At 37.7% G+C, this 61,852-nt stretch overlaps 7 protein-coding genes and 2 long non-coding RNA genes across 11 annotated transcripts; 5 read left to right on the forward strand and 4 right to left on the reverse strand.

Moving 5' to 3' along the window:
* The first annotated feature begins 2,074 nt into the window (after positions 1-2,074).
* Positions 2,075-4,886, forward strand: LOC108252686 (colorectal mutant cancer protein-like). The gene is made up of 6 exons (XM_017445071.1): positions 2,075-2,134; positions 2,515-2,796; positions 3,151-3,283; positions 3,556-3,656; positions 4,366-4,544; positions 4,754-4,886. Exons 1-6 carry the CDS (start codon positions 2,075-2,077, stop codon positions 4,884-4,886), a joined length of 888 nt encoding a protein of 295 aa, XP_017300560.1.
* A 2,032-nt stretch (positions 4,887-6,918) lies between these two features.
* Positions 6,919-18,493, forward strand: LOC113468445. The gene is made up of 7 exons (XM_026825368.1): positions 6,919-7,121; positions 13,852-14,037; positions 14,806-15,038; positions 15,257-15,471; positions 16,357-16,568; positions 17,665-17,883; positions 18,489-18,493. The coding sequence occupies exons 2-7, from the start codon at positions 13,893-13,895 to the stop codon at positions 18,491-18,493; spliced, it is 1,029 nt and encodes a 342-aa protein (XP_026681169.1). The 5' UTR covers positions 6,919-7,121; positions 13,852-13,892.
* A 2,983-nt stretch (positions 18,494-21,476) lies between these two features.
* On the reverse strand, positions 21,477-24,933 carry LOC103511658. 2 transcript variants are annotated; one of them, XM_026825362.1, is made up of 5 exons: positions 24,777-24,933; positions 23,434-23,640; positions 23,021-23,128; positions 22,475-22,584; positions 21,477-22,283 (listed from the first exon to the last, which is right to left on the reverse strand). In XM_026825362.1, the coding sequence occupies exons 1-5, from the start codon at positions 24,894-24,896 to the stop codon at positions 22,040-22,042; spliced, it is 789 nt and encodes a 262-aa protein (XP_026681163.1). In that variant the 5' UTR covers positions 24,897-24,933; the 3' UTR covers positions 21,477-22,039. The 2 variants fall into 2 exon arrangements, with proteins under 2 accessions (XP_026681163.1, XP_026681162.1); XM_026825361.1 differs by lacking the exon at positions 24,777-24,933 and adding an exon at positions 23,957-24,113.
* Positions 24,934-25,162: 229 nt separating this feature from the next.
* LOC103511667 (stAR-related lipid transfer protein 7, mitochondrial) lies at positions 25,163-26,028 on the forward strand. Its single transcript, XM_017445072.1, has 2 exons — positions 25,163-25,312; positions 25,756-26,028. The coding sequence occupies exons 1-2, from the start codon at positions 25,163-25,165 to the stop codon at positions 26,026-26,028; spliced, it is 423 nt and encodes a 140-aa protein (XP_017300561.1).
* An 858-nt stretch (positions 26,029-26,886) lies between these two features.
* On the reverse strand, positions 26,887-27,939 carry LOC103511668. Its single transcript, XM_017445073.2, has 4 exons — positions 27,804-27,939; positions 27,414-27,552; positions 27,132-27,145; positions 26,887-26,961 (listed from the first exon to the last, which is right to left on the reverse strand). Exons 1-4 carry the CDS (start codon positions 27,924-27,926, stop codon positions 26,887-26,889), a joined length of 351 nt encoding a protein of 116 aa, XP_017300562.1. The 5' UTR covers positions 27,927-27,939.
* Positions 27,940-34,805: 6,866 nt separating this feature from the next.
* Positions 34,806-35,524, forward strand: LOC113468444. The gene is made up of 2 exons (XR_003392195.1): positions 34,806-35,029; positions 35,476-35,524. It is a non-coding gene; the product is annotated as an uncharacterized LOC113468444 (long non-coding RNA).
* A 6,825-nt stretch (positions 35,525-42,349) lies between these two features.
* On the reverse strand, positions 42,350-44,418 carry LOC103511669. 2 transcript variants are annotated; one of them, XM_017445074.2, is made up of 4 exons: positions 43,989-44,418; positions 43,578-43,691; positions 43,141-43,354; positions 42,350-42,638 (listed from the first exon to the last, which is right to left on the reverse strand). In XM_017445074.2, the coding sequence occupies exons 1-4, from the start codon at positions 44,164-44,166 to the stop codon at positions 42,383-42,385; spliced, it is 762 nt and encodes a 253-aa protein (XP_017300563.1). In that variant the 5' UTR covers positions 44,167-44,418; the 3' UTR covers positions 42,350-42,382. The 2 variants fall into 2 exon arrangements, with proteins under 2 accessions (XP_017300563.1, XP_026681164.1); XM_026825363.1 differs by lacking the exon at positions 43,578-43,691 and having other exon boundaries at positions 43,141-43,468.
* A 151-nt stretch (positions 44,419-44,569) lies between these two features.
* Positions 44,570-46,007, forward strand: LOC103511659. The gene is made up of 3 exons (XR_541482.3): positions 44,570-44,668; positions 44,864-44,958; positions 45,969-46,007. It is a non-coding gene; the product is annotated as an uncharacterized LOC103511659 (long non-coding RNA).
* Positions 46,008-46,054: 47 nt separating this feature from the next.
* LOC103511670 (beclin-1-like protein) lies at positions 46,055-59,630 on the reverse strand. Its single transcript, XM_026825370.1, has 11 exons — positions 59,616-59,630; positions 58,954-59,077; positions 58,321-58,474; positions 52,821-53,010; positions 52,411-52,562; positions 52,176-52,236; positions 51,926-52,059; positions 48,429-48,482; positions 47,458-47,731; positions 46,940-47,157; positions 46,055-46,703 (listed from the first exon to the last, which is right to left on the reverse strand). The coding sequence occupies exons 1-11, from the start codon at positions 59,628-59,630 to the stop codon at positions 46,586-46,588; spliced, it is 1,494 nt and encodes a 497-aa protein (XP_026681171.1). The 3' UTR covers positions 46,055-46,585.
* Between the last annotated feature and the right edge of the window lie 2,222 nt (positions 59,631-61,852).

Here is a 61,852-nt window from a genome sequence, read left to right on the forward strand (position 1 = left end):
CGATTGTTAGCGTCTTTTAGCCGCAACAATGAACAACTTAACTGAACAAGTGTAACCCCGATGACAGTGATTAATGAGTTATGCACTGTGAGTACATTAAAATAAAAATTTTAAAGGGACAATTAATAAAAATTTACCATACAAAAAAAAAATCTAGTTAAATTGGGGATGATTGAAAAAAAAAACATGAACCAATGTCGCTCAATTTACACTTTATCTTCCCCATATATGAACCTTAGGAAGGGTTGATTTCAGTGGTGAAAAAGGGGTGGTCATTGCCAATGGAAGGGGGCGGGTGTACCCAATTAGCGCAAAAAATATTAAAGGTGGATAATAAAAAAATGAGAAAATCAAAATTTTAAAACTCCTTAAATAAACATAACAACAGGCCAAAAACCCCAAAAAAATTTAGGGTTACATATTACACCCAATTCTAAGTTCATTAATTACTTGGCTTGATGCACTATTTGTGTCCAGAGGGATACCGGATAAGACCCCGGTGGACTTTTACACTTTCTGATGTTTCTAGGTCCCAGAGTGAAGGTAATTTTCAAGTTAAAATTTAGGGAAGAGTTTTTTATGATTTAAAACGGTTAAAGGGGTAATGCCCCCTTTTTTACAAAAAAGAACAAAAGGTTTAGTGTTTAACTAAACTTAAGGTTGGGTGGTAAAGGAATTAACAACTTTAAATGATTTATTTAAATTTCTTTTTATCGTTTGTTTGTTTATCTAATAGAAATTCCCTTTTAAAGGTCATTGGTTATGGGAACCGGGGGGTCTAATACCCTGAAGGATTTAAACAGGGGGGGGAAAAAAAATATAATTTTTAAAATAAAAACTTTAATGAGCTTTGATAAGTAAATAAAAGTTAAAAAAACTTTTATTTAAATATAAAAAATAAACAAAATGTTTTTTAGAACCAATTTTTTGACAGAATGAAAAAAGGTTTAGATGACAAGAGTTATTTAATTTTTTTTATCAATAGGTTGCTGGATTGCCTTTAATGAAAGACCCTTTTTAAGGGATGCTTCCTTTAGGGGTAATTCTTCGGTTGACAAATTAATATAGTATCAGAATCAAAATTAATTATACTCTTTTATAAGGGTAGTTCAGTTTTTGGGGGATATTCATTTATGCAAAAGCGTTACAATTAAATCTTGCATTTAGCTTTGTACAAAATTTGTTTACTTTTGACAATTGGGATGTGTATTGTGTTCGGTGTCGGTATATTTAAAAACCGGTTCGGGGATTTATAAAAGGGTTTCTAGGACCAATTTCAGGCTGTCCTTTTGGGCTCTATACGTTGTCTTAGCCAAATTTGGATCTAAGGCAGAGTGTCTGTTTGTCAGAGAGTATTTTATTTATTTATTATACAACAGAAAAGAGTAGGAGAGGAAAACTACTAATTTCGTAAAAATCGGAATAACAGACTATTCAGATGGTGGAAAAAATAGACTAACTACAACTACTTTTAATACAACTAAAGGTCGATCTTACCACTTCTTTCCACTGAGAGATAAAACAGTGTCAAGGGTTAAGTCATCCATTCGACTTAATAGAAGCCAGTATTTCTTAAACCTTAGGATTAACTGAAAGCTATCTGTGGTAAGATCGGGCATAAATAGACCATTGTCAGGTTAAAACGTGGAACTTCTTCAAATATGTCATTATGTCTTACCTCAAAGTCAGGCACTCTATACAACACCACCTTCCTGTGAGCATCTGACGCCACCAGGTATTCATTGCTAGGCGAGAAGCTACAATCTGTCACGGGGCCCAAATGATCCAGCTCCGCTTTAGGCGAGAGGGACTTGTTGTTGAGCTCATAGATGTGAACCTTGCTATCTGCCCCTCCTACAGCGACTAGCCCGTGCTCGTGATCTAGTGAAATAGAGGAGGGCTCGTAGTCGATGGGCAGGGAAGAGACTTTGGCTCCGTTCTCAACGATGCTGATCTGAAAAAGGGAAAGGTCTCTTGTTAGTCGAATTTTGTAGAGTTTGTATAAATAGTATTAAATAGCTCGTACAGAAATCAATGTTCATATTTTCAGTTCTGATGTCTCTATGTAATGGAAATGGCAGAACATGCAGGATCGAATAGTTCAATCGAGTATCAACCAGTGGCGGCATTACCAGTGTAAAAAGATTTTTGAAATATGGAAATTGATAAGATTGCAAAGGAGGCACTTAGTAATGGTGTGATATCCACAAAAGTTGTGAAAAAGCTTTACTACAAAGAATTTGAGATCCCCTCATCCCTTTCTTTGATTTTGTCATTATGTTCTGTCTTATTGAACAATAAAGAATAACTATTGTTTTTGAAAAAAAAAAGAATAAAAAAAAGAAGAAAAGAAGAACGAAAAAAAAAAATGATCTATTCCTTTTGACCATTTTCCAGAGCACGTCAGACAACCCACTGGTTCAACAGTATGAGGAGCAGCTCACAGGAATAAAAAAAAGAAGAAAAGAAGAACGAAAAAAAAAAAATGATCTATTCCTTTTGACCATTTTCCAGAGCACGTCAGACAACCCACTGGTTCAACAGTATGAGGAGCAGCTCACAGAACTTCACTCGGTCATTGCAGAGCTGTCTCGGAAACTGGAACAGCAGCGTAACCTAGTCATCACTGAGGAAGATGAATTCACGGATACTCAGTCCATGATATCTCACACGGTGGAGGATGATGGAGACACAGTGAATGAGGATAACGACGAGGAGAGTCCAACAGAAGAAGGAGAGAGGAAGAAGAACGTGAGGAATGATCTCAAACCAGAGTTAACACCTAATGCTGGCATTGTGAGTTTATTTAAAATATGATTATTGATTAATATGCATATACTTTTAGCTTAATTTCCCCAGCTTAATCTGGCAGGGGGACTTGAAACAGGGAGTATACCAGCCTGAATTTCCCTTGCTAAAGAAACAGCAAAGGTTGAGTGAGAAGGGCATCCACTTGTAAAATTTGTAGCCAAAACCAAATGTCAGCCCAAAGCAATCACCCTAGTTAGGGCTGATTGAAAGGCTGGCGACAGACGCCGACCCCGCCTGTACAAGTGTACACGGGAAAAGGCGTAGAAAAAGAAGAAGAACTGTTAGTATTCTTAAATTCCTAATTTTTTTCTATACTCACATATTCTGTCCGATTTTCAGAGTCAAGAACCAGCAGCACTTGTGCAAATTAGCAATTGTTCAAATTGCCAGCAGTTACTAAAAGAAAACGAGCTGCTGAAAAATGCCCTCGAAAGATCTCATCAAAAAATCCAACACATAGAACAGTCCAATGGTGAGTTATTTGAGGAAAAGTTACTGTTTTACGGTCGTTTTGTAAACCAAGTTAGATCAAGGCTGTGTTATGAGGTTGTTTGTTCTACATATTGTGGTGGGAAAATGACCTAATGATGGTTACAAAATTCCGACATTTGTAACCACCACATACTCGTAATATCTTAAGTTCACCTCATTTATAACAAAGTAAAAACCTATCTTTTCAGTATGCCTTCTGCGTCCTCTGTTCTACGCTTTGCATTTATCTTGTTTTTTTTTTTTTTTTTTCAGATGAACCCATCATGAAGATCGCTGAGAAAGTTCAGCTGAAGAAGTTAGGAAGTCACGTGACCGGGTCTGATTTCTTATACTCTGGCGTCTCTAATACTCAGGTAATTATCTTTCATTTAAGTTAGGGACTTGTACAAAATGTGTAGCCCCCGTTAGTTTAAATAAATATTAAATAATCAACTAACTATAATAGAAAATACCTTGTTTATCGTGCTCGTATAGGACTAAAAAGTCCCTTTACCCGAGCAACTAGTAGTTGAGTGAACTGATACACACCCAAGAGGGCCCTGGAAGACCGGGACACGAAATAGCAAATTTCCTTTTGCCCCAAAAACTATGAGCCACTTTTCTGTGTTGAAATTCGAACATTTGAATTTCACGTCATGGTTGGGATTGAACCTGCATCCTTTTAACTGCACCTTTTCCCAATCTTATTTGGGGTCCGCGTTAGCATCCTTTATCCTACCCCTCTATACCCTCCTGTCTAATGCCTCCTTCCTTCTTTATCCCTTTGCTCTCTTGTCTTCCTCAACCTTATCTCTTTCCCTCAGTTTTGGTCTCCTTCTCTTTCTCTTCAAATTACATGAAATTTTATTGATCCCAAAAGGGCAAGTGTGCCTGAAGGCTTCTGATGTGTTCCAATCCACTCGACCCCTACTTTTATTACCTATGTAATGCTCGTATCTTCTCTCTACATGTCCATTTTCTCTATTTCCAGGTCGCTGAACACTTGGTATCCAATGTGCGAGATCAGTGTACGATACAAATTCTCGTATCTTCTCTCTACATGTCCATTTTCTCTATTTCCAGGTCGCTGAACACTTGGTATCCAATGTGCGAGATCAGTGTACGATACAAGAGTTACCTCATGCCGATCGGAAGCAAATGGAAATCGAAACCGAGAAACTGAATGCTAAACTAGAGCATGTGAAAATTCAGAACTCTCTGCTGGAAATGAATGCCAATGAAATGAAAACTCATTGTGAGAGGTAAGTTTAAAAAATCACCCATACCACCTAACCCTTAGAGCTCCATTATTATGTGGTCAAATAAATGAGAATGAAATTCCATGCCTCGGCTGGGATCGAACCCGCACCCTCCTGTTTACCAGGCGAGCGTCTTGACCACTACGCCACGGAGGTAGATATACAGTTAACTCATTTGTATAATATGTACCTTTTTTTTTATTTGTCATCAGGTTAACTGTTCTGCTAGGCAAGTACGAATCCAACGCCATCGCTCTAGAGCTCCAGCTCCGCTTTAGGCGAGAGGGACTTGTTGTTGAGCTCATAGATGTGAACCTTGCTATCTGCCCCTCCTACAGCGACTAGCCCGTGCTCGTGATCTAGTGAAATAGAGGAGGGCTCGTAGTCGATGGGCAGGGAAGAGACTTTGGCTCCGTTCTCAACGATGCTGATCTGAAAAAGGGAAAGGTCTCTTGGCCTACAGCGACTAGCCCGTGCTCGTGATCTAGTGAGATAGAGGAGGGCTCGTAGTCGATGGGCAGGGAAGAGACTTTGGCTCCGTTCTCAACGATGCTGATCTGCAAATATGAAAGGGAGAAATTTTTAATTGGGCTAAGCATACTTAAATGCTAGTCACAAATATCGTTCCCCAGCTATTACACCTAGATAAATTTTATGACTTGTCAGGGACTCGAACCACCCAAGTCCAACGCGTTAACAACTGCACCACTGAGGTTGGTCTAAAATGTGAAAGGTCTCATATTGGTCGAATTTCGTAGTATTCGGCCTTACTTGATTCCGTAGGATTTTGGATCAAGCAAAGTTGACACCTCCCTTGGATAAAAATAATGCACCTTGTACTGTCAGCATAGTACTAAAAGTCCCTTTAGCGCGTCTACACACGGATCTACTGAAAAGAAATTTAAGCAGTTAATTCAAAAGACTAATCACTTCCTTTTCAGTAGCTCCGTGTGTAGACGGGCTTACTCGTGGTCTAAAGTTCATATTTTCAGTTAAATTTTTTTACCCTAGGGGTAACTCAATCATTATATTATGATTATCTTGAGGAAATTGCATAGAAGTAAAATCCCCTTGATTTAGGTAGAATTCTAACAAACCTTTCTCTTCCTTCACCAACAACTACCATGCGTTGATTATCGGGTGACCAGGCGATGTCTTTGATGGGTCCTCCAATAGGATGGAATTCATTCTTCAAAATATGCTCCTTGTTGACTGTGTCCCAAATTCTAACTTTCCCTGAAATGTCCCCAGAGGCAATGTAAAAGCCACTGGGAGAATACTTGGCAACATTGACAGCACAAGAATGTTCCGTGTAGATGTCAGAGATAGCAGGGTTCTGTGAATTTTAAAACAAATTTCAGAAATCAGTTGGGAAGAGGAGAGTTGAGATTTTGATTATTTTTTTATTTTATTATTATTATTTTTTTTTTTAATAGTGTGAAAAGGTAAATGGAAGAGGGTAGTACTACTTTGGTGGCAAAGTGGTCAAGGGCAGAGCTAGAGCATGGAATTTTGTCCTTCATTAAAAATTTGAACACAATGGAGCTCTGTAGTTTAGGTGGTAAAAAATGCCTTTGGTACTCTTTGCTTGCTTTGAGACCTACACGTTAAGCTAAATCCTTCCAACTTCTACCAACTTACATATACCTAAGTAAGTTCTTTTAAATTATTATTTTTAGGAAATAGAAAATTACCTACTAAGCAGTTTCCTCACCTCTATATTTCTAATAATCACACTGTTTCCATTTGTGTAAAGAAAGTTCTTTCCTTTAGGATCTCCTCCAAGGACTATTGGTTGTCCTCTTTGGGTTCTTGGCAAGGTGGCAAAAATGTACTCTGAAAGAAAATTAATATCAGTAATTAATAGAGGGCTACTGGCTATATAGAAATCAAGCACATTGAATGACTCATTAATGAGATAATGAGCATTATTAAAAATGATGGCTTACACAAAAATAAGTACATGATCTAATCATTAGATTTTAATGTCTTGTGTATTATCTGATCAAGCAATTATTCACCAACATGATGTAAGAAAGATGCTTCATTTGGCCAAATCAAATGTTGCCTATTATATTTTTCTGTGAGGATTTGAATCTCAGTCGACGATGTTACAAATCCAATTTGTTGACAAACTGTTTTATGGGGGACTGAAAAATTTGTCCATAATGATCTACAATAGTATAAGTAGGTAAATGTTTTTCTAAAGATGTGTTTAGAAAGTGTACAAGTTCAGTGAAGTATGACTAATCCTATTGATACATATTTTTCCTCTCTCGCAAGTATTATCAAAGTTCACTGTTTGAAAGCTGCAATATGCTAAAAAATTGAACTTTATTATAGAAGGACATTGTAAAACTTACTGTTTGAATATGACATTTTATTTGAAGAATATTACACGCCGGTAGGTTTTTCCCTGAAGACTGGATCAATTTTCAAACTCAAGTTGGGTACAGAAAACACTTGAGATAACTATTGTTTACAGTTGATTTATTTGAGTACTAAAATCTGTTATCTTATTTTATACAGATATAAAATTGCACATAATGGAAGAAAACGCAAGATTCATGCCCAAATAAGGTAATGTAGGTATTAAATTTCCTATTTATTTAAATGAGAAAGTTGCAAAATAAAATTTGTCACTCGAAGTCGAAAATCGAAATCAAAACACTGGAATCATGACAGTGTTGTCACATGGACTGAAAAATCTTACCCTAAATCCGGCTATTTTTTTAGGGTATTTTACACGTTATCAGTGTCCGGCTAATTTTATTTTCCATCGTTTATCGTTTTATTCAGGAAAAGGAAAGTAATGTAATCGGGTGTAATTTTCTATGGTCAATTTAGTACCAGAACACGTTTTGAGGACCCTAGAGCCTAAATCCAACACTGGTTAAGATAGGTGCAGCGCCGCGGTTAGCGGCATTTCGGTCGCTGCTGAGGTCTTATTATCGTCAAGAAATCGAAGCGAGAAGGAGCACAGGATAGGAGAAAGCTAGACGTTCCCATAACGAGCCTTATCTGAGTTCTGAGAACGATAAGTTCTACCCAGGCGAGAATCGAACCCGCGCCCTAGCGCTTACAAGGCAGGCGTACTACCTTCTGAGATATATGTGACCAGGCTGGCTACTCGTATCATTTAATTGAGAACTTGAGCATATTTAACCTGAAGTACCTATGTAGGTACACCGCGGTTATTATTATTTTTTTACAAATCCCGAAGGTCCCTAAGTTTCTTAATATTCTCATTTCTCAGTCTCCATGGAATTCCTTAAATCCAGCATAATTCCCAAGTTTCCAGTCTGGTTGACTAGGCACAGTGGGTAGGTAGGTACTTTGGAAATATCAAGCCTCCATTCCGATTAGAAATTAGAACCCGCGTTTATCAGGTGAGCGATAATACGTACATATATATAATCCGCTATGGCGCTGAAACATCTCTTACAGGGACTCGTTGTAGATAATAAATTTATACGGCAAGTAGTGTAAATACCTAGGTAGGTACATAAGTAACTTAAATTGTCATCATGAATGACACCTTTGAAGAGAGAAGGAGAGAGAGAGAGGAGCGACAACAGACAATAATTTTAAATGTACATATAACTCTTCGTGTATTTGAAAATATAAAAAAGCTGATTTAATAAGTAGGTAAAAAGAACAGGTATCAAAAAATATAAGAAAATGAAGCAGTCCTGAAGTTTTTACAGAAGAAAACTACACAATAAATTCAGATTACAATTTCAGGTACCATGCGGAGGTAGGTAAGATTTTCGTCAAAATCATAACCTTTTACGAAAAGAATTTGTTCAAAAGCTCCTTCAATATAAATCAATCTTTGGTAGGTCAAATGAAAAAGAGAGGAATACAGGTAACCGATTCATCGTTTTTTCAGTTCACGGTTTTGGCACGTATATAAGCGGGAAAGCTTTGAATCTGGGAACACTGTACACCTTAGTGGTAGTAAGGGTATTTGGGGTAGTAACTGTATGGGCTGTAAGCGTAGTAAGATGGATAGTAGTAGGACTTGGCGTAGTATGGGTATCCGTAGCCATAACCATAGCTGTATGGGTAGCCGTAAGCACCGTAGGCATAGGGGTAACCACCGTAGGCGTAGGCGGACTCGGCTTTCTCTAGATCAGCAGACTTCTCCAGGGCTTCGGAAGCGGCGGGAGCAGGCACAACCGTGGTTGAAGAGTTAGGTCCGCATCGTCAGCGGAAATTGCGGTATATAGGTACAGAGGTGCCATCGACTTTGCACCTCCTCTAAACGAAGAGCAGTAAATACCAGAAGGAAAAGGTGAGAAGAGCAACCACGGTTGAAGAGTTAATATGTCCGCGGAAATTGCGGTAAGTAGGTACGGAGAAAATGGACTGGAAGTCATCCACGAGATTATTTGGCATAGCTATAAATAAAATCAAACTTGCCAAGCTGGTCTCCAACATCCGTAACGGATAGTGCATTACAAAAAGAAGAAGATACGAAGGTATGACTATAAGGAGACTAAAATATCAATAAGGTCGCCATCCACTTTAGCACCTCCTCTGAACGAAGAGTAGTGCTTATTAATATGAATGTATAAATGAACTCTTGTCCTTTGCAAAACCCACAGTTCCTAACTATCAAAAAATTGTGGTGGTATTTCACCCCCTCTCCAACTTCCACAGGTTTACAATCTGCCGAAACAAATAAATAACCCATTAGTTATTTTTTTCCCTCCCAGAATTAATGAATACACCAACAAGAGGGAATATTTTTTCCCCCTCTCATAGATTTAACCATTCACTTTATTGGTGTCAAAAGGCTCAAGTGTAGGTACTTGTTGTCATACTCTCATAAGAGCCCAAATATTCTAAATAATGAATTACATTTATTACATGATATAAATTACATAATAAATTTACATATTTCACACGACAGTCTTCTTCCTTGGATGCCCTTTGCACTCAACCTTTGTTATTTCTTTAGCAAGAAGCTGGCGTTTGAAGATGAAACTGATGTGATCACGAAGTGCTTGCGCTCGCTTGGTCGGTAAGCACGAGGGTGAGAATTCGAACCCCGAACTGAGGCATGCACTTTTTGCCAAATTTGAGCAGTTATAAAATACGGCAAAGAAACGAAGTAGGCATTTAAAGCTGCAATCGATTCCTAATATTACGCTGTGCTTAAACCTTTTAGGGGTTGTCTTAGCTCGCAAATTTCTTTGGGTTTTAAAAATAATATTAAGAGTCTGTATGTGTTTTGTTGAGTATTTCCAAATTACAACTTTAAAAATTTAAAATATTGATGACAGACACTTGACCAAACTAATTGACAGATACATTTTTTTAAGCATAGTAAGCAGGGATCTTTTAGGTCTCACTAAGTCCCAAAGGATTTTAATTAAATAGGTATTTGATTAGAGAAAACACAGAGCACAACTCGTTGATATCGCAACAATATATATATTTTTTTTTTTTTAGGTACAAAAATTTTATGCCGAAAGGAGTTTTCTTTTTGAACTTAGCCGAGGTAGGTATGTAGGTACCAGGGTACCTACTACAGATTATGATAAATTTTATTATCTAATAAAACAGAATTTTAATTCACCAAAAAGATAAACTTTCGATTACGAGAAAAAAGTAAGTACAAATAAAACTTTAAAAAATAAACACTAATTAAAAGTTTGCTATTAGATACTCACTTTGCTGAACATTATTGTGGTTTGGTTTACAAATGAACACGATTTAGAAGAAATAGAAGGAAATTAATTTACAAAAGACGATGTTTGATTCGGTTGCGATTGTTATTAGATAGGTACTCACTTTGCTGAACATTTTTGTGGTTTGGTTTACAAATGAACACGATTTAGAAGAAATAGAAGGAAATTAATTTACAAAAGACGATGTTTGATTCGGTTGCGATTGCTATCGATTGAACTTGCTGTTTGATAAATATTCGATGAGAAAATTTATATTTATATTAAAATAATTCAAGAAAATTCTACATTGAACATAAATAAAAATTCTCAGCTAGGCTATCCAGTCAGGTTCGTAATCAGAGGATATCCCAAGGTGGCAGTTACGTTGTGTTGGAAATATACCTAATTTGGCTGGTTGATTGGTAGGTAATTAATTGTTAGTTATGTCTGCTCTACTAAATACATATAGCCCATTGTGTAACAGAAAAGGCTCAGAGTTGAATTCCAAATAGTTATGAAGCTCTGCAAGATGGTGTTGTAGACCAAAATGAGATAGGGTAAATCACAAAAAGTTTTTCTGCTAGGGAGTTTAGGGTTAGGTTGAGTTGGGGGACAAAAATTTCCACAAGTTAACACATGGTAGGTACCTATTAGCCTAAGAAGTCAGGTACCCGTCAAAATAATTCACTTTATGAGAATAGGTACGTAGGTAATTATTTGAATTCCGATTACTGATAAATAATTCATCAATCATCGACTTTATGAGGTGATACGGATTTTTCTCCTCAGCATCAACTTTATGTCGGTACGTGTACAAGCAAGCAAGAACCTCTTACTTACTCAAAAACAGTTTTTGAACGGTAAAATCCGTCTATTGGTACTTTGAACTGGTCATACTTTTGAGAAAATCTTTTCATCAGTCTAGTAATATACCTAATTTGGCTGGTTGATTGGTAATTATTAATTAATTGTTAATTATGTCTGCTCTACTAAATACATATGTATAGCCCATTGTGTAACAGAAAAGGCTCAGAGTTGAATTCCAAATAGTTATGAAGCTCTGCAAGATGGTGTTGTAGACCAAAATGAGTATACCTAATTTGGCTGGTTGATTGGTAATTATTAATTAATTGTTAGTTATGTCTGCTCTACTAATACATATAGCCCATTGTGTAACAGAAAAGGCTCAGAGTTGAATTCCTAATAGTTATGAAGCTCTGCAAGATGGTGTTGTAGACCAAAATGAGATAGGGTAAATCACAAAAAGTTTTTCTGTTAGGGAGTTTAGGGTTAGGTTGAGTTGGGGGACAAAAATTTTCCGCAAGTTTACGCATGGTAGGTACCTATTAGCCTAAGAAGTTAGGTACCCGTCAAAATAATTCACTTTTTGAGAATAGGTACGTAGGTAATTATTTTAATTCCGATTACTGATAAATAATTCATCAATCATCACTTTATGAGGTGATACGGATTTTTCTCCTCAGCATCAACTTTATGTCGGTACGTGTACAAGCAAGCAAAAACCTCTTACCCACTCAAAAACAGTTTTTGAACGGTAAAATCCGTCTATTGGTACTTTGAACTGGTCATACTTTTGAGAAAATCTTTTCATCAGTCTAGTAAGTGTCCCTTTTGTTCTCCCTTTGAGTCCGGACCTGTATTATGGTTCCAATAGATAATGGATAAAGCTGTGTAGGGGGACAGGAAGAGAAGGAGAAGTGAAGTACAAAGAAAAATAACAAGTCAATCGGGAGGTAGGTAGGTAATTATCGCGTTTTCCTCTATTCTATATCTTCAGTTCACTCGTAATCGAACATACCCTGTGTGGAAAGAGAAACGCCAAGGGAAATAGTAAAAATGGAAAATACTTGGTACCTAAATTTCATAAGGCGCCGTCTGACGCTGGGATTCGAACGCAGCACCGGCCACGTGGTTAGTGAAATTTGCAGCGAAATGAACGCAGCAGCGGCCACGCGACCTTTCTAATAGATATTTTAGTAGATATTTTTATTTAGTTACACACTAAGCAACAAAGCCATGTGTGAGATTAATAGATAGCTGCGGTAAATATCATGAATTTTAAAATACAACCTCCGATGAGTACTCTCTTGACTGTGTACTCCATACCATTCCCTCCAATACGGTAATTATCGCGTTTTCCTCCATTCTATATCTTCAGTTCACTCGTAATCGAACATACCCTGTGTGGAAAGAGAAACGCCAAGGGAAATAGTAAAAATGGATAATACTTGGTACCTATGGGTACCTTACCTACTGAACCTCTTATGGCGCTTCATAAGGCGCCATCTGACGCTGGGATTCGAACGCAGCACCGACCACGTGGTTAGTGAAATTTGCAGCGAAATGAACGCAGCAGCGGCCACGCGACCTTTCTAATAACCTAACCTAACCACTAAGCAACAAAGCCATGTGTGAGATTAATAGATATAGCTGCGGTAAATATCATGAATTTTAAAATACAACCTCCGATGAGTACTCTCTTGACTGTGTACTCCATACCATTCCCTCCAATACCTCTTTTTCTTCGCCTTTTCCCGTGCACAGACGCATTTTTCGTCAGCCTCTCAACGAGCCCTAACTAGGGTGATTGCTTTGGACTGACATTTGGTTTTTACTTTTACTAGTAAATGCCCTTCGCACTCAACCTTTGCTATTTCTTTAGCGAGGGACTATTTCTTTAGCAAGGGACCTCTAGTTTAAAAGATAGTGATGCACGACGCGACAGGAGAGAAATTTCTCGTCTTGTTTCGTCTCGTCAACTCTACAAGACGTGAAATAGACTGTATCTCAACCTACGACACACTAACACAGACCTCTCATACTATTTATACACAAAAAGTCTTAGGATTAGGTGTAGGGACTAGACAGCCCTAAAGGATGGGTTAAGCTTCTACGAATCTGATATACTATTCCAGGAAGTTTGGTGACGGTCCCCCAGCAAGATCCCCAAATCGACGACCAGCTAGATCTCCTCAAATCCAACATCCAAATTGCTGGCAGTACACAGATGTTCTACGTACTCAATGCGTCGAGAGAAGTTAGCCAAGAATTTGACGAGCTCCTTGACAGGTATGACGTTCTTTTTGAGAGGAGGGGATATTTCAAAAGACGCCAAAAACAAAATCCTTTACAATGAGGCCTTGGGGAGTGAACAACAAGTAGTGCTTTATTTAGACTGTCAGCTTAGATAAAGTTGTCCAATTAATTATCATTGCTAAGGGATATTTCAAAAGACGCCAAAAACAAAATCCTTTGCAATGAGGCCTTGGGGAGTGAACAACAAGTAGTGCTTTATTTAGACTGTCAGCTTAGATAAAGTTGTCCAATTAATTATCATTGCTAATCTCTTTATTGATGCAATTAGATTAGAACAAAAGGTATTACTGTATGATTGGGTCTACTTAACCCCATTGTACTAGCCTATCGGAAATAGTAGTGAGGTAGGTCTGAATCCATTAATCTAAAATGGGCAGACTCGAGCGAACTGGATATATCAGGGTTAACTTTTCTGAAACAATATTCAATCCATATACCTATAGGCAATCTACGTATTTTAGGTTTGCTATGAAAGCCTACAAGACTGAGACCTCATATTTTCCCTATCGTTTCAGAAATCAGTGACGTCATAATCAAACAGTTGGCTCATCCAAAAATGATAATTTCTCGAAAAATGCTCCACAAGTACGAGGGGTTTTACATAATCTTCATTTACAACTACGCATCCCTTCTGACAGAAATTTTGGAACAGGTGCCCAAGACGTCAGCGTCCAAATTTGTTGTCTTATGGCCCGAACCAGGTATGGAAAGAGAGTAATAAAGTAGTCAAAGTAGGATGACTTTTCTTTCTGTGGTACAAAGTAGGCATGTATACTTTAACATGATTTTCTTTATGTTCCTACCTTAGGGAGGTAGGGACGGAAACCCAGCACCTCCAGAAACTAAGGTAGGTACTCCCACAATGTCTTGGAATTATTGGGCACAGAGACGCGTAAGTCAGCAACAATACCAACAACTAGAGTAGCTTACTAAGTAGGTACATATTTATCATAGTGAGGTTTTATTGATTTGGTACCATCAAAATCAATATTTTATGTATACATTGTATAAGACCATGAAACTCCACTTCGTGTTAACATAGGCCGGGCGGCGCTTCGAACTCTTGACGTTCGCGCGCCTCCCGGCACGTTTGATTCAGCATTTATTCCAGAAATATTCCTCCAGGCTCCGAAGATCTGGGTCGGATACAGTCGGTGTTCGCCGAATTTTGGAAGCACCAAATCATCGATGTGGTGGCCGTTGTTCAGAAACTAAGGTAGGTACTCCCACAATTTCTTGGAATTATTGGCCACAGAGACGCGTAAGTCAGCAACAATACCAACATACATATTTATCATAGTGAGGTTTTACTGATTTGGTACCATCAAAATCAATATTTTATGTACATTGTATAAGACCATGAAACTCCACTTCGTGTTAACATAGGCCGGGCGGCGCTTCGAACTCTTGACGTTCGTGCGCCTCCCGGCACGTTTGATTCGGCATTTATTCCAGAAATATTACTCCAGGCTCCGAAGATCTGGGCCGAATACAGTCGGTGTTCGCCGAATTTTGGAAGCACCAAATCATCGATGTGGTGGCCGTTGTTCAAATGAAATATGGTGGCATACGGATTTACGACTTCGAGCCATACAGCCCAACCCGATGTGCACAATCTGGACCCCCGATTCTGATCAACATCTGGAGTGCCCGATTCAATCGACTCTCGTGGCCAAATCCTTTGTATAACCGGAAGAAAAAGGTGAGAAGGGCAACCGCGGTTGAAGAGTGAGGTCCGCATCGTCAGCGGAAATTGCGGTATATAGGTACAGAGGTGCCATCGACTTTAGCACCTCCTCTGAACGAAGAGCAGTAAATACCAGAAGGAAAAGGTGAGAAGGGCTCGTGCTTTGCAAAACCCACAGTTCCTAACTATCAAAAAAATGTGGTGGTATTTCACCCCCTCTCCAACTTCCACAGGTTTACAATCTGCACGGTTGCCCTCTCAAATGTATGGGCGTTCATCGGCCTCCAGAATCAACCATTATTCGATACCCGAACAATACGGTCAAACTGAAAGGAACCGCCATCAAGGTTTTTAAGTTCGTTCGCCGAACGTTGAACTTTACCACGGACAAAATCATTCACCATGTGCCGAACAATTTGAGAGAGCAGGAGTACTTGAACGATACAACGTGTATTGGTAAGCGCCTCCCAATATCCCTCATCTAGTTGTTGTTGCTAACGTCATTGACAAAGTTCAGTCACTCGTCACTCATCTTCCAGGTCCAGGAAGGTGGCTGCTGCCACGGGGTTGATCGGTGCCGTCATCTTTTATTATTATTAGACGAGACAATTTAAGATATAAAACTTTAAGATGGACATTTAAGATATAAAAATTTAAGATGGACTTGGAAAATTAAAAAAAAAAAGTTCAATTTTCGGACACTTATGATTTCTTATTACATGGGGAGTATTTTGAGATATAAAATTTTGGACCAAAAATCGGCCGCCTTAGGCGGCTTGGGAATTAGATTTTTTTTTTTTTCAAGTACGTATTCCGCAAATGTAATAGAAAGTCGTGTGATGTTCACACCAGATATATTTTTTTTTTTCCTGCAAATGACCTTGTTGCTATAAATTGTATAGATAAAAAAAATAATAAATAGCTTCTCCCTTACGCCACGCCACTGCTTACGAGTAAATGGCTGTGGGCAGAATATAATACTTGCGGATTAAAATTGAAACGATCATGTGTGTATTGAACATCGTTGTTATGCAACCCAATCGGAAAACGCCCCCATAAGGAAACGAGTTCTGGAACTTCATAATAATTAACCCACCAATGAGTTGCATTTAAATGGTTCACTTTTTATTTTCTAATAATATGTTGGTATTATAAACAGGTCTGCAAAAAATTGTATATGTAGGTATAGAGGTACTTAGTGTTAGTATAACAAAATATTTTATATGTAATTTCACGTATGTGCGAACATCATTTCTATGTGATTTTTTACTTTTTTGGAGTACAATCTAACCTTTTTATGAGTGCCTATTTAAAAATTGCTTCTGTGAATTAGCTTTGGTACCTTTGACTTCTGTATGTCCCAATCAACTCGGAGAACCGTGATCTACCTCATTCTGGATTCCGAACTGAACGTGGCGTTTATGACGGAAAATCAAATGGACTGCTTCACCTGGGCTGTTCCTTATGGCGAAGGCTACGATCCATCCATTTGGATCAACTACCTGTCCGAGTTTTCAGAAGTCACTTGGATCCTCATAGTCGTCGGTAAAGCTAGATTTCCTTTTTCAACGTTAAAATTCTCATGGCAAACCTGGAAGAAGTTCTACAAGGGATGGCAATCTCGCGGATCCGCTCTTTTTTTATCTCGATTGGCCCCAATTTCGCGAGATAGATAAAAGTGCGGAATTCCCTCTTTTTTTTTTTAATATAAGGTAGGACGCTATGTCTAGGACCCGGGGAAATCCAAGAGGAGACGCAAGGTTCCCGCGATACAAGCACCATGGTGAATCCATTGCGGCAGTACCCCTTGTACTGGGAAAACGGATGCCCAATATGCCCATTCCTCAGACTCAGGAATTCCATACAGAAGCCTAGGTACCTACTACCTCTATGTTTGAGGGGTTAGATAAGAATAACGTAGTTCCTCAGACTCAGGAATTCCATACAGAAGCCTAGGTACCTACTACCTCTATGTTTGAGGGGTTAGATAAGAATAACGTAGATATGCCCATTCCTCAGACTCAGGAATTCCATACAGAAGCCTAAGGTACCTACTACCTCTATGTTTGAGGGGTTAGATAAGAATAACGTAGCCCCAATGGTAGAACGGTTCCAGATAGAAAACAAAGTGAAAATTGGTCAGAGTTGACCCCTTCCGACTGAACTTTCCTTAAACAGCCATTCACTTCATTACGCTGGACGTTGTTTAATGTGGAGAATCCAAATTTCCCGTTTGTATTTTCCATATTCTGTCCCACCCAATTTCAGGACTTTAGATTTAGATTAAGCTTTAGATTTAGATTCCATCATGCCTTCGGGGAGTTGCCCCTACACCCAAGCCTCAGAGTGGGCCTTTTGTGTTTGAAAATAAATTTCAGGACTTCTCGTAGCCGCGTTTTTCGTCTCCTTCGCATCGCAATATCTTCACCGAGAGAAGCACCAGTTCCAGAGCTTCTTCTTCTGCTGTTTCTTCGTCTTGAATCCAAATTTCCCGTTTGTATTTTCCATCTTCTGTCCCACCCAATTTCAGGACATTAGATTTAGATTCGTATAAGCTTTAGATTTAGATTCCATGCCTTCGAGCAGTTGCCCCACACCTAAGCCTCAGAGTGGGCCTTTTGTGTTTGAAAATAAATTTCAGGACTTCTCGTGGCAGCGTTTTTCGTCTCCTTCGCATCGCAATATCTTCACCGAGAGAAGCACCAGTTCCAGAGCTTCTTCTTCTGCTGTTTCTTCGTCTACTCTTCGTTCATTGGCGCTACAATCAAGCCCCATCCGCGGACTTTGGTGCTTCGCCTGTTCTTCGCCAACTGGTTGTTTTACAGTCTGGTCATAACGGCATCCTATCAGGCGTATTTGGGTGAGTTTGTTGCCGTACAATTTTATTGCAGTGAAAACGTAACCTCTAGTTTCTTCTTCTTCCTCTCCAGTCTAGTAAGTGTCCCTTTTGTTTTCCCTTTGAGTCCGGACCTGTATTATGGTTCCAACAGATAATGGATAAAGCTGTGTAGGGGGACAGGAAGAGAAGGAGAAGTGAAGTACAAAGAAAAATAACAAGTCAATCGGGAGGTAATTATCGCGTTTTCCTCCATTCTATATCTTCAGTTCACTCGTAATCGAACATACCCTGTGTGGAAAGAGAAACGCCAAGGGAAATCCCACCCGCGAAGTGTTCTCCAAGCTCCATCTCGCCAAGCCTCCATGCTGTCGAGTATACCTAGGGAATAGTCAGCAAAGCCTTTAGTTGGACAATATACACAAAGTCTCCGTCTCTGTCACGGTGGAGACAACAATCACCCTTCGAACACTTAAGTTAAATATCACTGCACGGCGTGCTGGCCATTTGCATGGGGATGAAATCGGCCTCGTAAGGACAACCAAGAAGTTGCTTCATAGAAGCCTAACCTTATCCTTCAGGGCTGTTTGTCCCTAAACCTAAGCCTCTGATTGGGCTTTTTGTGTAAGACTAAGTTGTATGAGGTCCCAGCTATACAAAGTGTTACAAAGTCAAGTTGTAGATATTATTTTAACATATTATGATCGTACCTATTCGTATCCATGTGACCGAACTTTCAGAAAGGACCTCTCTTTTCAGTAAATGGATATGCGTGTTTGAAGTTCAGTACCTTCAATTTCCAATCAATGCTATGGTCGAATCATCGTTAAAACTGTAGGTAATTACGACTTTGTGTTATGATGATAATATTTAAATTCGGTCATGGATTAGTGCACATCCATCTTATTACTGAAGATATTATGCGAGCGATAAATATACGTAGTGAATTCTTACAGTAGGTACTAGGTACAATACCTATACATCGTTTTAGGACGACGTAAATTCGTATTACATAAGGACAAACTTTAGTGACTTACGTTAAACGAGGTCTAGAACAAACGATATGGCCTTCTTGAACTTTGAAATTTAATTGCAAACATCCGAGTATGTCAAAACATCGCCAGGTCCAAGACCACATGATATTTATGTGGCTACTGGCCTATAATATTGACCATGGTGAATGTGGAAGAAATTTCGACGGTGGAAACTGGATGAAGAATTGCCAAAGAATGAAAGAAGAATCCTTTTCCTTTGACCAGCAGTGAACAGATACCTTATTCGCCTTAAGGTGATGTCCACACAACATAGTCGACCAGCCGTCGATCGATGTCGACTGAACCGTCCAGCCGTCCACACTGCCTCGACAACATAGATTCACCTCGTCGATCGACGCACGGTCGATCTTTTCTACTTTCGACAGATGGTTGCCCAATACTTTGATGAGTCTGATGACCTTTTAATAGATAGATGGATAGATCTGACAGCTATTAGGTGTAGGAGAACCTATTAACTTAGACACCCCGTATTATTATTCGGTTTTCATTGATCATGAAAAGTACTCAATTAAAATATGTATGTATCTACATATTTAGCATTAATCTATAGACATGTACTATATATCTACCTTGCTGGTACCTATCAGCTAGGCCAATTTTTTAATTATTATTTTAACTTTATTCCGGTAATCAAGATGCAAGATATCTTCTATTATACCTATTTTTATGCATTGATTTATTCTATGCCTCTATCAATGTCATCTTGAATATTATTTTTGTTTTGTAGATCTATATTAATTATTATAATTATAGACAGGTAGGCCATCTGAGGCCAAGGTCACAAGATCCTGAAATTTCTAGACGATCTTGCCGCGTGGACGAGATTTAGAAAAGGAAAGAGAGAAAAAAAAGAATAGAAAAGAGAATAAAAATTACATCTAGTTCATAATCCATTCGTCAAATTTTCAAAAGTTTGATTCAGCTTATTTTGAAAAGAGTGAAAAGTCTGTGAAACTGTTGTTATCAGGCAAACGAATTTTACTATCAGCGATAAATAACGTAGTAAATTCTTACAGTAGGTACTATGTTTACTGTACATTGTTTTAGGACGTAAATTCATATTACATAAGGACAAACTTTAGTGACTTACGTTAAACGAGGTCTAGAACAAACGATATGGCCTTCTTGAACTTTGAAATTTAATTGCCGAATTTTACAGTAGTCTCATTAATTTACTAATCTACCTCTAACTAGTTACCTACCTATTAGAGGTAAATCATTAAAAGACATTAAGATTTTTGTTTTAATTCAAAGAGGATGTGTGATACCCTTCACCTAATACAGTAGGTATCTATCAATGTTATAAAGGACAATAGTTTTTCACCAGAGGACAAATAGGTTCTCTCTCTCTTTTAGTCCTGTGCTGGTAGTATAATCAAGAAATTGTCTATTCTGAAATGAGGCTTTTGTGATGTTTAAAATTGAGAACGTTTTCTGATCTGAACTCAGGTTATGCACTGTAGATCCCTCATCCTCCCCGGCATCATTATTAGTTTCAATATCCTGCAGGTATTTGTGCACATATTCCAACTGAGATAGCAGAGATTCATGTTCGATACTTTCACGAATTCGATCCGCTTGATGAAAGGACAAAAAATGCAGATGAATAAAAATAAAAATGAATTGCATAAAGTATATTTTTCATGTATTCAACAATAATCAGGCGTTTTATAATCTTTAGGACGGCAAGAAGAAAACGTTGCCGTCATTTGTCCATTGCACATGGCTGGCTTCTCACACAAAAAAAAAAAATCGAGATTCCAGAAAAATAAATCCAGGAAAATTGATAAGATTCAACAAAATCTGATAAGAAAAACTACTGAAATTGCCACTGTTAACACTGTTTCTAGGATACTTAATCATGGTGGAACGGATAAGTGTAAGCTTTGTGTGCCAGCGATGCCTGCAGCCATTGATCCTGAATCCCTCTCTCAACAACATGAATTGTCATACCCTCGCAGAACTTTCATGTAAGTATCTATATGCTCAGGATCTTTGGTCTTGACAACTATGAAAATCCCCCTTCTCACCAAATACCTACCTACTTTTTAGCTACAATATTCTGCATTTGATATTTGAGCTAAATGTGACCAATCTCGGATCTGTGATGGTTCATAGAGTGGAAGTCCCTGTTAAGAACTTTTTGACAAACATTTTGCCAACTACCTAACAGATTTTTTGGTGTTACCTATGTCAAATTAATTGGTAAATTGGTAATTCTAAAAAATTCTGGTTTAGGTATATGCTCAAGATTATTTTAGTACAATTTAAGTTTTTTAGTCTTTTGAGTTACTTCCTCCAAGGTTCATTGAGTTCTGTCAAAGATTCAACATCCACCAAGATAGTTCATAGCATTGTCCGCTCATCCATCGAGATTTTAAGAAACCACATATACAATCCATGATATTCTCCATATTATCCATCAATTTACAGCAGGTAGTTAATAGGTACCTGTATATTATAATATTTATAATACTTGGATAGGTAATACAATTTTATTATTACGTCGTTCTGAAGTTGGGTCTCATGACTAATCTATAGTGATGTATTGTAACATTTGTTAATTAATATTATCATTAGATACTTTATGAAATCTGCGAACTAAATTTCATTTCGGATTTCCAGAAATCTCAAGTTAGATGCCTCTTTTTTCATTGTGGCAAAAATGCGAAAATCTCATTTCTCGAAGTTGTAGCATTTGGTACAAATCCGTGGTTTTTGCTACAACCCGAAATCGGTCCAAGTTCAAAGTACCGAAAATTACCAGACGACACCTATAATCTCCCCCGGAATACACATCTACATATATGCCTCATTTGGTTGCTTAGGTGTGTCTACACATAGTCGACCAGCCATCGACCGATATCAATAACCATCCACACGACCTCGACAACATAGATTCACCTCTTTTTATAGGTGTAATTTGTTTTTTATTTATATATTATTATTATGAACAAAATTACATCATTAAAGAGGTGCTCTATTAAACTGTTGGTATAAAATGAACAACTTGTTCTAACTAAGCTGACAGTCTAAATAAAGCACTACTTATACCTCTTCGATCGATTATGTTTGGACACACCTTCAAAGACAATCCTGGCAAATGTCTCACCCTGGACGTAGAACTATTTCTGTGTTGACATCAATGACTCGTACATCGACATGACTTTCTGTAGTTTGGCATTCATATTGTCCATAACCTCATCACTCAGACTGTCTGGTAGGCGACATGGTGAGATGGGTTTCTTGTTCGAACTGTTCACTCGAACATCTGGTAGCGGTTGTATTTCGTTCAACGCATTCAGCGTTGACAACAAGCGCTGGATTTGCTTGAAGTTCGCCGATCCCGTTTCCTTTTGAAAGTTGTCTCTGTAAATTTCAGATGTAGGTATAGAAAATGTTAGCTTTCATCCTGTTAATAAACTCTCCTTGTTTCTGTAGATTTTCCTCTACATCTAGATAGTGTTTTCATTTCACCTCAGTTGTACTATCAATTTATCAATAATTGGAAACTTGAAAAAATTAAATCATGTAATTGTTTTTAGAAATTATATACTCACATTTTATTGGCGTAGTATTCATCGGAGATTTGCACAAGCCATGAATGAACCTGGACGAGTTTATTTCGGAATTCGTGCACTTTCAACGAGGACAACTTGTCAATATCAGCCTCGAACAGTTTCAAGCTTTCGTCTTGTGAGGACTTGAGTTTGCCAAATAATTGATTCAAGTTTTGAAATTGAGCGACATGATCGCGAATATTTTTAGCGCAGCTTTCCTGTAAGAAATAGAACATAAACGTAAATTCTCATCTACCTACTCCCATCATCAATCTTTTTACTCTGGTAATGCAGCCACGAGTCGTTACTCCATTAAAGTAGCTACTCAATTGTCCTCACGAGGCTGAGTGTCCCAAACTCCAAGTACAGAGCTGAAAAAACTTCGATCCCGCCGGGAATCTAACCCGGAACCTCCGGCGTACAAGTCTAGTGTGATACTCACTCGGGCACGGAGATTACTCACGGAAAATAAGTATATACTTACATATACAACAAAAGAAATTAATGAAGGTATGTTACTCACCATCATCTGGATTGTATTTTAGCCTCGAACAGTTTCAAGCTTTCGTCTTGTGAGGACTTTAGTTTGCCAAATAATTGATTCAAGTTTTGAAATTGAGCGACATGATCGCGAATATTTTTAGCGCAGCTTTCCTGCAAGAAATAGAACATAAACGTAAATTCTCATCTACCTACTCCCATCATCAATCTTTTTACTCTGGTAATGCAGCCACGGGTCGTTACTCCATTAAAGTAGCTACTCAATTGTCCTCACGAGGCTGAGTGCCCCAAACTCCAAGTGCAGAGCTGAAAAAACTTCGATCCCGCCGGGAATCTAACCCGGAACCTCCGGCGTGCAAGTCTAGTGTGATACCCACTCGGGCACGGAAATTACTCACGGAAAATAAGTATATACTTACATATACAACAAAAGAAATTAATGAAGGTATGTTACTCACCATCATCTGGATTGTATTTTTGACTTCGGTTTTCTGATCTGAACTCAGGTTATGCACTGTAGATCCCTCATCCTCCCCGGCATCATTATTGGTTTCAATATCCTGCAGGTATTTGTGCACATATTCCAACTGAGATAGCAGAGATTCATGTTCGATACTTTCACGAATTCGATCCGCTTTGATTTTTCCAATGTCCTGGTTCAATTCCTGGGGAAAAATGATTTCATGTTATTAAGGCAAGTTCATAGGACAATGGGTATCACATGCTATGTTATAATAGGCTTGTATGCCTGCGTGTTGTGAAGTTTTTTGGCTTTGAGCTGTGGAGACGTGAAAAGCGACCAATGACAGAACGCACAGATTTTTTTTTTTGTGATAGCCACGGACTTGTAACCCTAGACTTTCCCAGTCTAGTTAGCTTGGAGGGTAGCGCGTCTGCCTTGTAAGTAGGGTTCGATTCCCAGGGCAGATAAAAAAAAACAATGATAAAAAAAATAAACTCCATAACGTGTATAATACATACATCTTTCATTAGCAGCTGAGTTATTTCTTCAAGCAAGGCCTTAATCTTGTCATCACGTTCCTGCCGAATACTTTCAGCCTTTTTATATTCAGCCGCAGTTTGAGATAGTTCTGATCTCATGGAATCAAGTTCTGCCTCAACGGGTGAAAAATCGACATCCACTCTGAAAGTAAATAGAAGTTTTTACATTTTGTAGGTACTTACAGTCAGCATCCATGGCGTAGTGGTCACTGCGCTCGCCTTGCACGCGGGAGACCCGGGTTCGACTCCCGGCGGGGTCAAGAAATTCGTATCATGCAAATGATTGATTCCGTGACTGGCTGTAGGGGCCCACTCAGCCTCGTGAGGAAAATGAGTAGCTATGACATATAAATGCGCACAGCGACCGGTGCCAGCGTACATAATAACACAAAGAAACTGCATTTACATTTTGCAGGTGATCAATTTATAAAAACAAAAACAAATCGTTGAACTGAAACGAAGAACTTACTTTAATAAAAAATCTTTTTGTAAGCACTATCTAGGTAGCGGATTCGATTCTCGCCCAGTATAGGACAATGGGTATCACATGCTATGTTATATTAGGCTTGTATGCCTGCGCGTTGTGAAGTTTTTTGGCTTTGAGCTGTAGAGACATGAAAAGCGACCAATAACAGAACGCACAGATTTTTTTTTTTTGTGATAGCCACGGATTTGTAACCCTAGACTTTCCCAGTCTAGTTTGCTTGGAGGGTAGCGCATCTGCCTTGTAAGTAAGCGCTAAGGTTCGATTCCCAGGGCAGATAAAAAAAATAGACTTCATAACGTGTATAATACATACATCTTTCATTAGCAGCTGAGTTATTTCTTCAAGCAAGGCCTTAGCCTTGTCATCACGTTCCTGCCGAATACTTTCAGCCTTTTTATATTCGGCCTCAGTTTGAGATAATTCTGATCTCATGGAATCAAGTTCTGCCTCAACGGGTGAGAAATCGACATCCACTCTGAAAGTAAATAGAAGTTTTTACATTTTGTAGGTACAGTCAGCTCCCATAGCGTAGTGGTCACTGCGCTCGCCTTGCACGCGGGATACCCGGGTTCGATTCCCGGCGGGGTCAAGAAATTTGTATCATGCAAATGATTGATTCCGTGTTGCGGGGCCCACTCAGCCTCGTGAGGAAAATGAGTAGCTATGACATATAAATGCGCACAGCGACCGGTGCCAGCATGGTAGGTAAAACAGCCGAAGATTTCCTTCAAGTACAAATCAATGTAGACTTCAGAAAGGAGTGGGATCAGACAGCCATTGAACTGAAAATTTTAGAACGAGATCCCAAAACTGAGACAGATGTTGTCTATTGGGAGCTGAGATTTCCTGTAAGTTTATCATGGTTTGATAGTGGGAACTGTAACATGTTGTAACAATGGAGGTCTTATATTGTCTTGAAATTGAAGACCAAAGAAGGACAGGATGGGAAAAAAATCCATTTATTCCAAGAACGAACCTTATCTGTTTAGGATAAAGTTCGCCTTGGTCGGGATGCGAACTTATGACCTAGCACTTAAAAGGCAGGCACAGAGGACAGGATGGGAAAAAAATCCATTCATTCCAAGAACGAACCTTATCTGTTTAGGATAAAGTTCGCCTTGGTCGGGATGCGAACTTATGACCTAGCACTTAAAAGGCAGGCACACTACCTTCCAAGGTAACTAGGCTGACTTATAACAGTAAGATTAATGTTGAAAAAATTGTGAACTGTCTTGGTTATTTACAAACAAATTAAATCCATTTTTTCTTCGTCCTCTTGTTCTTATTTTAGAGATTCTTTACGAATCGAGACTATGTGTTCCTACGAAGGTGTAAAGTGGACGAGACAAGAAAAGTCATCACCATTATCAATCAGAGTACAAACCATTCGAATTGTCCGCCCAAGTCTGGAAAACATCGAGTCAAAGAGTTCTGGTCTTACATGGTGATCAAGCCCACCACTGATTTTGATAAACCAGGTTTGGAGTTCGTCATCACTTACTTTGATAACCCGGGTATTCGGATGCCAGCCTATATCTCATCATGGCTTACGTTTACAGGTTAGTGTTGGATCTTCTTTGTCGTCTTGTTTTTTTTTTTTTTTTAAGCACATGGTTGTTCAGGCACCGTCACACACATTCTTTTTCGAACAGAGCGCACGCATATTACGCTAATTGGTTCTTGAATATGCTCGTTAATCAGGAAAAAAAAAAAAAAACATTATTTTTACTTTACCATCGCTCAAGTGACAAGAATGTCTTTTAAAAGTACTTATGTGGAAGGAAAGAGTTCCCTTTGTTAATGCCTTTGAGCCTTTTGTTCTCATAACAAAGCTTTACTCAATGTGAGACGGTTCATAAATATTTACTAACAGGTTGTTGTTGTTGTTGTTGTTGTTGTTGTAGCGGCTTTAGCTTTCGCCGAATGGCGATAGCAGAATAAAGAAAAGATGTCTTTTTGTATCTGCTATACACCGGGGTGATGGTCTCTAGCTCTAGCCATGTTAATTTGGCTGGCTCGTCCGTCGGAACGAAAATCGCACAGCCCTTCTTCTTCCAACAACACATTCCCCAAAAATAATCTGAATTCTAGTCCTACTGATCAACCAGACCCCAAAGCAGGACCAGTTGCTCCCAACGCCGCTAGTCCTGGAATCAATAGCAAACCTGCCAAGCACAACCCATCCCCGCCTCCTCGATCTTACTATCAGATTCTCAAGAACAGTATTTTCTACATGTTCTATTCTTCTTAGTGCTAGCATTAACGGAAACGTGAAATTGTAAAATCATACTTGAATTGAATCACGCGATGTTGAAGGCCAAAGATGTCTTTCTTCTGGGTGAAGGAGAATGAAGATCCCCTTTTAAATTCACATGCTCAAGAACAGTATTTTCTACATGTTCTATTCTTCTTAGTGCTAGCATTAACGGAAACGTGAAATTGTCAAATAATACTTGAATTGAATCACGCGATGTTGAAGGCCAAAGATGTCTTTCTTCTGGGTGAAGGAGAATGAAGATCCCCTTTTAAATTTACATTAGTGAGGAAGAAATTGCAAGATGGAATTTTGTGAAACTCCAATTAAGGAGCGCGGTAGCGCTCCGCCCCGCCAAGTCAAGAAAGTTTGACCGCGCTACTAGAGATATTATACGCGACAGGGAAAGTTGCTAATTCAGTGTTTCCTAGAACATGGAACATGTAAATGATGTATGTATCAGTTTCAGATAATCTCTTTTTACAAACAATTGATCAGTACATAACTAGGTATCTGAATTTATGAACTTAAAAAGTCCAACATATTTCCAAGTTACTCTACATTCTACAGACTGCGAGGGTAAAGGGACTTTTCAGTCTCATTTCTCATCCTAGCAGTATAAATGAAGTATATTCTATTCTACATTGTTTTATTTGACCAAATAAACACTATTAGTTATAGATAGATATACTCACTTTTTTCTTCCAACTGTTTCTGGGCCAGCTTTATTTCTTCATCTAACAAAGCCTCCTCCTTTCTCTTCTGTTCCAGAATTTGTTTGAGCTTCTCTCTCTTCTTGTGTAAAATGACATCTTCTGGTTTGTGAAGAGAAACCTGGAAATCACAAGTTATAAGATAGGTAAAAAAAGAGTGGAAAGAAGGAAAAGGAGACAGTAAAAAATGTGAGTTAAATTTTGCCCCAGACTTATAAAAAAGTATAAGTCTATAATACGGAATTCAGTAGGCACCTAAAAAAAAAAAAAAGATCTATGAACCAATATTGTCCATTTTATGTCATCTAGGTAACATGTTTCTAGCCATTCTCATCATAAAGGACTGCATATTTATATTTGGAAAGATTTTACCTCAATTGGGCCATGGCCAGGATTTGATTTTTGATATTCATAATTGGCAATCAGCCTGTTAATTTGTTGTACTTCTTGTTTTGGACGAACATGCTGCACAATATGAGTCCATGCACCTTTCATTACTGGATCATTTATTGACCTAAAAAAGGAAAGTTCATCACAATATTAAGTACAGTCGAACCTGTCTAAGTGGGGAACCTGGATGAAGGGCATTTCACTACGAAAAGGTGTATTTTCCTCTCGAAAAACTTTCGGAAACGAAGCCAATGGTTTAGTACAGGCGCCGAACCGGGAGGTAGTTTCCAAGAGGGAACCGGTTCGCTTTCCAAAAGTTTCCCGAAAGGAAAATGCACCTAAACAGTAGACAAGTTTCAAATTGGAGTTTCACAAAATTCCATCTTGCAATTTCTTCCTCACTGATGTGAATTTAAAAGGGGATCTTCATTCTCCTTCACCCAGAAGAAAGACATCTTTGGCCTTCAACATCGCGTGATTCAATTCAAGTATGATTTCCCCCCAAAAAATACCACTTCGTGGCATAAAAAAGACCCCGCCAAGTCGTTCCTTTCAAAATCAATCAAGTGCCCGCAAAAAAATAAACAAAAATCCATCCCACCCCAAAAAAGATTAGAAATCAATTTTGTACCCCGCCTTTTATTCACTTCATTTTGAAATTCCATGACATTTTCCTGATTTTTCCTATTTTCCAGTGGATAAAGTGAATTTTCTTTCCAAACCTCGTGCTTATCTTCTAAGGTGAAAGTGTGTTTTCTCCACTACTAGGTACACTGTGGAATAAAATGTTGATCTCGTTTTGTATCGAATAAAAACCCCAGTGGAAAAAATCATGTGAGGTTTTTCACTGATCACATAGGTTTAGGTCTTACCTCAACCCTCAAGTGAGACGTAAAATCGAAATTCTCGATCATGTTTGCTGTTTCTGGCGTAAAACTGTTTCAACAATTTACTGTGTAAGTAGAAGTGTATTTTCCTTTTAGAAAATTGACCAGTCGGGTGTACAGTCTCGTCAAAGTGTGTACCGAATCTACCAAGTTAATCTCTGAGAATGCTACCTTAGATTGAAGGGGAGCGCGTCTGCCTTGAAAGCACTAGGTCGCGGGTTCGATTCCTGCCCGGGGCGAATTTTATCCTAAATAGATAAGGTTCGTTCTCGGAACGGCTGGCTCCTTCCGACACGCTTGATCTTTGACGTATTTTCCAGGTGTATGGTTACCGCGTTCTACCAGGCCATCCAGCAATCATTTCTCTACGATATGCCCACCACAATGGTTCTCCTGAACAAACTGCACAGCGCTTGTAACGCAGCTTCGGTCATATTCTTCGCTTTGAATGCTGCCAGCAAGATGAAGAAGTTTGCCAAAGTCAACAAGTTGATGGTACACGTGGATCAAGTACTGGCCATGGAGAAAAAGTGAGTTCTGGTAGATTTTTTTAGAGATTTGATAGAGGGAACAACGAAACAGCGAAGGTCTTTTGATCCCGAAATCGAACAGAGAATGAAAATATAGGAGAAAGCCAGTCGTTCCGAGCAGGTAAGGTTCGTACCTTACCTGTTTAGGACAAAGTCTCCTATCTTACAAGGCAGGCGTACTACCCTCCAAAAGCTATCTAAGCTGGCATTATTATTATTATTATTATTATTATTATTATTATTATTATTATTATTATTATTATTATTATTATTATTATTATTATTATTATTATGGCTTCGGGCGGGAATCAAACCCACAACATTATCTTCTTCTTTTTGTGAAGAGGTTTGTTAGAGGGAACTGCATCCACGAAGGTCTTATCATCCCGAAATCGAAGAGAGAAGGAGGACAGGATAGGAGAAAGCCAGCTGAACCGAGAACAACCTTAAATAAAGTTCTCTCCGGGCGGGAATTAAACCCTAGCCCCTAGCTCTTACAAGGCAGGCGTACTACGTACCCTCCAAAAGCTATATAAGCTGGCATTATTATTATTTTTCAATAGGATTCTAGGTTTAAAGTATTGTGTACCTTGTAGATACAAAATTATTTTAGTAGCTTTGTATCAAGACTGAATCTTTATTAGGCCAGCCTAGTTAGCTTAGTTGGTAGTGCGTCTGCCTTGTAAGCGTTAGGCCGCGGGTTCGATTCCCGCCCGAGGCGGATTTTATCCTGATGGGATAATGTTCGTTCTCGGAATGGCTGACTTTCTCCTATCCTGTCTTCCTTCTCTCTCCGATTTCGGGACGATAAGACCATAGCAGTTACAGTTCCCTCTGTCAAATGAAAAAAAATCTTTATTAATCAAGCTCACTGGCTCTTACACCGCAATTGTACATCGTATGAGCTCCTAAAAGTATTAGGTATCTTTTTTTCTCAGATTTCTAAAACCGTTCCTGCCACAGTCGAAGCACAATCACTCCAAGTCGTTCACAAAGAAGGTCAACCTCCCGATCTACTTGGTTCATCTCTGTTTGATGTTGGGATCGTTGCATAATATGAGCTCCTAAAAGTATTAGGTATCTTTTTTTCTCAGATTTCTAAAACCGTTCCTGCCACAGTCAAAGCACAATCACTCCAAGTCGTTCACAAAGAAGGTCAACCTCCCGATCTACTTGGTTCATCTCTGTTTGGTCTTGGGATCGTTGCATATGTTTTTCGACTATTACATTGTTCTTCAATATTTCAACCCGGGCCTCGACAGCTGGGCATCGGAATTTGTCACCCTCATCACCATTTTTATTCAACGGGCCTTCATCGTACAACTGTTCATATTGATTCAGGTAGAAGTGGCGGAAAGTTTGACTAGTTTGACTATTTCGTATCTAAATCAACTCAAGCACACTCTCCTTAGACAATTTAGACATGTATTTTGAGCTTAGGTGATAGACAAAAAATACTCACATACGATAATGGACAAAAAGGACTTTCAGAAATAAGCAATTTATGAAATACTATTTCAAACTTATTGGTATGGGGTTCAAATTGAATTGGTCCCAAGGGCAAGGAAAACCTAGACCCTTGACAAAAGGTGTGTGCCTGAAGGCATATGATGTGTTCCAATTCACTTGACCCCAGGTTAGTTAACAGAATTATTATGAAGTTTTTCTTACCTACATCATGTCTAATAGTTCTGTGAACTCATGAACTGTGACCTCACTCAAACCCTTTTGCCAGGCTGAGATGAATGTATGATGTATTAATGCAATTATTCACATGTATGGAAATAGGTTCATAGGAAAGAATTTGTCCAGTGGGCACAGGTTTGCCTGGAGTTTCGCCAAATTCATCTGAACAGGACATTGCTCCTTGTCCAGAATGAAATTCAGATATCTAAGGACAAAAAAAATAAGAAGAAAAAAATCTAGTGATTTTATAGAGTGAGAACGGAGGTCTTATCGTCTGAAATTAAAGAAAGGTGGGCAGGATTGGAGAAAGCCAGCCATTCGAAGAAGTCCGAGAACGAACCTTATTTATTTAGGATAAAGTTCGCCCTGGGTGGGAATCACACCCGCGACCTAGCGCTTACAAGGCAGACGCGCTAATGTCCAGGCTAACTAAGCTGGCTTAAGCTTTGTCTGTTTAATGTTCGTAGTTATGATGTTTCCAAGAATCATTAAAGAATTTGTCCTTCTCCAGATACCTCGATTTTGTCTCTCTTACATGGTCAATACATCCGAAATTCCGAACGCTACTCTCCAAGCTAACGAGGATGACTATTTTCCCATTTTTGAATCCATAAGGTCAAGGGCCAATACGTTGTTCGGGTAAGAAAAAATCCAACCTTGATGCGTAGGTTTTAAAACTACTGGATACTAGGGTACTAGGTTTATTCTATTCTTTTTGAATAAATCCACTGATTTCAGTCTTCGGATAAAAAGTTACCTCACAGCCAAATCCTTGTCTGACGTCACCAGGATGGTATCATCCATCGCCGTCAGCAACAGAGTAGTAGCCTCATTATGGGCTACAAGCAATTGATGATGATACTCCTGGTATATCAAAAAGGAACTTTTTAGTCCTATCCTTGGAGGACAAAGGTAGAGTATGTACTATGTCTTTAATTTCATTCTATCATATTTCAGGTGCTGTATCTGGAAAGTGGCCTAGATCACACCGTAGAGCCCATAACTTTCCACAGCTGGCAGAGTAATGCTCCCATCCCCTTGTATAAATCTTAATTAAGGTAAAAGACTGGTGACTGCTGACGTGCTGACTGGTGTTTGGAGAATCCGTTTTTTTTTTCAAGATATGAAGATAACCTCAAAATGGGCACGCGGACTTCCCCTCTAAAGTTGAAAGTAGGGGAAATTTAAATAAAAAAATACGCTTGTTTTTTAATTCTTCTTAAAAAAATACGACTAGTGACCACAGAGAACTTTTTTTTTTCTCTGTGCTCTTATCTTGAATTTAAAAGCGGGAGTTTTCAAATTTTAGATTTTTGAAAACATTGAAGTGTTGGTGCAGCAAGTAGTAATGATTTCTGATAAACTGATTCTAATTTTGGAATAAGGATTAGAGAGGTCAAAGAACATTGGGTCCTGTAAACAAAGATGTGGACAGTATTGTGGATTCACAAATTATTTTAGGTATGGTATAGGTACCTATTGTTATCACTATATACAAGTGATTAGGAGAATACTCATCTCTCGTTCCTGAGGTAAGTCAGGTAAGTTATTTTTTATACAGAGAGTATTTGGCCAATGTCCAGCAATTACTGGAAATGTCAACAAAGTGTAACCAATCCTGAGTCTTGTGAACAGCTTCTTTAGTCTGGTATTCCTTAGGCTGGAGGGCCAATCCTTGATGATGGGTGTGGTCCTTTGAATTTCATTACTGCCAGAGATATTGAAATGGGATTTCCCCTTATACAAATTGAGATTTCCCCTGACATGAAATTCATTTAAATAAATACAGAGCATTTAATATTTTAAATTGCTCCATGGGTGAAGAGTAAGCCATATGTATTACTTATTTATATTGAGATGATTTGTGTTTATGTATGTTTATAAATAAATGGTTACTTATATATTAAAAAAAAAAAAAAAAAATCCAAAAACGGAAATTATTATAGGTATGTACCTTCGGATTTTTTCGTCAGTAAGTTTTTGGATACTTCCAAATCGTTCAGGGCTGGATTCCATAGCTTGTCTCTCTCTTCATTCGAATAGCTGTACTTGTGCCAGAGTAAATACTTGTTCATTCTCTTGTACTTGGCCTGGACCGAGATGAAGGGGGAAAAGATCGTTATTAACCGAACGATAGTGGGTTCTATGTTTTAACTCGACCGTTTTGCATTGATGGTTTAGATGTTTGTTCGTTTGTTTATTTGTTTGAATTTGTGTTCCGCTATAACTCCCGATTGCCTGGTCCGATTATGATGAAATTTGGTACACATCTTCCTTGAATCAAGACACGTCGATCCTTGAAATTTGGTGTCCCACGTCCAATTTTGATTGAAAGAAATAGATAAATTGCCGCATTTATGACCCTTGTATACCCTTGAGTTCCTTCTATCCCAATTCTTGGTAAATCTATTGTTTTGAAAAAGGTCAACCATTCTTTAAATCTTTTGAGGGATTGTAAAATAATGAAACCTGTTCTCTGTCCTCTTTATTACGTAGCACGTACGTACGTATTCTTTCCTATGAACCTATTTCCATACATGTGAATAATTGCATTAATACATCATACATTCATCTCAGCCTGGCAAAAGGGTTTGAGTGGTGGTATATTTATCGAAACAACTTTTGACCGTGGTCTGTACTGTACCTTCTTCATTTAATGAATAGTTCTTCAGTTGAAGACCAATATTGGACATATATGTAGTGGAAAGAACTTGAGTGGTTTTTCCAAATTTACTTCTTGCTTCTTACTGTATCAAACTGGTAGTGGGGTATCTTTTCAGTGTCAATCAACTCAACTGGGCATCACTTTATCATTCTCTTTCACTGGTAGTTTGTGCACCAGCACCAACCTAACCTAAGGAATAAAACTTGAATTTCAAACTGCAATGTAATTTTATCAACTGGTATACTCAGGAAGCCTGTGAATTTTTATGGGTAATAATGCCAAAGTACCTTAATTCCACTGTGTATCAGCAGCACCAGCACCAACCTAATCTAAGGAATGAAACTTGAATTTCAAACTGCAATGTAATTTTATCAACTGGTATATGCTTATCGGAACAACTTTTGACCATGGTCTGTACTGTACCTTCTTCATTTAATGAATAGTTCTTCAGTTCAAGCCCATTGGACATATATGTAGTGGAAAGAACTTGAGTGGTTTTTCCAAATTTACTTCTTGCTTCTTACCTGTATCAAACTGGTAGTGTAGTGGGGTATCTTTTCAGTGTCAATCAACTCAACTGGGCATCACTTTATCATTCTCTTTCACTGGTAGTTTGTATTTGGACTGTTACTGGTATACTTATCGGAACAACTTTTGACCATGGTCTGTACTGTACCTTCTTCATTTAATGAATAGTTCTTCAGTTCAAGCCCAATATTGTACATATATGTAGATGTAGTGGAAAGAACTCGAGTGGTTTTTCCAAATTTACTTCTTGCTTCTTACCTGTATCAAACTGGTAGTGGGGTATCTTTTCAGTGTCAATCAACTCAACTGGGCATCACTTTATCATTCTCTTTCACTGGTAGTTTGTATTTGGACTGTTACAGCTGATGTGCTTTTGTATAAATCTTAATTAAGGTAAAAGACTGGTGACTGCTGACTGGTGCTTGGACCTTGGAGAGTGGAGACTTCGACTTCACATTTCACCTTCACCATATCCGTTTTTTTTTTCCAGATAACATAAGATAACCTCAAAATGGGCACGCGGACTTCCCCTCTAAAGTTGAAAGTAGGGGAAATTTAAATAAAAAAATACGCTTGTTTTTTAATTCTTCTTTAAAAAAATACGACTAGTGACCACAGAGAACTTTTTTTTTCTCTGTGCTCTTATCTTGAATTTAAAAGCGGGAGTTTTCAAATTTTAGATTTTTGAAAACATTGAAGTTTGAAGTGTTGGTGCAGCAAGTAGTAATGATTTCTGATAAACTGATTCTAATTTTGGAATAAGGATTAGAGAGGTCAAAGAACATTGGGTCCTGTAAACAAAGATGTGGACAGTATTGTGGATTCACAAATTATTTTAGGTATGGTATAGGTACCTATTGTTATCACTATATACAAAAGTGATTAGGAGAATACTCATCACTCGTTCCTGAGGTAAGTTATTTTTTATACAGAGGGTATTTGGCCAATGTCCAGCAATTACTGGAAATGTCAACCAAGTGTAACCAATCCTGAGTCTTGTGAACAGCTTCTCTAGTCTGGTATTCCTTAGACTGGAGGGCCAATCCTTGATGATGGGTGTGGTCCTTTGAATTTCATTACTGCCAGAGATATTGAAATGGGATTTCCCCTTATATAAAGTGAGATTTCCCATGACATGAAATTCATTTAAATAAATACAGAGCATTTAATATTTTAAATTGCTCCATGGGTAAAGAGTAAGCCATATGTATTACTTATTTATATTGAGATGATTTGTGTTTATGTATGTTTATAAATAAATGGTTATATATTAAAAAAAAAAAAACAAGAACTCTGCCATTCAGATCTAACAAGTTTGTTTATTTTTTTAATTTGATGTTAATTTGTTTCTATTCTAGCTCTATTTATTTTGTGAAGATATAACCTGTAGGTACTGAAATAACTAAGCAAAAATGGTGATTCAACTGCTGAGTAAACTGCTTCCAAATATTACAACTAAATTAGCAACATCCCATGCAATCCCAAAGTGCTTCTCAACACAATGTATTACTAAATTACTGAACTCATCATTTGGATGTCATACTGCAGTCTATGGCTGTGCTCAATCATTCCATACTCAGGAGAAAAAGTCATCTCCCATAAACATTTCCTTGGACCCCACTCAGGAACAGCTATTCAAAGAGAACTGCTTACTAGTCAATGAAAATGATAAAGTTGTTGGTTATGCCTCAAAGAAAGATTGTCACACAGTTGTGAATAATAACATTCCACTTCACCGTGCCTTCAGTGTATTCCTATTCAATGAAAACAATGAGCTGTTGCTACAACAGCGCTCCCGTTTTAAAATTACATATCCTGAATACTATACCAACACCTGCTGTAGTCACCCACTCTATGATCATGAAGGAAAGATCACTTTGAAAATAGAACATTGGAACGAATTTATTTTGTGTAGACTCACCAGAGCGAAAACCAAGACTGAGGAAAAAGGTCAAACATTCTTTAAATCTTTTGAGGGATTGTAAAATAATAAAACCTGTTCTCTGTCCTCTTTATTACGTAGCACGTACGTACGTACGTATCTACCAATCTACCTACCTTCTTTCCTATGAACCTATTTCCATACATGTGAATAATTGCATTAATACATCATACATTCATCTCAGCCTGGCAAAATACCTTCTTTCCTATGAACCTATTTCCATACATGTGAATAATTGCATTAATACATCATACATTCATCTCAGCCTGGCAAAAGGGTTTGAGTTTGAGTGAGGTCTACAGTTCACAGAACTATTAGACATGATGTAGGTAAGAAAAACTTTATAATAATTATGTTAACTAACCTGGGGTCAAGTGAATTGGAACACATCATATGCCTTCAGGCACACACCTTTTGTCAAGGGTCTAGGTTTTCCTTGCCTTGAGTGAGGTCTACAGTTCACAGAACTATTAGACATGATGTAGGTAAGAAAAACTTTATAATAATTATGTTAACTAACCTGGGGTCAAGTGCATTGGAACACATCATATGCCTTCAGGCACACACCTTTTGTCAAGGGTCTAGGTTTTCTTTGCCCTTGGGACCAATTCAATTTGAACCCCATACCAATAAGTTTTGGCGGATGCTCAGGTGTTACAGGAGGTAATCCATCGCTTGCATTCCTGGTGCCGGGAAAATCTTATGGAGTTAAATATCGAAAAATGTAAAGTTATGAGCTTTTACACTAAAAAAAATCCCTATCTAATAGATTATACCATTAATAACATCGAGTTTGAAATAGTATTTCATAAATTGCTTATTTCTGAAAGTCCTTTTTGTCCATTATCGTATGTGCGTATTTTTGGTCTATCACTTAAGCTCAAAATACATGTCTAAATTGTCTAAGGAGAGTGTGCTTGAGTTGATTTAGATACGAAATAGTCAAACTTTCCGCCCTTCTACCTGTATCAATATGAACAGTTGTACTACGAAGGCCCGTTGAATAAAAATGGTGATGAGGGTGACAAATTCCGATGCCCAGCTGTCGAGGCCCGGGTTGAAATATTGAAGAACAATGGCAATAGGATAAGGAAAGTCGTGTGATGTTCACACCAGATTTTTGCTGATGCTATCTATCTGGCATTCTAGTAAACTAGAGGTATTATACGATATATCCGTATTCCGTTTATCCTATCTTTTTTCCCGTGACACTGGTCCTAAGGCCTAACCAACTTTTAAAATTATCACCTTATCAAAATCATTTTTCATATTTTTATTTTATTTTATTTATTTTTTTTATTCAACTATAAAATTATGAAAAAAGTAACTATGGCTATCCATAAAATATTTTTAAATGATAAAATTATGTATAAAAAAAAAGACAACAGTGGGATTCGAACCCCCACCCCACCCGCTCATCAGTTAGTCAGAGATCACACTTCTTACCACCGGACACTCCGACTTCTGTCTCTATGAAGCACAAAACTTCCTTATTAATAAACTCGGGCGATAATTTAGAATTTTTCCCCTAAAAATCACTCTTTTATCAAATTTAAGGCTGAAGGGGCCCTTTGGGGGCCTTGAAAATATGAAAAGGCACACCTACCACTCACGAGAAAAAAAATGGGCCATCAAGCATCAAAATCGGTCCAGTGGTTTAGGCTGTAGAGCGGTCAACGTCAAAGAAGAAGCGGAAGCGGAAGCGGGAAAATCGGTCCACTGGTTTAGGCTGTAGAGCGGTCAACGTCAAAGAAGAAGCGGAAGCAGCAGCAGCAGCAGCAGCAGAAAATGATGAAAAATTTGACGTTTTTCAAAGTCAAATATCTCCGGCTAAACTAAACCGATTTTGATGACATTTTTTTTCAACTTGGTCTACTTTCATGCCCCAACACACACACGCAATCCGTTTTCTTCCATCATTTGTAGTTGTTCGATTTTGATGAATTTTTTTTTCAACGTGGTCTACTTTCATGCCCGAACACACACACGCAATCCGTTTTCTTCCATCATTTGTAGTTGTCCCCCTACAATTACCTGAAAACGGCTACTTTCCCTGTCGCGTATAATATCTCTAGTAGCGCGGTCAAACTTTCTTGACTTGGCGGGGCGGACAATTTAGTCCGCATCTTTCTCGGAACGGAAAAATTCCGTCAACTTTTTAGCGATCGGGCGGGATTCGAAACCCAGCACCTCCGATCGAGAGTCAGACCATCCTCTCACCTGGTCGTAGTGCAATAATCCTAATCTGAAATGGACGTGGCACACAAGGGATCAAGAAGAGACCGACTTAACATAATGATAATCTCACCTGGTCAATACATCCAAATGCATCTTCCAAGTCTGATTTGACAACAAACATCTGGGGTGACCCAGCCTCCACCCAAGTCTTCTGGAACTTTTTCCATTTGAGGTGAAAATCTCGACTGGGTTTTGTGGTGGTTCAAAATGGACGTGGCACACAAGGGATCAAGAAGAGACCGCCTTAATGATAATCTCACCTGGTCAATACATCCAAATGCATCTTCCAAGTCTGATTTGACAACGAACATCTGGGGTGACCCAGCCTCCACCCAAGTCTTCTGGAACTTTTTCCATTTGAGGTGAAAATCTCGACTGGGTTTTGTGGTGGTTCACCCTTCAAACTAAGGTAGCATTCTCAGAGATTAACTCGGTAGATTCGGTACACACTTTGACGAGACTGTAGACCCGACTGGTCAGTTTTCTAAAAGGAAAATACACTTCTACTTACACAGTGGTTGGAATGATAGACAAGAGGATCATCCATAAACTTGGCTTATACGTATCGACACTAACGGGAGCCAGAGCGAATAACCGCAACATCTTGAGACCTGGCTTTATTTGAGAGTTGAACTTGGAACTCTTTTCCTTACGAGACATGACTAACGGCAGTAACGGGGTACCTACAGGTACTAGCGCCTTAATATAGGTACACAGTGGAGTAATAGGTACACAGAATAACTGTGGATTTCAACATGAGTAACGGGGTGTAAGTACTAGCGGCTTAGTATAGGTACACAGCGAAGTAATAAGTACACAGAATCACTGTGAACTGATCCGGTTGGAGTATCCGCGTTCTTTCGCGCAGCGTGACCAATAAAAACAGACACAGAGTTGGAAACAGAGTGAGGTGTCAACAACTTTAGCAGTAACAACAACAAAAACTAGGGGCTCAGAAAAACAGTAGGTACCTACTGGCAATTGAGAAAAAGATGAAGTGTGTCCAATATGGTGAACCACCTTTTTGAAGAATTATTTTATGACCCACCTTTTTCATTATCTTTTATTCAGTTGAACGATTTTTAAGAATGAAAAAACGTCCGATAACATCAGAAGTATCGCGCAACAAGAACAAAATTTATCTCATGACATGGGTAGTCGGTACATGGAAAAGAAAACCTATAAAAGCGTGACGATAAGATAACACCAATGAAGAATACAAAAGAAAGCTTTGAATTATCGTATACTGTTCTCCCCTTTCCTTTTATTGGTCACGCTACGCGAAACCATATGGTGAGACCAAATAAAGGAAAAAAAGTAAATAGTCAAGTAGGTACGCTCGTACTACAGTTTATTACAACAATGAGTTCTTTTAACAGCACAAAAGAAAGCAAACATATACATAATTAAAATGGGTAATAATACCTTTTAAAACGCTCATATTAATTTCTAACCATGCACCTTTCCTAAGCCAAAAACTTGCTAAAAGTAATGAATAAAACAAACATCTAGGGTAATATTACACAACACAAAGGAAGAGGCTCTGTATGAATAAGGATATTACAAGAATATATCAGAGTCAAATTGAAGGGCATTGCTGGATTGGGTTACACGACTGTTATAGGTGAGTTGCTGAAAGTTGGAGTCATCATGCAAGGATCAAGTTCAGAAGTTATCAAGTTGTTAAAGGAAAATATGACTAGATAGCAGGGACAAGAGTGGGGCTTAATACAAGCAGGTACATAATACACCTATGTTTAATTTAATTCTTTATACAGGTACCTGTTCTAAAAAAAATATTAAATTTCTTTTGTAAAATTCAGGTTACAATAATGGGCACTGAAACTACTGCAGACCTAGTTGCACGATGGGCTCAAGAGATGGGACTTCCAGTTCATAACTTTCCAGAGTTTCATGAGTAAGTTGAACGATATGTATCACACCTTATAAATTAATTTTATTTTGAAAATCCCAATATTTAAAATAAATTACTGTAGGTTTTCCACCCAAGATCTTACATAAAATTATATCATTATATATTATACCAGTTTTGCTCTTCTAGAAGTTACCAGTTTTCCTCCAAGAAACAAAAGGTTTTGGACACCTTAGACTTGCAAACTTGTGATCATAACACTAGAAGGAGGGAGAGGAATCTAAGAATCACCCAAAAACAAATTTTTGAAATGCCAGTTAGTAAGGTAATTGTTACTTGAAAAAAAAAAGTAGCAGATAAGTATGTACAGTCAAACCTGTCTAGGGAATCCAAGGGACCGACAATTTTCCCCACTTATACAGGTTTTCCAGTTAAAAAGTATCCCACTTAGAGAGGTTGCCATTTTCCTATTCCCACTTATAGAGGTAAATGTGAAGCGTTTCACCTACCTTTCTTTACCCTCATTGCACTCCTCTTTCCTCTAAAGTCTAATCTCACTTCTGCTTCACTGCATTGGCGGCGTGCAATGCTTTAAAATTAAATTGATGGCACGCCGCCAATGCAGTGAAGCCGCAGTGAGATTAGAGGAAAGAGGAGTGCAATGAGGGTTAAGAAAGGTAGGTGGCACGCCGCCAATGCAGTGAAGCAGAAGTAATATTAGAGGAAAGAGGAGAGCAATGAGGGGAAAGAAAGGTAAGTACTACGTGAAGGAGGAGCACATAAATTATTAAGTGACTAAAAGGCGGGGTACAAAATTGATTTTTAATCTTTTTTGGGGTGGGATGGAGTTTTGTTTCTTTTTTGTGGCACTTGATTTATTTTGGGAGGAACGACTTGGCGGGGTCTTTTTTATTCCACGAAGTGGTATTTTTTGGGGGGATCTCATAACTTTTTGCAGAAATTTAGCATAATATGACGTATGAGCGTAGCGCAACAAAGTATAAAGGTAGGTAATAGGCATAGTAACATCATTTGGTAATGTTTGGTGAGTTTGGGTTATTTCTGAGTGAAAAACACCATGGTAATATCTTTGGGTAAGTTTTAGTAAGTTCGGGTCGTTTCCGAGTGAAAAATACCATAGTAACATCATTATGTAAGTTTTAGTAAGTTCGGGTCATTCCCGAGTTTAAAATACCATAGTAACATTATTGCGTAAGATTTGGTAAGTTCCGATAATTTCCGTGTGAAAAATGCCATAGTAACATCAGTGGGTAAGTTTTAGTAAGTTCCGACCATTTCCTAGTGAAAATACCGTAATAACATCATGGGATAAGTTTTGGTAAGTTCCGAACATTTCCGAGTGAAAAATACCATAATAACATCATTGGGTAAGTTTTGATAAGTTCCGATCATTTCCGAGTGAAAAATTAAATAATATTTGGTAAGAAAAACGTGACACGTAGCACTGGTCCTAAGCTCCTAAGGCCAACTTTTAAAATTATCACCTTATCAAAATCATTTTTCATATTTTTATTTTATTTTTTTATTCAACTATAAAATTATGAAAAAGTAACTATGGCTATCCATAAAATATTTTTAAATGATAAAATTATGTATAAAAAAAGACAACAGTGGGATTCGAACCCCCACCCCACCCGCTCGTCAGTTAGTCAGAGATCACACTTCTTACCACTCGGACACGCCGACTTCTGTCTCTACGAAGCACAAAACTTCCTTATTAATCAACTCGGAATAATGGTTTTGGGAGTCTATAGTCTAATCTGAAGATTATTATTATTATTATTTTACTGGGTGGAATGAACTAAGTTCAAACCTTGGGAAAATTTACACCACTCAACCTTGAGGCTTGTGAGGAACAAACAAAGTGACTTTCAGTTGAATTTCACCATTGTCACCTGATATTTGAAGCAGCTCCTATTTTGACTTTACAAGGCAGACTAGCCAAATAATGGTTTTGGGAGTCTAATCTGAAGTTTATTATTATTATTTTACTGGGTGGAATGAACTAAGTTTAAACCTTGGGAAAATTTACACCACTCAACCTTGAGGCTTGTGAGGGACAAACAAAGTGACTTTCAGTTGAATTTCACCATTGTCACCTGATATTTGAAGCAGCTCCTATTTTGACTTTACAAGGCAGACTAGCCCTCTACATAGTCCTGTCCAAGAAACAGACACATGTACAAGAACATCAGTTACCTTTATAGCAGAACAAGCCTTTCCCTTTGTGGTCTAAATGTTCTTTCTTCCAGAATGTCAAATTGTCTTTGTTGTATATCTCAATCCAGCCATCCACACTTGTACCATGTCTACAGCGGGAACACTTGCAAGGTGAGAGTTTCCTCTTGTTCACTGAATTGACATACTTCAGGTTTTTAACATTCTCAGAGGGTGATTTTGGGGCAATACCTTTGAGTTTGTAAACTCTGTTGATTTCATCTGAATACCTAAAATAAAAGATTTTTGAGTAGTAAGAGGGTCTAAAAGAGGGTGGGGCATTTTTTTTTTTTTTTTTTTTTTTTTTTTTTTTTTTACCTCTTTTTATTCACAAATCGGTACATGGAAAAGAAAACCTATAAAAGCGTGACGATAAGATAACACCAATAAAGAATACAAAAGAAAGCTTTGAACTATCATATACTGTTCTCCCCTTTCCTTTTATTGGTCACGCTACGCGAAACCATATGGTGAGACCAAATAAAGGAAAAAAGTAAATAGTCAAGAAGGTACGCTCGTACTACAGTTTATTACAACAATGAGTTCTTTTAACAGCACAAAAGAAAGCAAACATATACATAATTAAAATGGGTAAAAAAATGTTTTAATTAACTTTTCTATTTAACACAAAGAAAAGTCAATTAGATACAATGAACACTTAGCTTATTGTGCTTTTGTATGTTGTTATAATGGTCCCTAGAGTTGAAAATGTTAAATTAAAGTATTTTTTACCTTAGGAACTCAGTATCTTGAATAAGAGACACATCAATACCATTATTTGTTTGTTCCATGTTCAAACAAGATACCACGCTACTACTAAGCAGTAATTTATTTCTATGTGGGATTTGTTTTTTGATATTTTCAAGTAATAATTTCATTTTCAATTCATCCCACCATTTTGAATAAAGGAGCATAATTTGTTGACATCTTCTTAATCTATGTGCAAATATAAACTCCATTTGTTTGCAACAATGTTTCATTATTAGGAGATAGTGTTTCTGAATGGATACTTTGGCCTTCTTCATATTAGCCTTGAATTGGTATGATACAGCTGATCTTCCTGGAAATAAAAACATTAGGGTAAGAAGATTGCAAATATGTACAATGAATTCAATGGACAGTTTTTATCCTCATTGTAGTCCAACAGGGGGGGGGGGGGGGGTGTGCAAATATGAACTCCATTTGTTTGCAACAATGTTTCATTATTAGGAGATAGTGTTTCTGAATGGATACTTTGACCTTCTTCATATTAGCCTTGAATTGGTATGATACAGCTGATCTTCCTGAAAATAAAAACATTAGGGTAATTGCAAATATGTACAATGAATTCAATTGACAGTTTTTATCCTCATTGTAGTCCAACAGGGGGGGGGGGATATTCTCTTAAATCAAGTAAAAGTAATCAATAAACAGTAAAAGTAATAAATCAGAACTGATTCATGGAATAGCTCCTGAACTTAGATAACTCTTCTTCTTTTTTTTTCATCACCTTTTCCCATGTATAGATGGGGTTGGTGTTTTATGTTGGCCTCCCAACCAGATAACTACTGGAACAATATGATAGAATGGGCTTTACGTACCTTCAAATGTAAATTGTTGAATTAATATCCTCGACTTATCCCACAACTTAGAGTGAGAACTTGTGTTCAAGCTTTTTACATGGAGGAGAAAATTTTGGTTGTTTTTGACATGGGTTTTCATTAAATGTGCATTCAATGAGAATTGTTGAAACAGTTTTACGCCAGAAACAGCAAACATGATCGAGAATTTCGATTTTACGTCTCACTTGAGGGTTGAGGTAAGACCTATGTGATCAGTGGAAAACCTCACATGATTTTTTCCACTGGGGTTTTTATTTGATACAAAACGAGATCAACATTTTATTCCACAGTGTACCTAGTAGTGGAGAAAACACACTTTCACCTTAGAAGATAAGCACGAGGTTTGAAAAGAAAATCCACTTTATCCACTGGAAAATAGGAAAAATCAGGAAAATGTCATGGAATTTCAAAAATCCACTGATAAGTTTTGTTTACATTTTGGATTGCGATTTTACTCATGGCTCGCTTCACGTACGTATGTTGCCGGCGTTGCCGGACAAGAGCAAACTACCCGCGAAATTTTAAATTTGAATTTTAAAATTTAAATTATTTAAAATCCGTTATATAAAATTATAAATTAATTTTCAGATTACTTTCTCTCTCCTTGAAATTTGATTATTTTTGGTGAATTCCTGAATTGGGTTACACGACTGTTATAGGTGAGTTGCTGAAAGTTGGAGTTATCATGCAAGGATCAAGTTCAGAAGTTATCAAGTTGTTAAAGGAAAATATGACTATAGATAGCAGGGACAAGAGTGGGGCTTAATACAAGCAGGTACATAATACACCTATGTTTAATTCTTTATACAGGTACCTGTTCAAAAAAATTATTAAATTTCTTTTGTAAAATTCAGGTTACAATAATGGGCACTGAAACTACTGCAGACCTAGTTGCACAATGGGCTCAAGAGATGGGACTTCCAGTTCATAACTTTCCAGAGTTTCATGAGTAAGTTGAACGATATGTATCACACATTATAAATGAATTTTATTTTGAAAATCCCAATATTTAAAATAAATTACTGTAGGTTTTCCACCCAAGATCTTACATAAAATTATATCATTAAGTATATATTATACCAGTTTTGCTCTTCTAGAAGTTACCAGTTTTGCTCCAAGAAACAAAAGGTTTTGGACACCTTAGACTTGCAAACTTGTGATCATAACACTAGAAGGAGGGAGAGGAATCTAAGAATCACCTATATTATACCAGTTTTGCTCTTCTAGAAGTTACCAGTTTTCCTCCAAGAAACAAAAGGTTTTGGACACCTTAGACTTGCAAACTTGTGATCATAACACTAGAAGGAGGGAGAGGAATCTAAGAATCACCCAAAAACAAATTTTTGAAATGCCAGTTAGTAAGGTAATTGTTACTTGAAAAAAAAAAGTAGCAGATAAGTATGTACAGTCAAACCTGTCTAGGGAATCCAAGGGACCGACAATTTTCCCCACTTATACAGGTTTTCCAGTTAACTTATCCCACTTAGAGAGGTTGCCATTTTCCTATTCCCACTTATAGAGGTAAATGTGAACACTGGTTTTGAGGAAGAAGAATCTGTTATTAGTGTTACCCTGCTTTCCTACAAATTCCCACTTACAGAGGTCCGCAGAAGGAAAGTATCCCACTTAGAGAGGTTGCCATTTTCCTATTCCCACTTATAGAGGTAAATGTGAATTGTGAACACTGGTTTTGAGGAAGAAGAATCTGTTATTAGTGTTACCCTGCTTTCCTACAAATTCCCACTTACAGAGGTCCGCAGAAGGCTCTGGACCTAGGAAAATGGCAACCTTTCCCACTTACATAGGCTCCGGACTGAGTATCTAGAAAGAGTCATTCCCATTTATAGAGGCTCGATTTTCCCATTAAACAATTTTTCCCATTTTTTTCCCAGCTATCCAGGTTCCCCACTTAGACAGGTTCGACTGTACTTAATATTGTGATGAACTTTCCTTTTTTAGGTCAATAAATGATCCAGTAATGAAAGGTGCATGACATATGATTTCAACGTAGTTACATGTTACGAGAAGACAGATATTTTAGAATTTCTCCACAAAGCATATTTCTACATGATGAGCCCTAACAGCTCAGTTGGTAGAGCAATGGGCTCGTAATCCAAAGGACTGGCGACTGGGGCTCATTTCGCAGTAAAATCAATATAAACGCTCCTTTCAAGATACCCAAGATCCTTAACGTCACTCTTTCTCTCCCTCTTTTGCTATTTGTCGTGAGCACTATGCCACTGAGCTAGGCAGGTCTTTTTAGGTTCTAAAGAGCCTTTTCAGGTTCAATTTCCCTCAAATATTTAATAAGGTTTCCCTCTTTTTCACCAAGTGAAGGAGTTCCTCATCTTCAAGTCCTAGGGTCTATCATAAAAAAAATCAACCTTAAAAAAATTCCCACAGTTCCTTTAAAGTACATTTTTTCATAAATGTACTTAGAAGTACTTTTTCCACTGTCCCCTCTGATACGGACCCTCAGTCTCCCTCATAAAAGATTCCTTCAACTCCAAAATCCCCCTCCCCTCTCTCATGTTTAAGCTCTACACTGGGGGAGTGGTTCCCCCGTCAGCTGGCCACTACAGGTCTTGGAATTGGTTTTTGAACTGGGAAGACACCCACGCTAAGCCCCACTTCAAATTGGTCAGCATAAATTTGAGCGCCTTGGTCCATTGTTCTTGAGAATTGAACTGATACCTGGAAAGAAAATAAGGGAATGACAGGTAAGATCTTTCATCTCCTTGACGAGTTAAGGTGTGTCCAAACATAGTCGACCGCGTCGATCGACGAGGTGAATCTATGTTGTCCAGGCAATGTTCGGTTTCAGACGACATCGATCGACTATGTGTGGACACACCTTTAGAACTTGGAATACCCAAAACTTTTTTTTCCGAACAAGTGGGAACGGGCCTTTGGTCACCCAGTTTACTTACTTGACCGAGTAGGTGTTGCCTGTGGTTTCGTCTTCAATCTTCCCCTTCGAATCCATATTGTAGGGCAAATGAAACTCGGAATCCCCTTTCTCCAGCTCTTCTTTGAACTGCTGCAGGCAATCCAAGAAGGCAACCATAGCCATGTCGAATTTGGTGTCCCAAAAAAATTTGGCGCCCCCGCTCGCGAAAAGGGGTAAATTTTTGTGCTCAGTAGTGTCCTGCAGGAAGAAATAAAAAGGAATAAAGGGTTCATTACCTTTATAATATTGTAAGGGTGCATATCCAATTTTGCCCTTTAAAAAAATCTTTGTCAATATTTACATTATTCCATTAAATTCAAAAGAAAAAGGTCATTCGGGCAGAAAAACTATAAAGGCTTTCTTACTAACCACTTGGTATCAAATTTCCAAGCTGTAAAAAAATTATGTACAAACAGATAAGAGGGACTATAGTTGTGTCCTATTAAATTGTCTGTGATATTATGTCCCAAAAGCTATGTATCAGAGTAGTACACCTACCTCAATGTAGGAATGATTTCCGTACGGCACAATACGGTATCGCTGGAAGGTCAGATTCAGTTTCCTGGCCAGGGCTGTCAGCAGAAGTGCCGTCTGTCCCCAGGCTGCATTGATTTCACTCCAGTCTACCGGTGCTGATGGTAAGGTGCCGAGGCGGAAGTTATTGATGGTGCCAAAGTGACCACTGTGCCAAATGTGAAACGTTGCATTGAACACGTTGGTACTTTTGAACTTGTTGAGTTGAGACAGGGAGTACTGTAGCTGTAGTTCTAAGCTGAAATGTCAGAAAAGATGGTATTTATGGGCATGTGAATAAAGTGAAAGGTTACATAATTTACATGGGCAAAAAATACTTTTCTTTTAAAAGCAGGTTACCAAAGGTTTGTCCTGGTACTCTCTAATGTTGACTTGTTGACATTTGTGCACCTACTGGCACACTTGATATTAGGACGTTTTGTTCTCATCTGATGAAGTGACCAGGTTTTCGAGCAAAACACAGAAAATTTTACAATACCATTACAACCTCTAATGTCAAAGGCAGTCAAACTAAATAAATAGAGGATAAAACGGAGTTGAATTCTGTAAGACGTAAAAGAAATACCTTTTCTGTTGTTCTTCAGTTTGTGCCAGCTCATATTGGTACTTGCAGTATTCACTCCAATATTAGTTATGGGCATGTGAATAAAGTGAAAGGATACATAAATTACATGGGCAAAAAATGCTTTTCTTTTAAAAGCAGGTTACCAAAGGTTTTGTCCTGGTACTCTCTAATGTTGACTTGTTGACATTTGCACACCTACTGGCTCACTTTATATTAGGAAGTTTTGTTCTCATCTGATGAAGTGACCAGGTTTTTGAGCAAAACACAGAAAATTTTACAATACCATTACAACCTCTTATGTCAAAGGCAGTCAAACTAAATAAATAGAGGATAAAACAGAGTTGAGTTCTGTAAGACGTAAAAGAAATACCTTTTCTGTTGTTCTTCAGTTTGTGCCAGCTCATATTGGTACTTGCAGTATTCACTCCAATATTATTTTTACTTTTTTCTTCACAGATTTTAATCAAGAAATCAATTAAAGAGCTAATGAACCTAAATCAAGAAAAGTACGAACTAAGCTTGGACTTTTGGTGTGCTATGAAACAAGAATTGCTCTCTCAATCACCTCAAGTTGTCATACAGGGAGCGCTGAGCTTTTGTCAAGACCTGTGTGCCTCCATTGATGCCCTCCTCTATAATCGTTGTGAACAACAGTAAGTTATTTAAACACATGTTCAATCTCTCTTTGTGCCTTCTTTTTGACGAAGACTTTCTCTCAATGTTGTCTCAAAATCGAAGAGAGGTGGGAGTATCTTATTGTCCTAAAATTGAAGAGAGGAGGAAAGGATAGGAGAAAGTCAACTGTTCCGAGAACAAACCTTATTTGTTTAGAATAAAGTTCGCCCTGGGCGAGAATCGAATCCGCTACCTAGATAGTGCTTACAAAAAGATTTTTTATTAAAGTAAGTTCTTCGTTTCAGTTCAACGATTTGATTTTGTTTTTATAAATTGATTACCTGCAAAATGTAAATGCAGTTTCTTTGTGTTATTATGTATGCTGGCACCGGTCGCTGTGCGCATTTATATGTCATAGCTACTCATTTTCCTCACGAGGCTGAGTGGGCCCCGCAAGCCAGTCACGAAATGTTCTATGTACTACATAGGTAGGTATAAAATAAAGAAGTAGGTCGTAATATTTGTATTTGTAGGTAAAGGTCGTTTTCTGGATTAGCAAACAAACAACATATTCTAGTGATTGATGGTTCTGAACCAAATATACCGACTTATAAAAGGGCAATACGCCAATATCTTATTAGTGAAATCTTTCTGTATAGTCTCTTAAGAAATAATACTTAATTAGGTATGTAAATTAACAAGGAAATCGGGTATACATAGTAATGCAATTATTATTCTGGACTTTTTCCAAAAAAAATATAAATTCTTCTGCGCTGCGTAGCTAAAGTTTGTCCTTTCTTGCATTTTGCATTTCTTATGTGTAAAAAGAAGACCTCAATATTATATCCGATACATACCTACGAGTATTATGAATTTATGGATCAGTTAAGTGGTTCTCAGTATGTTTTCCACCTTTTTGAAGTGTTGGGGCATACCTACCTACCTACTTTGGAACAGTCTAACAAAGTATAACTCCTGGATAAATATGATTCCTTGATGACTCATAAATCAGCGATTTCTCGAGAACATCGACTAACACTTGGGTAGGGCCCCTAGTCAAGGCTAACAAGGCCCCTGTTTAACTTTGCAGTATTGGTATACTTGGGACACGTCGCCTTTGTAGATCTTTGTAGTCGGTATTTCAAACCAACTTCCTCAATATTTTCCTCACGAAGCTGAGTGCACCCTGAAATATCAAACTCGTGACGATCCCCGCTGAGCATCACTGTTGTATTTATCTAAGGATATTATTTTTTGATCTACATAATTTATCGAATCTCTGTGCCAAGTTCGGGCGACTTTGGCTAAAATTTAAAGGCCTAAGAATTGCGCGCAATGCGCATGCAATTTATTTTATAAAGTCAGTAAATGACACTGCTTATACAAATATTGGGTAGGTAATAGGAATGCGTAAACAGAGCTCCACATTAAAAGCAATGATGAGGGAAAAGAAGAAGAAGAAAACAGCATCAGGGACCTAAATAATCAGCATTCATGGAATGTTCGCATTTGTAGAAAAAAAGTGAAACATAATTCTCATTTGTAGCAAAATAGTTCTCAAGCTCGTTTTCAAGGTGATCCATATACGTTTGCTGTAAGTCACTAATTAAAACTTTAATGTCACTATCACCTGTTAGGTGTTAAGGGTTTGCCAAAGTTTTCCTCGCGTAGTAATATTTTATCTAAGGGCATTTAGATGTTTATGTTGGGATCTATTATCTGCGTATATGTAATGATGTACCTATAATAGGTACTCGCGATTACTGAGATAATGTAGGTACGTATTTATTTGTATTTACGAGTACGTAGCCCTCATATATTCATTCTATTGTAAAAAAAAAAAAAAAAAAAAAACGGAGGGGGAAAAAACGGATGGGGATTAAATTTCAGAGCTCAATCTGATGACAGATCGCCGGATATGGCTGTACATTTGTCCCCTAGGATTTGAAGTTCTTTCCAGGAACATTCGTCTGGAAGAAAGAAAAAAGTCACGGAAAAATCCGTCCGAAAATGCTAAAACATACATATTAAATCTCCACAAACATGTACTAAGTAGGTATTTATCTAATTCTAATAATTATGTATGCCTAATATCAACTTCCCTTAGCTCCACCTGACAACATACATAATATTCAGGTGCTAACAGAGTTCCTTTTGAAATGCATGTGGCTTTCGAGGCTACACGTCTATTTCTGGTTTCCGTGAAATCCAGGAAAATGTTAGGTGTACCTCCAACCTTAAACGTAGCATACATCACGTTTTCCCAACAAACACAATGACGTAATGTGATCTATCTGATTGGAGAAAGATAGTAGGTATACGAGTATATCTATCAAGTTTTCTGCGTTGTTCACAACTACTACCTATTTATTTTTATTTTATGTACCCACTTACCTCCCTACATATGGGACTAAGAACCATACTGGAATCCGCGACCTTTGTAGGAAACCTGAACTTGTACAAGTCCCCACACACGACTTGTTGAGGTTCAAGAGAGCAAAGTGATATCTAAAGTTGGCATCAGATACGTTATCACCAAGGTAAAGTTTATGTGCACTTGACCAGGTAGATCATTGTTTAAATGTAAATGAATAATGAAATATATGTACATAGTTACATACCTACTGTTGAGAAATTGTTTATCCCGCAGAGCTGGGATAGGACTGATAAGTCCCTTTACTGCAATATATTACGATGAATCCTTTGCGGTGAACACACAGGAAGAAAATGCTCATGGGTCATGGGTAAATGATTTTGAAGGAGGCTGAAAATTACCAACTGGCAGTTTTTTTTTCGGACTCAGCAAATAGGTTTTTCTATCATTCTCCAAAAACTTAGTGAGAACTAAGAAGTAGGTAAATACCTATAGGTTCAGTTTTTGTGGGTAGTTACCTAGATGGATCTCAGTTTGAGAGTTGTCCACCATTTTCGCTTCTAAGGCTTAACCATTTTCCCCCTAAGGCTTAACCAATTTCCCTCCTAAGACTTAACCATTTCCCTCCTAAGGCTCAACCAATTTCCCTCCAAGGCTTTACGTTTAACTTTTAAGTGTTATACATACAGGGTTCTCAATTTCTCACTGATACCTCCTAAAACCGAGCGAGCATCATATGTAGTATCATAGCAGTTACTCGGTGTTGTAACAATGGTAACATACCTTCCCACACCCACATGCATATCTCAAGCTTTAGTTGTTGCTGCTTTTCCAATAAATAGGTAATATTAATAAAAATAAATAAATAAAACACTGAACTCCAATATTTCTCTTCGTCCTGCTTTATTCTTTCCTTTTCTTCATCTGCTGTTTTGATTTCCCTTTCTATTTCTTGTTCCTCATTTTTCAACTTTGACAATTCACCCAGCAACCTTTCTTCTTCACATTTTAGCTGTGAACAAAAATGAAAATTTACTGTTGGATTTTTTGACATTTAAGAGGTTGCAATAAGGGAGCCATTTTGAGAAAAAAATCTCCTTCTTACAAAGTAACAAGAGAGGTACTTACATCATTTAGTTCTTTTGTCAGGAACTCCAAATCTTCTTCAGAATTGGATTCTGAGTCCAACCTACAAAGAAAGCAAATGAGACATGTATGAGACTTTGGACGTTTGCCTGTCTAAATGTGAACCTTACATTAACAGTAGGTACTTACTTTCTCATTACTCTGTATAGCTTCCCTATAAGAGGAAGTAAAAAAAGTGTCAAATTTGTAAAAATTAAAAACTAAAGTACAAACTAACGTTTTCAAGAAATCACTGTACTCTTGGAAGTCTTGTTTGGTGTTTTTCAACTCTTTGTCCATCATGTCAAGGAGAGTATCTGTACATTCTTCACAGAGTGGATGATCAATGCCACTGTTTGAAGACAGGAAGTCAAATAAATTGGCATACACCTGAAAAGGCAAACATTGAAAATGAGTCAAACAATGAAAACAAAAGTTCTAAATTAGGTTAATTAAATCTTTTTAAGATTTTTGAGAATAACTCTTCATTTTTTTTTTTTTTTTTTTATTTCCCTGGTTGATTCTTATGACTATGGTCTCAGTGTTACATACCATGTATTTGTTTTTCTACCCTCTATGGATTATAGATCTAAATTTGGTGGTTCAAGTCAAGTCAAGAAAAAATAATGTAACACCACTTTCACTTACTTTCATTTGATGTCCTTTGGAATTAGATGATTCATCTTTGCCGAGTAAACAGAATCCATTGGATCCATTTGTTGAGTCTACTAGTTTAAAGGCAGGAACAAAGTGATCTAAACTATTAGCTTGAGATTCTAAATCTATATCTTGACTAGAACAGATGGGTACTGAAATCAAGACAAGCAAATGTATTGGTTAAGTATTGCATAATTCTCAATTTTAAACATCACAAAAGCCTCATTTCAGAATAGACAATTTCTTGATTATACTACCAGCACAGGACTAAAAGAGAGAGAGAGAGATGCAGCTTGCCACCTTCCTGCCCACCAGCAGGTTGCCATCAGACAAAGGATACCATGACAGAGTTTCTGGAGTATTTTCCCCCTAAGGCTTAACCAATTTCCCTCCTAAGACTTAACCATTTCCCTCCTAAGGCTTAACCATTTTCCCCCTAAGGCTCAACCAATTTCCCTCCAAGGCTTTACGTTTAACTTTTAAGTGTTATACATACAGGGTTCTCAATTTCTCACTGATACCTCCTAAAACCGAGCGAGCATCATATGTAGTACCATAGCAGATAGCAGTTACTCGGTGTTGTAACAATGGTAACATACCTTCCCACACCCACATGCACATCTCAAGCTTTAGTTGTTGCTGCTTTTCCAATAAATAGGTAATATTAATAAAAATAAATAAATAAAACACTGAAGTCCAAGACGTGGGAAGGTAATAAAACCTTGTGTCCTTATGACTGGAGGCAACGTGAAGAAACAGAAGGTAAAGGAAAAGAAGAAAAGGCATGAGAAGAAGTAGAGAAGGAAGAAGAAGAAAAGGATAGAAAGTAAAAATATACTGTAGTAATAGAAAGTAAAAATTGTCTAAAAGTCTTTAAGGAAGTTGTTTCTTTTCAAGAAATGCATGAGGACATCAATGGAAGAAGGGTCATCCTTGAAGGAGAAGCTTTAATTCCAAAATGTATACAGTATCCTGATCTGCTGGTGGTCTTATGCTCGCCACACACGTTCAAGCATGCTTAACATTCGGCCTGTCAAGCACAGGTGGGAAATAACAGGCAGGTTGAATGATTGAATTTTCATCAAGCAACAAGTGGCTGGTCAGGCTGCCTGTTGCCTGTGACTTTTTTCGCCACACGCTCAAGCTTCTTGCAAGCCGCTTTTGACAGGTGGCTTGTCAAGCATGCTTGAAGTGTGTGGCGGGAATTAGAATGCAGGTTAAAATCACTAGTATTTTCGGGAAGTGTTGAATAGGGGGACTGAGAAAGCAACCTCAGAGTGGAAGGAAAGTGTTTGCTCCCCTAAAAGCTCCTATTGAGTACCACACCGCTGCTCGTAAGTAGTAGGTACTCTGATCATTTTAATTCTAGATAAATCCGTGAGTATATTTACGCGATTTAATATCAATTATTACCCAAGCACGTGGTTGTTTACATAGGTATTATATACCGGCTCCCCTAAAAGCTCCTATTGAGTACCACACCACTGCTCGTAAGTCGTAGGTACTCTGATCATTTTCATTCTAGATAAATCCGTGAGTATATTTACGCGATTTAATATCAATTATTACCCAAGCACGTGGTTGTTTACATAGGTATTATATACCGCGTATTTACGCGATTTAATATCAATTATTACCCAAGCACGTGGTTGTTTACATAGGTATTATATACCGATGGACTTTTTCCTTTATTACCTTAAGGTGAGGTACTTACTCGTTCTCGATCATATTGTAAAATTGTCTCTTTTGTATGCATCTATCTACATATTACTAAATTGGATAGAAAAAATTAATATTCAAATGTAGTAATATCTAGAAAAGCTTATGTCAACACAGATGACTCAAGTTGGTAAATGTCACACAAGTTAGGTACAGAATTCAATGCCAATAGCAGGGCAGGGTTGATTTTGTGGAAAGATGCTTTCTACATGTAGAGGCTTGCCTTGGAAAAAAAAAAAACTAGATTGAATATTGTTTCAGAAAAGTTAACCCTGATATATCCAGTTCGCTCGAGTCTGCCCATTTTAGATTAATGGATTCATATAACATAGTTACATACCTACTGTTGAGAAATTGTTTATCCCGCAGAGCTGGGATAGGACTGATAAGTCCCTTTACTCCTTTACTGCAATATATTACCATGAATCCTTTGCAGTGAACACACAGGAAGAAAATGCTCATGGGTCATGGGTAAATGATTTTGAAGGAGGCTGAAAATTACCAACTGGCAGTTTTTTTTTCGGACTCAGCAAATAGGTTTTTCTATCATTCTCCAAAAACTTAGTGAGAACTAAGAAGTAGGTAAATACCTATAGGTTCAGTTTTTGTGGGTAGTTACCTAGATGGATCTCAGTTTGAGAGTTGTCCACCATTTTCGCTTCTTCGGACTCAGCAAATAGGTTTTTCTATCATTCTCCAAAAACTTAGTGAGAACTAAGAAGTAGGTAAATACCTATAGGTTCAGTTTTTGTGGGTAGTTACCTAGATGGATCTCAGTTTGAGAGTTGTCCACCATTTTCGCTTCTAAGGCTTAACCATTTTCCCCCTAAGGCTTAACCAATTTCCCTCCTAAGACTTAACCATTTCCCTCCTAAGGCTCAACCAATTTCCCTCCAAGGCTTAACTTTTAAGTGTTATACATATAGGGTTCTCAATTTCTCACTGATACCTCCTAAAACCGAGCGAGCATCATATGTAGTATCATAGCAGTTACTCGGTGTTGTAACAATGGTAACATACCTTCCCACACCCACATGCATATCTCAAGCTTTAGTTGTTGCTGCTTTTCCAATAAATAGGTAATATTAATAAAAATAAATAAATAATAATCTTCTCGCCCATCTGATGAGAGGCATACTACGGGATGGGCATGCTACGACACAGACCACAAGCGTCCAATGTAGCAGTTGTTTTCCCTACGAAATAAAAACGGCGGTGAAACACTCATCTTTTACAAAACCTCAATAAAACACTGAAGTCCAAGACGTGGGAAGGTAATAAAACCTTGTGTCCTTATGATATGACTGGAGGCAACGTGAAGAAACAGAAGGTAAAGGAAAAGAAGAAAAGGCATGAGAAGAAGTAGAGAAGGAAGAAGAAGAAAAGGAAGAAGGAGAAGAAGAAGAAGAAGAAAAAGAAGAAGAAGAAGAAAGGCATAAGAAGTAGAAGAAGAATTACTGGAGAATAAAATCACAATTAATTTTATTTACCATGTTGCGCACCTATATTTATACCTTATCTGATACCATTAAGTATATATTATGTAGGTCTGGTGCACCTATCTAGCTATCTACCCATGTGAACTTCTATGTACCTACTTCTAGTAAGGTTTATACTTCCCGTTACAACAGAAGGAGAAGAAGAAGAAGAAGAGAGGCATAACAAGTAGAAGAAGAATTACTGGAGAATAAAATCACAATTAATTGTATTTATACCATGTTGCGCACCTATATTTATATCTTATCTGATACCATTAGTATATGTAGGTCTGGTGCACCTATCTAGCTATCTACCCATGTGAACTTCTATGTACCTACTTCTAGTAAGGTTTATACTTCCCGTTACAATACATCACTATAGATTAGTCATGAGACCCAACTTCAGAACGACGTATTAATAAAATTGTATTACCTATCCAAGTATTATAATATAGGTACAGGTATCTATTAACTACCTGTATAATATGAGATACCTATTTGTCCTCTGGTGAAAAACTATTGTCCTTTATAACATTGATAGATACCTACTGTATATACAGGTACCTATTAACTACCTGTATAATATGAGATACCTATTTGTCCTCTGGTGAAAAACTATTGTCCTTTATAACATTGATAGATACCTACTGTATTAGGTGAAGGGTATCACACATCCTCTTGGAATTAAAACAAAAATCTTAATGTCTTTTAATGATTTACCTCTAATAGGTAGGTAACTAGTTAGATGTAGATTAGTAAATTAATGAGACTACTGTAAAATTCTTTTGCCTGATAACAACAGTTTCACAGACTTTTCACTCTTTTCAAAATAAGCTGAATCAAACTTTTGAAAATTTGACGAATGGATTATGTTTTTACTTTTTCCTTTTTAAACCTGTAGTACGTACGTACAGACCATGGGCTAAAAACCACTTTTTGACATCAGGGGATCCCAAAACGGATATTTCCAACCATTTCCCGATTTGTATACAACGTTTTACTATTTAAACCTGTAGTACGTACGTACAGACCATGGGCTAAAAACCACTTTTTGACATCAGGGGATCCCAAAGCGGATATTTCCAACCATTTCCCGATTTTGAAAATTTGGACCGAATGTAATACTTTCATTACTAGTATAGCTCGCTATACTGTAGTAATAGAATTTTTTTTATGAAGTTGTTTCTTTTGAAGAAATGCATGAGGACATCAATAGAAGAAGGGTCATCCTTGAAGGTCAAGCTATAAATTCGGCCTGTCAAGCACAGGTGGGAAATAACAGGCAGGTTGAATGATTGAATTTTCATCAAGCAACAAGTGGCTGGTCAGGCTGCCTGTTGCCTGTGACTTTTTTCGCCACAAGCTCAAGCTTCTTGCAAGCCGCTTTTGACAGGTGGCTTGTCAAGCATGCTTGAAGTGTGTGGCGGGAATTAGAATGGAGGTTAAAATCACTAGTATTTTCGGGAAGTGTTGAATAGGGGGACTGAGAAAGCAACCTCAGAGTGGAAGGAAAGTGTTGCTCCCCTAAAAGCTCCTATTGAGTACCACACCACTGCTCGTAAGTCGTAGGTACTCTGATCATTTTCATTCTAGATAAATCCGTGAGTATATTTACGCGATTTAATATCAATTATTACCCAAGCACGTGGTTGTTTACATAGGTATTATATACCGATGGACTTTTTCCTTTATTACCTTAAGGTGAGGTACTTACTCGTTCTCGATCATATTGTAAAATTGTCTCTTTTGTATGCATCTATCTACATATTACTAAATTGGATAGAAAAAATTAATATTCAAATGTAGTAATATCTAGAAAAGCTTATGTCAACACAGATGACTCAAGTTGGTAAATGTCACACAAGTTAGGTACAGAATTCAATGCCAATAGCAGGGCAGGGTTGATTTTGTGGAAAGATGCTTTCTACATGTAGAGGCTTGCCTTGGAAAAAAAAAAAACTAGATTGAATATTGTTTCAGAAAAGTTAACCCTGATATATCCAGTTCGCTCGAGTCTGCCCATTTTAGATTAATGGATTCAGACCTACCTCACTACTATTTCCGATAGGCTAGTACAATGGGGTTAAGTAGACCCAATCATACAGTAATACCTTTTGTTCTAATCTAATTGCATCAATAAAGAGATTAGCAATGATAATTAATTGGACAACTTTATCTAAGCTGACAGTCTAAATAAAGCACTACTTGTTGTTCACTCCCCAAGGCCTCATTGTAAAGGATTTTGTTTTTGGCGTCTTTTGAAATATCCCCTCCTCTCAAAAAGAACGTCATACCTGTCAAGGAGCTCGTCAAATTCTTGGCTAACTTCTCTCGACGCATTGAGTACGTAGAACATCTGTGTACTGCCAGCAATTTGGATGTTGGATTTGAGGAGATCTAGCTGGTCGTCGATTTGGGGATCTTGCTGGGGGACCGTCACCAAACTTCCTGGAATAGTATATCAGATTCGTAGAAGCTTAACCCATCCTTTAGGGCTGTCTAGTCCCTACACCTAATCCTAAGGCTTTTTGTGTATAAATAGTATGAGAGGTCTGTGTCAGTGTGTCGTAGGTTGAGATACAGTCTATTTCACGTCTTGTAGAGTTGACGAGACGAAACAAGACGAGAAATTTCTCTCCTATCGCGTCGTGCATCACTATCTGTTAAACTAGAGGTCCCTTGCTAAAGAAATAGTCCCTCGCTAAACAAATAGCAAAGGTTGAGTGCGAAGGGTATTTACTAGTAAAATTTGTAGCCAAAACCAAATGTCAGTCCAAAGCAATCACCCTAGTTAGGGCTCATTGAGAGGCTGACGAAAAATGCGTCTGTGACGGGAAAAGGCGAAGAAAAAGAGGAAGAAGAAGAAGAAGAAACTAGAGGTTACGTTTTCACTGCAATGCAATAAAATTGTACGGCAACAAACTCACCCAAATACGCCTGATAGGATGCGGTTATGACCAGGCTGTAAAACAACCAGTTGGCGAAGAACAGGCGAAGCACCAAAGTCCGCGGATGGGGCTTGATTGTAGCGCCAATGAACGAAGAGTAGATCTGAGCGGAATGCAATTGGTTATCCTGACGATGAATGGTTGTGGGAAAATATGCCAAGTTCTATGCTTTCGGCCTTTCGGGGAGTATTGGAGGGAATGGTATGGAGTACACAGTCAAGAGAGTACTCATCGGAGGTTGTATTTTAAAATTCATGATATTTACCGCAGCTATCTATTAATCTCACACATGGCTTTGTTGCTTAGTGTGTAACTAAATAAAAATATCTACTAAAATATCTATTAGAAAAAAAAATCACATAGAAATGATATTCGCACATACGTGGAATTACATATAAAATATTTTGTTATACTAATACTAAGTACCTCTATACCTACATATACAATTTTTTGCAGACCTGTTTATAATACCAACATATTATTAGAAAATAAAAAGTGAACCATTGAAATGCAACTCATTGGTGGGTTAATTATTATGAAGAACTCGTTTCCTTATGGGGGCGTTTTCCGATTGGGTTGCATAACAACGATGTTCAATACACACATGATCGTATCAATTTTAATCCGCAAGTATTATATACTCTGCCCACAGCCATTTACTCGTCTCGTAAGCAGTGGCGTGGCGTAAAGGAGAAGCTATTTATTATTTTTTTATATATACAATTTAGCAACAAGGTCATTTGCAGGAAAAAAAAAAAATATCTGGTGTGAACATCACACGACTTTCTATTACATTTGCGGAATACGTACTTGAAAAAAAAAATCCAATTCCCAAGCCGCCTAAGGCGGCCGATTTTTGGTCCAAAATTTTATATCTCAAAATACTCCCCATGTAATAATAAGAAATCATGAGTGTCCGAAAATTGAACTTTTTTTTAATTTTCCAAGTCCATCTTAAATTTTTATATCTTAAATGTCCATCTTAAAGTTTTATATCTTAAATTGGATTTTTTTTCGAATGAGGTCTCAGTCTTGTAGGCTTTCATAGCAAATCTAAAATACGTAGATTGCCTATAGGTATAGATTCTCTAATTTCCGTGTTGTGTATTTTAGACCCCGTAAAAACGTCAGGTTTGGCTATAACACATTCTTTCAAAACTTACCAACTTATGAGATCTCAGTCTTGTAGGCTTTCATAGCAAATCTAAAATACGTAGATCGCCTATAGGTATAGATTCTCGAATTTCCGTGTTGTGTATTTTAGACCCCGTAAAAACGTCAGGTTTGGCTATAACACATTCTTTCAAAACTTACCAACTTGATCGATCTGTTCCTGTGTGAAAATGATCGATTGCTTACGTATGTACGTGTTGGTAATGAAAGTCAAACATTTGAGTAGATTGTTGATTTTGTATTCTTTGTAACGATCTTTGTGGGTGACGTAAAACTTTGCACCCTGAGTCAGTATTAAAATTAACACTAAAATTATGCCTGACTTGAAAATCCCCATTTCTTTGCGAAATTTCGACGGAAACTCAATTTGTGTTTCTTATTTTTTGGAGTTTTGCTCAAGCCTAGAGTTTTCAAATGAAAAAGGGGCAAAATGATGCTCTAATAATAGATCATTATAAATTATCAAAATCATTTTCACTGTGATGTCTAAACTTTTAAAGAAATTAGCCTCTTCAGGGTTTCGAACTCTCCAATAATCTATCCTTATTGTAGATACCATTGAGTCGTTGCACCCTTTTCCCTCTGAGGTTCATGAAGATGGAGAAAAATGTGACCACCGTCGAAAAATGAAGAATTGAACAGGTGTATTAAAAAGTGACATTTTAATTTTAAAGGCACTAAGTTAACTTCGCTTTATGTAATTTTCTAAATTAAATTTAAGCCATTGCACCCTTTTCCCTCTGAGGTTCATGAAGATGGAGAAAAATGTGACCACCGTCGAAAAATGAAGAACTGAACAGGTGTATTAAAAAGTGACATTTTAATTTTAAAGGCACTAAGTTAACTTCGCTTTATGTAATTTTCTAAATTAAATTTAAGCCTCTTCCGTGCCAGTACCGCGGTAGTTAAATGCTAATTAGACATTCAATGTAATGCCTGGGGCATTCTCTGGCACTTTAGGTGTAAGCCCAACCTTAATCGTCAATTCCGTATTCCTCCAAAAGAGGTGAAGAGGCCCCCATTGAGGATAGGGGTCTCTATGATAACCGTGGTGCGATACTGATTTCGGAAACCCGAAATCAATCCACGCTTTGCATTTGCAGTTGTCCTAATAAATCTACTTAAAACGAATTTCCATTTTCCATTGTCATTGAAAATCTTAAAATAGACCGCACCACTCATGGTTCGCTTAGAGACCCAATTTGGCGCGAAGTTCTGCTCTCGGATGGTGACGCAAAACCAGAGCATGTGTCTGGATAATGATCAAACAATGCGAAAATTTTCAGTCCATGTGACAACACTGTCATGATTCCAGTGTTTTGATACTTTTGATTTCGATTTTCGACTTCGAGTGACAAATTTTATTTTGCAACTTTCTCATTTAAAATTTAAATAAATAGGAAATTTAATACCTACCTTACCTTATATGGGCATGAATCTTGCGTTTTCTTCCATTATGTGCAATTTTATATCTGTATAAAATAAGATAACAGATTTTAGTACTCAAATAAATCAACTGTAAACAATAGTTATCTCAAGTGTTTTCTGTACCCAACTTGAGTTTGAAAATTGATCCAGTCTTCAGGGAAAAACCTACCCGGCGTGTAATATTCTTCAAATAAAATGTCATATTCAAACAGTAAGTTTTACAATGTCCTTCTATAATAAAGTTCAATTTTTTAGCATATTGCAGCTTTCAAACAGT

Source organism: Diaphorina citri, unplaced genomic scaffold (assembly GCF_000475195.1).
Source record: "Diaphorina citri unplaced genomic scaffold, Diaci psyllid genome assembly version 1.1 scaffold738, whole genome shotgun sequence".
NCBI lineage: Eukaryota > Metazoa > Arthropoda > Insecta > Hemiptera > Psyllidae > Diaphorina > Diaphorina citri.

Excerpts from the sequence above, each read along its gene's own strand:
- LOC103511670 (XM_026825370.1), bottom strand. Across the intron at positions 58,475-58,953 it reads ATCCTATCAGGCGTATTTGG|GAAGTTTGGTGACGGTCCCC; the intron begins GTGAGTTTGTTG and ends ATACTATTCCAG. Across the intron at positions 52,060-52,175 it reads TGACAAAAGAACTAAATGAT|CTAAAATGTGAAGAAGAAAG; the intron begins GTAAGTACCTCT and ends TTTTGTTCACAG.
- LOC103511658 (XM_026825362.1), bottom strand. The coding sequence starts at position 24,896 with ATGAGATCAGAATTATCTCAAACTGAGGCCGAATATAAAAAGGCTGAA. Across the intron at positions 23,641-24,776 it reads CTCAGCTGCTAATGAAAGAT|GAATTGAACCAGGACATTGG; the intron begins GTATGTATTATA and ends ATTTTTCCCCAG. Across the intron at positions 23,129-23,433 it reads AAAATACAATCCAGATGATG|GAAAGCTGCGCTAAAAATAT; the intron begins GTGAGTAACATA and ends TATTTCTTGCAG.
- LOC103511669 (XM_026825363.1), bottom strand. The coding sequence starts at position 44,166 with ATGTTTGCTGTTTCTGGCGTAAAACTGTTTCAACAATTCTCATTGAAT. Across the intron at positions 43,469-43,988 it reads TCAACAATTTACATTTGAAG|GAAGATCAGCTGTATCATAC; the intron begins GTACGTAAAGCC and ends TTTTATTTCCAG. Across the intron at positions 42,639-43,140 it reads CAAGATACTGAGTTCCTAAG|GTATTCAGATGAAATCAACA; the intron begins GTAAAAAATACT and ends CTTTTATTTTAG.
- LOC103511667 (XM_017445072.1), top strand. The coding sequence starts at position 25,163 with ATGGTAGGTAAAACAGCCGAAGATTTCCTTCAAGTACAAATCAATGTA. Across the intron at positions 25,313-25,755 it reads ATTGGGAGCTGAGATTTCCT|AGATTCTTTACGAATCGAGA; the intron begins GTAAGTTTATCA and ends TTCTTATTTTAG.
- LOC103511668 (XM_017445073.2), bottom strand. The coding sequence starts at position 27,926 with ATGAAAGGTGCATGGACTCATATTGTGCAGCATGTTCGTCCAAAACAA. Across the intron at positions 27,553-27,803 it reads CTGGCCATGGCCCAATTGAG|GTTTCTCTTCACAAACCAGA; the intron begins GTAAAATCTTTC and ends TGTGATTTCCAG.
- LOC113468445 (XM_026825368.1), top strand. The coding sequence starts at position 13,893 with ATGATAATTTCTCGAAAAATGCTCCACAAGTACGAGGGGTTTTACATA. Across the intron at positions 15,039-15,256 it reads TGTATAACCGGAAGAAAAAG|GTTTACAATCTGCACGGTTG; the intron begins GTGAGAAGGGCA and ends CAACTTCCACAG. Across the intron at positions 16,569-17,664 it reads TTGGATCCTCATAGTCGTCG|GACTTCTCGTGGCAGCGTTT; the intron begins GTAAAGCTAGAT and ends AATAAATTTCAG.
- LOC108252686 (XM_017445071.1), top strand. The coding sequence starts at position 2,075 with ATGGCAGAACATGCAGGATCGAATAGTTCAATCGAGTATCAACCAGTG. Across the intron at positions 2,135-2,514 it reads AACCAGTGGCGGCATTACCA|AGCACGTCAGACAACCCACT; the intron begins GTGTAAAAAGAT and ends ACCATTTTCCAG. Across the intron at positions 3,657-4,365 it reads CTGGCGTCTCTAATACTCAG|GTCGCTGAACACTTGGTATC; the intron begins GTAATTATCTTT and ends CTCTATTTCCAG.